Below are 72,089 nucleotides of genomic sequence, written 5' to 3'. Positions count from 1 at the left end.
AGGGATGCTGATGAGCCAAATTATGGCCATTGCACGCCGAGTTTATCGGAATAGGGATGAGGCTGAGAAACAAGAGAAGAAGAAGTGGCAGAAGGAAAAGATGGTGATGCTAGCCACAGCAGTGAAGCAAGACCACCGCCCCTTAAATGGAGGGAGAGGACGGGGAAAGAATCCACCACTGGGAAGGAATCAATGTGCAAATTGCAAGAAGGAGGGTCACTGGAAGCGGGAGTGTCCTGAACCCTTGAGGTTGGAAGAAGTATGCCCAGGCCCAGGCCCAGGCCCAGGCTCCGGCCCAAGAAACCAGGGACGGGGACGGGGAATGATCCGAGATGGAAGATATCAGAGACCTGGACAGGGACGGAGTAGAGACAATTTCATTGGACTGGCAGAAGAGGATTTTACCCAAGACTAGGAAAGACCGGACTCCATAAAGTTAGGCTTCCAGGAGCCCACGGTCACGATTCAATTAGGGAGCCATTTAATAGACTTTATGATTGATACTGGGGCTGAATACTCAGTACTCCCAGAACTATTGCAGAAAAAGGCATCTAAAAGTGTAGTCATTAAAAGTGCCACTGGACAGTCAGCCAAGAGGTCTTTCCTCCAACCTTTGGAATGCCAGATTGGGGGACATCGTTTAACCCATCAGTTTTTGTATATACCTGAGTGTCCAATACCTCTCTTAGGCAGAGATATGCTGTCCAAATTGCAGGCCCAAATCACCTTCACTCCTCGAGGTCCAGAAATGAAACTGCCATCAAAAGCAGCAGGAATAATTACCCTCTCAGTACCTAAGGAACAATCATGGCGCCTAATGTCAGCCTTGCAAGTCCAACCCACATTGGATACAGAATTAAACAAGCTCCTCCGAACTCTACAGGTGCCACCAGGAGTATGGGCCGAAAATAGCCCACCAGGAATGGCTAAGAATATAGCTCCAATTGTAGTAACCCTAAAACCTATGGCTACCCCTGTATCTGTAAAGCAATATCCCTTACCCCGGCGAGCAGCAGAGGGCATCCAGAAACATTTGGACCGCCTATTAAAATATGGTCTGCTTAAGCCCTGCCAATCAGAATGGAACACACCCCTTTTGCCTGTTCGAAAACCTGGGACAGATGAATACAGGCCAGTGCAGGACTTGAGGCTCGTAAACCAGGCTATCGAGACCTTGCACCCAAATGTACCAAACCCATATACCTTGCTGAGTTTGATCCCACCAGAAGCAACATTTTTTACGGTATTGGACTTGAAAGATGCATTCTTCTGTTGCCGGCTGGCACCACAGAGCCAACCTATATTTGCCTTCCAGTGGGAAGACCCTTTGACAGGAACAAAAGGCCAGCTAACCTGGACAAGATTGCCCCAGGGATTTAAAAATTCCCCAACTTTATTTGGCACTGCCTTGGCGAGGGATCTAACAAGTTACCCCTCAATACCGGGAGAAAAGGTGGTTCTGCAATATGTGGATGATCTTATACTAGCGGCAAAGGATTTTGATACCTGTAAAGAAGGGACAGAGGAACTGCTCCACTTGCTCTGGGAAGCTGGCTACCGAGTTTCCCAGAAAAAGGCACAGTTATGTTTAGAAAAGGTCAAATATTTGGGCTTTGACATCTCACACCAACAACGAGCATTGAGACCAGAGAGGAAAGAAGCTATTTGCCTTATCAAGGAACCTACCACAAGAAAACAACTTAGAGGATTCCTGGGAACAGCAGGGTTTTGTAGACTATGGATACCTGATTTCAGCAGTCTGGCCAAGCCCTTACATGAAAGCACTCGAGGTGCAGAAAAGGACCCATTTGTATGGGGACCTGAGCAGAAACAAGCCTTTTTAGTTATCAAACAACGACTTATGGAGGCCCCAGCCCTTGGATTGCCTAATTCGGAAAAACCCTTTCAGCTGTATGTACATGAACAGAATGGGATTGCAGCGGCAGTCCTGACCCAGAGATTAGGAAGTTGGAACCGTCCAGTAGCTTATTTGTCTAAACAATTGGACTCAGTAGCAAAAGGATGGCCTCCATGCCTAAGGGCAGTAGCGGCCACTGCAAGCCTTGTCAAAGAAGCTGATAAATTTACCTTCGGCCAGACGATGTATGTGAATGTACCTCATGCTGTTCTGACACTCATGGAATATAAGGGTAGTTATTGGCTAACGAACCCAAGGATGGCTAGATACCAAGGCCTATTGTGTGAAAATCCTAGGATTCATCTACGGGTAGTGAATATGCTCAATCCAGCGACTTTGCTGCCCCTACCAGAGGTAGATGATGAAGAATCACATGATTGTCTCCAAATAATGGATGAAGTTTATTCCAGTAGACCTGATCTGAAAGATGAACCATTGAAAAATCCAGATGTTGTATATTATACTGATGGTAGCAGTTACCTGCATGAAGGTGCCAGACGAGCAGGATATGCTGTGGTCACCAATGAGGAAGTTGTGGAAGCTGAAGCTTTGCCTGCTGGCACCTCAGCACAAAAAGCTGAACTTATAGGTTTAACTAGAGCTCTGCAATTGGCAGCCGGATGTAAGGCAAACATCTATACTGATTCTAAATATGCCTTCTTAACCCTGCATGCACATGGAGCTCTATGGAAAGAAAGAGGTCTAATCGGAGCCCACGGGAAGGCCTTGAAATATGGACCTGAAGTAGAAATCCTGTTGGAAGCAGTATGGGCTCCAGAACAGATTGCTGTAATGCACTGCAAAGGTCATGGACGAGGAAGGGATCCAATAACCAGAGGAAATCATGCTGCTGACAAAGCAGCCCGAGAGGCAGCCCAAAAGCCTGTGGGAGGATTTATAGCAGCCCTCATACCAGAGGTAGTTCCAGAAGAAGTTAAACCTCACTATACCCCAGAAGAGAGGAAGTGGGCTGAACAGGAAGGAGCGGTTGTGAAGGACGGTTGGATGATCCTGCCGGACAATAGGATTTATGTACATCATCATCTAGCAGGCACAATTGTAAGAAATTATCATGAATCTACTCACCTTGGCGGTACTGCAACCAGAGAGAGTCTCAGTCGAAAGTTGTATATTGTTAATCTATCACAATTAGCAACTTGTATTTCACAGAAATGTGTTCTTTGTGCTAAAAACAATCCCAGGCAGGGACCGGTACAACCTCCTGGAATTCAGCATGTGGGATATGTCCCCATGGAAAGCCTAATTGTGGACTTCACAGAGCTGGTCCCTTCTAAGGGATTCAAGTATCTCCTTGTGTTTGTAGATACTTTTACCGGATGGGTTGAAGCTTTTCCCACCCGAACTGAAAAGGCACGAGAGGTAACTAAGAGACTCCTCACTGAATTGATCCCGAGGTTTGGATTACCTAGATGCATTGGAAGTGATAATGGGCCAGCGTTCATTGATCAAGTAGTACAAGAAGTATGTCGAGTCCTACAAGTAAAATGGAGACTGCATGCAGCATATAGGCCTCAGAGTTCAGGGAAAACTGAAAGAATGAATCGGACTCTGAAAACCCAATTGGCAAAATTAACCCAGGAAACGGGATTGGGATGGGTAGATGTGTTACCCATAACACTGTTTCGTGTTCGGTGTGCACCCACAAAAAGACTTAAGTTGTCACCTTTTGAGCTCCTGTATGGGAGGCCGCCCTCCTTTGTTCAGGATATTCCAGCTGACCTTAAACAAATAGGAGACCATGTGACACAGGAACAAGTGCAATCTCTCTCCCGTGTTTTTGTTTCTCTTAACAGGTGGGCCCTCGAGCGCACGCCGTGCAGCATTGCCGAGCCGATTCATCAGTTCCAGGCTGGCGATAGCGTATGGGTGAAAGAGTGGAAACGCGATCCACTTGCACCTAAGTGGCGTGGACCTTACACCGTCTTGCTCTCTACTCCAACAGCGGTGAAGGTAGCTGAGGTGACCCCCTGGATTCATCACTCTCGTTTGAAGAAGTCTGAAGGCAGTTGGACGTGCAAAGGTGACCCCTCTAATCCTTTAAAACTGACTCTCTCCAAAAACCCCTGTATCTAGCCCTACCGGGAACGGGCTAGGTCACGGGCAACATTTAGACGACCGGCCTGCTGCAGCCACAACCTGGAAGCTGGCTGACCTGCGCACGCCTGAAGCTTGAGGAGCGTCTGAACCAGCGACTGTGAACGGGAAGATTCTCTTATACAATTGATTGACTGCCCCCTTGTGGAACAATTATAAGGGATATTACTCATTGGGGATCCTCGGGATATATGTTTTGGTCTTGGTGGTTCCCCATTTCTGTCACTGGGGGAATTATATTGGGACTAATATTTATTTGCTATCACAATAAGGTAATCTTTTGTGGAAGGAATGCATATGCTAGACATCAACATGATTTTATTATTAATCCTGATCCCTTGGGAAGGGGAAGGGTCCTTGAATCTGACCAAATTTGCTAAATATGGATTCCGCCATGACCACAATATGTGGGTAGGCTTAGCTGAGATGGTAGCCAATGTTGCAAATAGGACTAATTGCCTTGTTTGCTCTCTTGGGCCAGGTGATTCAGAGGGAGGTATGCCCTTATTACCAATACCATTAAGTGCCATTGGTATGGTAAGCGAAATGCCACACCAAACAGAAGTACAGAATTTCCCCGGATGGAACTCAACTAAACCAATACGAGTTATACCTGTGCAAGGGGAAATCTGTGTGCATAAATCATCAGATGCAGCTGATCCTACCATGATAGGCTCTTCTCATTGCCACTATACTTGGGATTATATTAAGAATAGTCAAACCTGGGCAAACGGTACTACCTATCGAACTCGGAATACCTTGCCCTGTGCACCTCCTTTTATTCATGCATGGAAAGTGGTATGGAACATAACTGTGACAGAAAAAGGCAATCTAACATACTGCACTGTGAACTCTCTACCCCTTTTGATATTTCGCCTTTTGCACTCCACGTACCAAAAACCTCAGACCCGATGGTTGTGGTGGATATGTGGAGAATGGGCATACAAGAAACTCCCTTCCAAATGGAGTGGGACTTGTTTCTTGGGATGGGTATTACCACCAATGTGGATTATGCCCACTAGTTCGGCCAAGCGTACACGAAGAAACGCTGATATTTCTCATATAGCAGGAGGAAGTACCCAAAGTTGGAGCGATACTGATGATTGGCCACCAGAGCGCATTATAGCCTATTATGATCCTGCCTCCTGGAATCCTGGTGAGCTCATACAAGGGGCACGGGATCCTATTTATAATCTAAACAGAATAATTCGATTGCAAGCAGTAGTGGAACTTGTAACCAATGCAACGGCCCAGAGTTTGAGACTTATTGCACAACAGTTGGATGAAAGTAGAGCCGCCATTTTGCAGCTGAAAATGGGAATGGATTATGTACTTGCCAGGCAGGGAGGCCTATGTGGAGTCTTGAACTTAACAGGGAACGCCTGTTGCTTTAACATTTCTGATAATGGTGAGGCAATCCGTGTGTTGGCCACAAAGATGGAGAATATAGCACATGTCCCAGTACAAACATGGGAAGGATGGGATATGGGATGGCTCACCAATTGGTTACCTAATGTCGCAGGACTCAAAGGGATACTATTGTCTTGCTTGTTTTTCTTGACAGTAGTAGTAATGGTTTAATGTATGATGCCATGTATCATTTCGTGTTTTAGAAGTACAATTAGCAAGATGATTTCAAATGAAACTCTACCTCATATCATGGCCCTATACAGAGCTTTACCTCAGGAATATGATGAAGGTCAAGCTATCAAGGACACTTGGGATGAAGGTCCTTGAGCTTGAAAGGGGGGAATGAGGCATCTAATCATAAGCCTGCATTTTTATCAAAGCTTCTATATGTTTAATCAGGGCTTGCATTTTAAAATAAGCTTAAAGATTTTCAAATGTTTCATGCCAGGCAAAAGACCAGCTGCCTAAAAGGCCTTGGCAATGTTTTTCCTCCTAGGAAAGGGGCCCCCTGATTTATAGCAGAAAACAATTCTCAAAGTCGTAAAAAAAAAAAAGGAAATTACAGGCTGAGAGCGAGGACACTGATCCTACATGTTACAGAAGATAAAAAAAGCAGAGATAAACGCCATTAGGAATGGGGAAAATAATACCATTTGCCTCCCAGTAAAATGAGCCATATCTTCTTCCTAAGGTTGAAAGGCCAAGAGCAATGGAGAAGCATCTAGCTGGCAGTGAAAGGAGGGGTGTAAACTGAAGAGGCTTCTTTTAAAGCTGTTTTTTACTGAGTTCCTTTTTTTACTTTACAAAGGCCTTATTCCTTTTAAAAGGCTACCTATGATAATGTATGTGGTATCATTTTACTATTTGCCCATTCCTAATGGTGTTTATCTCTGCTTTTTTTATCTTCTGTAACATGTAGGATCAGTGTCCTCGCTCTCAGCCTGTAATTTCCTTTTTTTTTTTACGACTTTGAGAATTGTTTTCTGCTATAAATCAGGGGGCCCCTTTCCTAGGAGGAAAAACATTGCCAAGGCCTTTTAGGCAGCTGGTCTTTTGCCTGGCATGAAACATTTGAAAATCTTTAAGCTTATTTTAAAATGCAAGCCCTGATTAAACATATAGAAGCTTTGATAAAAATGCAGGCTTATGATTAGATGCCTCAATATATGGTAATGTTCATAAGCGTACCAACCAAGCACCTACATAGATCAGCACAGGAAGACCGACCTGGAACCATTTTGATTCCTAAACTGAGCAAATGTTTTCTCTGCAAGGTCTAAGTGGGAAACCTCCCCATTGTCTCTTTCCTCACGAATCCTGTCTTAAGGGAACATTTAATATATGAATAGGGTGTGAGCCTGTGACCTGGCCAGGAACTAAGTACAGTGGTGCCTCGCAAGAGGAAATTAATCCATTCCGTGAGGCTCTTCGTATAGCGGTTTTTTCGTCTTGCGAAGCAAGCTCATTGACAGCTTAGCGGATTGGCGCTATTAGCAGTTTAGCGGCTTTTAGCGATCAGCTGTTAAGCGGCTTATGAGCGGATCAGCTGATAAGCGGCTTAGCGGCTTAGGAAAAGGGGGGGGAAAGGGAAAAAAGCCCGCAGGAACTCGCAAGACATTTTCGTCTTGCAAAGCAAGCCCATAGGGAAATTCGTTTTGCGAAGCGCCTCCAAAACGGAAAACCCTTTCGTCTAGCGGGTTTTCCGTCTTGCGAGGCGTTCGTCTTGTGGGGCACCACTGTATTTATCATTACAAAAGACTAGCCAGGCTCCCCAGGAAATCCAATCAAGTAACCTGCCAGACAGGAGATAAACAACGACAGGAGAAAAACAACATTCAAAATTTCTGTTTTAGACCACCTTTTTTTGTGATGTAGGTATGATGTATCTGAGGGGTGGTCTTAGGTTACACCCCTTCTATGATGTATGTATGATGTTTCTGGGGGTGGTCTTGATCTACAGGGTGGCAATTTCAAAAGTCTTGCGCGCCATTTTTTGGGGTTCCTCCTCCTCTCCTGCGGGTGAGGGGAGCACCCTGTTGCAACAGATCAATAAAGATCAAGCTTACTAGCTTTTTTGCTTCTCAATATTGTCTGGTTGGCCTCTGTTATTCTCTCCTACCAATAGGGAACCCACGTAAGGACTCTATATGGGCTCTTGGATACCCCATAGGGGAAAAGGGCAATTTTTGTTTACAACAACAGGGTCCCTCTTGCAGGCTTCCTGTGGGCGTCTGGTTGGCCACCGCGATAACAGGATGCTGGACTTCATAGGTGACGGGCCCAAAGGGGAAGGGAGAAGAAGGCCCAAATAAATTTAAGAGCATAAAGAGGGACTGGATCTTCTCGGAGGCTTGACAATGCTTCAGGAGGTAGTTGCTTTAGGGGAAAGGCGAAAACCTGCCTTTTTCAAGCTATTAAGTTCTCCTCGCTAAGATGTGCTCGCATTAGCAGAGAGCTGTGAGCACCTAGATGCCTCTGCGTGCGTGCTTCATTTTATTTTTTCGTGGCCCTCTGCTTCTTCTGGAAAGCGATTCTCAAGGGGCATTAGCTCTGAGCGTTTCCCGGTAAACTGTCAAGCTTGGAAGCCACGCTTTCAGTTTTGCCCGGACACTAATGCAATTTCCATCTAGTTAAGAGGAGAAATCGTCATAAGGGAGGGGGCCCCTCTCCCGGCGGCTGCCAACTCCCCCACTGGTTACTTCTCACACATCTTTGCAAATGGCTCCTTGAATCTGAGAGTCAAATGGGGCTGGTAATTATTCTACATGCCTGGAAGGAAGACTGCAGAATGACAAATTAAGAGAACCGAGGCAGCCCAGTAGATTTTGATAAATGCTTCCATAGAGTGCCACTGCTGGGACCTATCCTTTATCCTTCCCTATCTTCAGCCTCTGGGAGGCAAGGAGAAGACTATGCCGGTGGTTCTGCAGCCATTTTGACATTGTTCCTAACGATGCTTGTTTTGACCAATAAAGCTTGACATTAATTAATTTGTTTGAAACAGACTGGCAGATCAGTCCACAGAAACCCCCAACCCCAGAGAGATGGTTTTACCGTCTTTTTTTTCCATCCCGCTCTCTTGCAGTTTAGCAGCCCTGATCGCTTGGAGGTGATTTCGCCTCACCCCAGGTGAACAGCTGTTTGCAAGCATGATTTCAAGCCTTTGTGTCCCATTTAATTTGGATTTTTGAGTGAGTTTTGAGCACTGCCTCCTCTGGTCACTTCATTCTCCTGGATGAGCCCTCTACCCTAACCCCCAAGAGAGAAAGAAAAAGTACACGGGCATCATTTAACCAAGGGTTCTGAGCAAAAGGCGGATGCAGTAGAATTGATCTGAACCTTGAAACGCATATACAGATGAAGGAGCAACTTAGAAAAAGCATCCTTCTTCCAACCTCCTGCTTAATGAGTTTTCCAAGGGAGAAAATTGTGTTTGTTTGCTTGCTTGTTTGCAAAGCATTTATATGTCATCTTTTTTCCTCAACTGGGCTTCATGGCTGTGGGAGATTTGAACCCTGGTCTCCCAGGTCCTAGTCTGACACTCTAAGTATACCACACTGGCTGCCAGTGATTGAGCCATAGCTGTCAACTTACAGATTTGAAAATAAGGGATCAGGAGCCAAAATAAAGGATTTTGCGGGCTCAGCTATGTTCAACTTCTGAGCCCCTCCGAGCCAAAGGCAGAAAGCCCAGCCAGCAGCCAAACGAAGCCTCAAGCGGTGGTTCCCACAGCGCAGCAACCCAGCAAAGGGGATGCAGCAAGGAAAACCACCGTCCCCTCTCCGCTGGGAAGCGCTGAGCAAAGGTGAGTCCCCAGGCAACGCGGCCGATTTGATCGGCACAAGGCATGCAAGCTCCACCCCCCAGTCGTTCTTAGACTCCTTATTGGGTGAGCAAAGCAGCCAAGCAACACAGTTGGAGCCTCCCTCCTCCCTGGCCGGCAGGGAGGGAGGGAGGGAGAGGAGCTGCTTCCTTTGAAACCCGGGAAATTTAAGGGACATCATCAATAAGGGACAGCAGCGGGACACGGCGCTGGGATAAGGGAGTTTCCCGCCAAATAAGGGACGGTTGACAGCTATGGATTGCACCCCCCTCAAAAAAACCTAATGGCCAGTGTAAGTCCTCAACCCTGGCTGAGCTGGAGATAAACTAGGGTATCTATGTGATCCTGATACTAAGACCTCATCCTGGCTCAACCAGCTCAGCCAGCTGAGCCTGCTGGATGTTAAGCCAGTGTAAGTCCTGAAAAGGGTGTTGTTATGTACTGAGCTGAATCCTAGAACAATAGGGTCCAGAATGCAGCAGTCTGATTGATCCGCAGGAACCACCCAATGCAGTTCCAGGTGGAAGTGAATCAGCGACCTGATTGGCCTGCAGGAACAGCCAATCAGGCTTCTGGAGGAGGTGAGTCTGCAACCTGATTGGCTTAAAGGAGCAGCCCGGAATTAGCCAATTACGTGGGGCCCATTGTGTAAATAATGTATATATAGCTAGACGTTTTCGGGAAAGTTTCATTCATTGCTACTATGAGCTAAATAAAGAGTGTGTGTTTTGGGGGAGGGGTGGAATAGGAGAGAGGGGGCCTTAGGCTGGATCCTAAATCCGTTCAGAATGCTCACATGACTTTCCCTAAAACTTTCCCTAAAAGGCTTGTTTTCTCTCGGCCAGGCTCAGGCTAGCAGTACCCTGCTCTGTAGAATTCAAATTGTAATGCAATATAAAAAGGAGAAATTAAAATACAATTAGAAATCATTATGGATATCTAACGCAGACACACCATGGGTGACTTGAACGAAGCTTACAGGCCACTGGTGTCCTGAATGCTATTCTATATTTTAAAAATTATGGGCGCGCAGGATATAAATTTCCTAAAATAAATACGAGCACAAGTGTTGCTCCACAGACTCTTGGGACAGCACAGTCGGAGGTGGACAAGTGCAATTTGCCCCCGATTGCAGCCTTTCCCCTTGGTTCAGTACAAGTAAACAGTACAAATTCCTTCCTTGGGGCTCATCAGTTCCTTCCTGCACTCCATCAAGTTGCACGGAACAAAGGAAAGAAGGCGCAATCTGGAAAACCCATTAGGAAGAGACATAACCCCTCTCCTGGCTACATCCAAGAAGACTGAGGGGAAATGGTGATTCACTAGTGATGCAATTCCTTTAAAAAAAAAAAAAAAAGGCTTCTCGAACCAAGGCAGAAGCACCGGGCTCTTTAAACCTCTTCTCCACCTGGCAGGAATGATAATCAGTGTTACATACTGAGTTGAATAGGATCCAAAATGCAGCAGTCTGATTGGTCCTAGAACAATAGGATTCAGAATGCAGCAGTCTGATTGGTCCTAGAACGATGGGATTCAGAATGCAGCAGTCTGATTGGTCCACAAGAGCCACCCATTCCAGCTCCAGGTGGAAGTGAATCCGCAACCTGATTGGCCTACAGGAGAATCCCGGAAATAGCCAATCCGGTGGGGCCCATTGTGTAAATAATGTATATAAGGCAGACATTCTGGGGGAACTTCCATTCCTTCTCACCACTATGAGCTGAATAAAGAGCATGAAATCCACTCTTGACTCCCAGTATATTTCAATCAGGTTCCCTTTCCCTTGGCCACCTAAGCGGCTCTTTCCATGTAAATGTGTTTTGACCGGTGCACAAGAGGGAGCAACCTTTCAGAGACTGGTTGGATGCAGAAGAATGGTGGGGAAAACCAGCCAGGGAACCGCCAGGGGAAGAAGGCTCAGAGCCAGACAGTGGTGGTGGGACAACAATGAGGGAGAAGACTGGGAAGAGAAGGTGTCGGAAGCTGAGAAAGAACTGTACTGATTTAATCAGGACATCCCGTTTGGGGGGATGTACTCTCGCACGAGTTACTTGACTCCCGTGGGATCACAGCCCCGAACAATGCGCTATTTTGGGCGCCGTGCTCTTGCGCAGGTCATGAGACTTGTGCGAGAGCGTGGCATTGAAAGATGAGTGTCCCGGTTTCCCTCTGGGACATGTTGGAGGGTATGTGATCTTCTCTCCCCCTAACTTATCTCAACCAGCGGGGAGGTGCCATTTTGTGGTTTGCCACAGGTGCCAAGATGTCTTGAGCTGGGCTCTGCACACTGGTGCTGTTAGCAACAGGGAGTATTCCTCAGTTGTTGTTGTTTAGTTGTGTCCGACTCTTCGTGACCCCCAGGACCAGAGCACACCAGGCCCTCCTATCTTCCACTGCCTCCCGCAGTTTGGTCAAACTGGTAGCTTCAAGAACACTGTCCCACCATCTCGTCCTCTATCGTCCCCTTCTCCTTGTGCCCTCCATCTTTCCCAACATCAGGGTCTTTTCCAGGAAGTCTTCTCTTCTCATGAGGTGGCCAAAGTCTTGGAGCCTCAGCTTCAGGATCTGTCCTTCCAGTGAGCACTCAGGGCTGATTTCCTTAAGAATGGAGAGGTTTGATCTTCTTGCAGTCCATGGGACTCTCAAGAGTCTCCTCCAGCACCAGAATCCAAAAGCATCAATTGTTTGGCGATCAGCCTTCTTTGTGGTCCAGCTCTCACTTCCATACATCACTACTGGGAAAACCATAGCTTTAACTATTCTCAGTACTCGGGGAAAATAGGCAACTCTCATTTCACAGAAACCACTGAAAAGGTACCTACACATTTTGCTTCATAACTTTCTTTCTAGGAGGGCTAGAAACTCACTTTTTAAAAATACGTTAAAAAAATAATGATAATGAGAGCTCAGTGTCTAGGGTACCTGTCTGGGGTAGTTGGGTTTATAAACCCCTGAGGGGTGGGGGAGAGAGAGCGCTTTTCCAGGTGACTTTTTAAATTGACTTTTCGCCCTGATTTGTTTGTGGGGAGGCAAGACGATGTTGAATCAAAGCAAATGTTACCCTACATTTTCTGCTGCATTTCCCCACCACTTTCTCTCCTCCCCACCCAAAGTCCAGGTTTTTTTTGTGTTGGGGGGAGAGGGGAGGGGGTTTGCTAATCAAGAACTCCAAATCAGCTTTAATTGCTCAGCCTGAATTTGTGAGTATGTGATTGAATTCCACCTCAAAAGAGGGACTGGCCAGAAGCCCAATCCATTAAAAAAAAGACTATCCCTTTCCCCCAGTCCGATCTATTGTGTGCCACAATTTGCTCCCAGGGCCGACCGAGAGACCCACCCTCAATTTCATCTCCATCTGTTGTAAAGCGAAACCATAAATTATTTCGCTTTTCCTGCAGAGAGCCTGGAAGGAATCATTTTAATGGAGGCTACTTCCAAGCTTGGCCTTCCTTCATCTTTCCAGTGGCAAACTAGTCAGACCTCTCTCTCTTTTTTTTCTTTTTCTTTTTGCCTCCAACTAGGAAGAGGCAGCTCTGCTCCCCATCAGCTCCAATGTTTTTCTTTTGTTTCACATTGCCGGGCTGATTTATTTGAGGATTCTGCAGGGCAAGAAGAAAACGAAGATAAACAAGCTGCTTTGCAAAATAGCTGGGTAAAGAAGAAGAAAGCCTAAAAATAAGAGAGAGAGAGAAATTATTACTCTTTGGTATTATAACGGTGAGGACGGCACACAAACCGAGATGCCTTCTGCTCGTGGTCTTCCTGAAAGGGCTGCAAAACCACTGGTGGCTCTTTCAAGCCCAAACCGTGACTGAGCAGCTGGAGGAGGAGGAGGAAGGGAACGAAAATCACAGGATAGTTTACTACAAGGATCTGTTCCTTCACTCAGCAGGCCTCAAGTTAATCTCCTTGCTCCATTCAGTTCCTTCCACGTCGTCAGAACTTTAATAGTGCAGCTGATGCCACTGAGCCTCCTCCATTGCAGAGGGTTCGACTAGATGATCCTTGGAAGGGACCCCCAGAGTCATCTAGTCCACCCCCTGCAATGCAGGAATCTCAGCTAAAGCATCCCTGACAGATGGCCATTCAACCTCTGCTTAGAAACCTACGAGGAAAGAGAATTCACAACCTCACGTTCCACCTGAGAGCCAGTGTGGTGTAGTGGTTAAGAGCGGTAGTCTCGTAACCTGGGGAACCAGGTTCGAGTCTCCGCTCCTCCACCTGCAGCTGCTGGGTGACCTTGGGCTAGTCACACTTCTTTGAAGTCTCTCAGCCCCACTCACCTCACAGAGTGTTTGTTGTGGGGGAGGAAGGGAAAGGAGAATGTGAGTCGCTTTGAGACTCCTGAAGGGGAGTGATAAAGCGGGATATCAAATCCAAACTCTTCTTCTTCTTCTTCTCTGTCAAACAGCTCTTACTGTCAGAAAGTTCTTTCTGAAATTTAGCTGAAATCTCCTTTCTTGTAACTTGAAGCCATTGGTTTGGGTCCTATCCTAGAGCAGGAGAAAACAAGCCTCCTCCCTCCTCCATGGGACAGCCCTTCAGATATTTGAAGATGTCTGTCATATCTCCTCTTTCCCAGGCTAAACATACCCAGCTCCTTCAACGGTTCCTCATCAGCCTTGGTTTCCAGACCGTTGATCATCTTGGCCGCCCTCCTCTGCACACCTTCCAGCTTGTCAATATCCAATATAAATTGTGGTGCCCAGAACCGGACGCAGGACTCCAGGTGGGGTCTGATCCCCTCTGATCCACAAAGTGTTCCCAGGTGTCGCAGGAAGGCAGATATTGATCTGCTCTTCCACCTCTTGCATGTTTGGCAAGAGAAACAGAGGGACGTCCTCTACGACCTGCGTACAGAGACCTGCCCCTTTGCGCCCCCCTCCACTATTTATTTATTTCATCTATATCCCACCCATTCCTCCAAGGAGCTCAAGGTGGCAAACATGGTTTCTCTTCCTCCTCATTTAATACCTACAACAGCCCTGTGAGGTAGGTTAGGCTGAGAGGCAATGACCGTCCCAAGAACACCCAGCGAGCTTTATATCCAAGTGGGGATTTTGAACCCTGATCTCCCAGGTCCTGCTCAAAAAACCTAACTATTACACCACTCTAAACCAGAGAGCAACCCCGACGTACCTGCTTTCTAAGGCTGCAAATGCTTCCCTGTGGCTGCCAGCTGTGCTAGACAGCTCTCCCCCCCCCCCACCACCCACCCAAGAGATGTTGCTGGATTCTCTCCCATGGCCTTCTGAGCCCAATTACCTGTCTGCCAGCTACTGGCCCTGGATGCACCCAATTTAATGCTAGATTCGTAGCGATACAAAATAACCAGCATTCATCCATTAATCGCCTCTCTCAAATTGCTCTCTCTGCCTCAAATGACATTTTACACAGAGTTCTGTGGTTCTTTCCAGTCCATTCTTCTGCTTGCTTGCGTCCTTATTTTTTAAAAACTGAAGGGCAGCAGAGGAAAGGGGCAGGAAAAGGAGGAGACCCTTTCCCTTTCTGTTCTCTTCCAGTTTAAGATTATCCTCCCCAAGCAGATTTTTCACCCATAGACACTACAAACCGGCCACATTCACTCCAATCATTTAAGACACTTTGTTGGCATCTGTTTGTCTCGAGAGACAATGGAGTGTGCCTCTGGGGGTGAACTCAAACTGCAGCTGTGGCTGCAGAGACCGGTAACTTCTAACCGCTGCATCCTGCGTTGTTTTCCCGCCCCGCCCCGGCCACAGTGATCCATGCGACAGTCACCTCCAGGCTTGACTACTGTAATACGCTCTATGCGGGGCTGCCCTTGAAACTGTCCCAGAAACTCCAGCGGGTGCAGAATGCTGCAGCAAGGTTCCTCACGGGGTCCCTGCCATGGGAGCATATTCACCCAGTGCTTTACCAGTTGCACTGGCTCCCAGTGGAGTATCGGGTCAGGTTTAAGGTGCTGGTTTTGACCTTTAAAGCCCTTTGTGGCTTAGGGCCCTCGTATTTACGGGACCGCCTCTCCTGGTCTGCCCCGCAGAGGACCTTAAGGTCCATGAATAATCATAGTTTAGAGGTCGCAGGCCCTAAGGAAGTCAGATTATCCTCCACCAGGGCCAGGGCCTTCTCAGTGATGGCTCCGACCTGATGGAATGCTCTGTCCCATGAGACTAGGGCCCTTCAGGATTTAACTTCCTTCCACATGGCCTGTAAGACAGAGCTATTCCGCCTGGCTTTCAATTTGAACTTAGCCTGATCTTTTATTCCCCTTCCTTCCCTCCTTCTCACCTTTTTATGAAGATTACCAGCTCTGGGATCCCACAACTAATTCTCTCCTGGTCTCCTCACTGGCCCAAATAGGACTAATTTAGCCAGCTAGCCCTGGTGATCCTCTAATGTTTATTGGATGGATTTCCCCCCTAAATTGATTTTTGAATTCTGAATTTATTGTTATTCACATTTTATACTATATTTTTTGTTGCATCAGTTAAGTGTTTTAAATTTGTTGTTAGCCGCCCTGAGCCCGGTTTTCTGAACCGGGAAGGGCAGGGTATAAATAATAATAATAATAATAATAATAATAATAATAATAATAAGCACTGAAGTGATCTCTTTGGGGCACAAGCCTGGGCTGTGTGTATGGAGGTCTGGGCTGCCTAGACAAGACCCCCCCCCAGCCTTGCCAACGTGGTCCAAAGGAAAGCAGAGCAATACATTTGGCACCAACTTGGGACGCGGGTGGCGCTGTGGGTAAAAGCCTCAGCGCCTAGGGCTTGCCAATCGAAAGGTCGGCAGTTCGAATCCCCGCGGCGGGGTGCGCTCCCGCTGCTCGGTCCCAGCGCCTGCCAACCTAGCAGTTCGAAAGCACCCCCGGGTGCAAGTAGATAAATAGGGACCGCTTACCAGCGGGAAGGTAAACGGCGTTTCCGTGTGCTGCGCTGGCTCGCCAGATGCAGCTTTGTCACGCTGGCCACGTGACCCGGAAGTGTCTCCGGACAGCGCTGGCCCCCGGCCTCTTGAGTGAGATGGGCGCACCAACCCCAGAGTCTATCAAGACTGGCCCGCACGGGCAGGGGTACCTTTACCTTTACCTTTACCTGGCTTCGGGCACCATGATACCACTTTAAGCAGTCACAACTTTCCCCAAATAATTCTGGGAGCTGTCGTTTGTTAAGGAAGTGCTGAGAGTTGCTAGATCTCTGTTCCCCACACAGAACTACAATTGCCGAAGCGGTTTAGCAGTCCATCCCTTTCCCCAGGGAATTCTAGAAATCACAGCTGATTTTCAGGCTGTAGAATGTGCTTTGCAGTCCCTGTGAATGACGCTCTCCCAAGCGCTAAGCACTGGGCTTGCAAAGCTCCTTGAACTGCACTTTCCAAACGCTCAATAATCAGGTGGCAGTTGGGCACTTGAGAAGCCCCTGCCCAGAAGGCTCTGCAAGCACTGCCAATTATGCTTGCCATCAGGTGTATGGCAAGTAGAGTTGCCACCTTTGGTAAGGCAAAATAAAGGACAGGTGGGGGGGGGGAACTGTTGATAAGCAGTAGTCCCGTGCACAGCGGAAGGATGAGGAGTACGTGCTACATACTGTATATTGCTTTATTTACACTTCAAAGCAGGTATGTTACAGAAAAAACATCTTGCCTCTGCCGGAGCAGAGAAAAGCATCCTCTCTCCTCTAAAGCACGCACTGAACTGCAAAGGACAGTGAAAAACAGGAAACCAGTGTACGTCACATCCAGTCTCCCTTTCCCATGGGAAAACCCAACAGTAACTCTGACTGTGGAATGTAAACATTGTCTTGTGACAAGCACTTCGCTGCACAGTGAAGAGAGCAGAAACCAACATCCTCCCCCTTTCTGTGAACACCACTGGGCAGCGTGTTCGTACAATATCAGTACAAACCCAACTTCTGCACATAGGTACAGTGTTGATCCCTTGATACAATCTTGGACAATACATCAGCAGGAATTTCATTACCTGGCATATAGGACACCGTTACGAGTCCCTTCTGAATACGTTCCCTAGCATGTTGCAACTTCAATTGCAAGTGCTTCGTGCTTTGCTTACAACCTTCAGAATTCAGCAAAGCCAAACATGCTTTGTTGTCCTGGTAAACCTGGATTGGACATTTGACAGGAATTTTCATGTCTTTGCACAATTGTAACAACCATTCACAATCTTTAAGTGAATAAGACAGTGCATTCAGTTCAGCTTCACAAGTACTTAAGCTAACTGTTGTTTGCTTCTTGCATGACCAATCAAATAGACCCTGATTGTACATGTAGCAAACTCCAGACGTACTTTTCCTGTCTGTAGTGTCACTTCCAAAACTTGCATCTGCAAATATTTCAAGACCACCAGACTTCTGATTGTTAAATCTCAGTCTGTAATGCATAGTGCCTTTCAAATACCGTGCTATGCGTTTCAGAGCTTTCCAATCCTTAACAGTAGGATTGTTGACTTGTCTGCTTAGCAAATTACAGCTAACAGCAATGTCTGGTCTTGAACATCTGGCAATGAAGTTTAGCTTGCCTAGCACACTTCTGTACAGTGTAGTGTCAGAAAATGCTTCTTCAGTGTCATCTACCTGATAACCTGTTGTCATCGGTGTGTCCACAGGGTTAGCATCCATCAGGTTTAGTTTGCTTAACACATCAGCAATTTTCCGTGACTGGTGTACCAGAATGTTACCATCTTGATCTCTCTCTATTTCCAGAGATAGGTAGTTGTTTACCTCACCAAGATCTTTCATGTCAAAGTGCTCTTTCAGTTGAGCTAGGGCATTATTGTACATTGTGACATCTTTCCAAAAGAATAAAAGATCATCAACATAAAACAAACAATACAGTTTCTTTTGCCCCTCCTCTTTGACAAATACACATGGATCAGCTTTCCCTTGTTTAAAACCTAGAGAAAACAATACTTCAGTGAGTTTTGTGTGCCAACACCTTGCACTTTGTTTGAGACCATAAAGGGACTTCTTCAGAGCACAAACAAATCCCTGTTTTACCTGCACGCCATCAGGTGGAAGCATATAAAGTGATTCATCTAGAGATCCGTACAGAAAAGCTGTATTTACATCATGGTGACTAATGTGTAGATTCTCCTCTGCAGCTAGCTTGAGCATAAGCCTAATGCTCTCATACCTCACTGTGGGTGAGTAGGTCTCGTGATAGTCTTCACCTGGTACTTGTGCAAAACCTCTGGCTACCAATCTGGCTTTGTGTCTGACTATCTTGCCATTTTGATCAGTCTTCGCTTTGAAGACCCATTTGCTTCCAAGCAATTTCATTCCTGGAACTACTGGAACAAGGTCCCATGTTTTGTTCCTTTCCAAGGAATCAAGCTCAGCCTTCATTGCATTTAACCATGGCTCAGCTTCCTTTGAATCCAAATCCTGGATTTCTTGGAAACTTGAAGGTTCAAATACCTTCTTGGAGCTTTTAACAGCTGTTACTGCTATCTTAGCAAACTCATCAGCAAATCTCTTTGGAGGTCTGCCTTTTGTGGCTCTTTGTGACCTGCGAATTAGCCTTAAGTCTTCAACACTCTCCTCTTCCTTCTTAGGAGAAAAGTGACCTATTGTGAACAATGGTTCCTCCAATTCTTGATCAGAGCTTTCAGAGGGTCGCATAGAGGCTTTCGCACTCTTGAAATCCTCTGAATCACCCGATTCAGTTTCAGACTCAGAATCAGAACCTTCATCAGTGGGTGTGGGTTGTTGTGGTTGCTTTTGTTGTTGACTATCCTCAGTCTCATCACTGTCATCAGGATAACATTGGAAAATTCCCACATTCTCCCCCCACTTGGCATTGTACTCAACACTTCTTGTGAGCTTAATTGCCTTTGAGTCAGTCATCATTATTCTGTAAGACCCTTTCTGATAACCTAGAAAGATACCATGCAATCCACGCTTGTCTAACTTGGAGTTTTGTGGTGAGTGAACCCACATGTCAGAACCAAAAATTTTCATGTGTTTGATGTATGGCTTCTTGCCAAACATCTTCTCATAGGGGGTACAACCAATCGCTGAAGATAACCTGCGATTATAACTGTAAGTGAAACATGAGAGAGCTTCGGCCCAATAACTCTCTGGAAGATTAGCATCATGCAGCAAGGTTTTTAACCCTTGAAGCAATGTCTGATTTGCCCGTTCCGCAAGTCCATTCTGCCATGGCGAGCGAGGACTAGACAAATCGTGTTGAATTCCTTTCTCAGTCAGAAAAGCTTCAAACTGCTGAGAAGTGAATTCTCCCCCGCGATCACTGAAAAGAGTCTTTACCTTCTTACCATGCACATTTTCCAACCAAGCACAGAATTCCTTGAACCTAGGAAAAGCCTCTGATTTCTGCTTGAGATTGTACACATAAATATACCTGGAAAATGCATCAATGAGAACCATGAAGTACCTGTTTCCTCCCAAAGAGGGCGCTAGTGGTCCAACCAAATCAGCATGAACAATTTGGTATGGTTCTGTAGCTTGCCTACTAGACACCTTACCTTTCGCAGCCATTTTTACCTTCTTTGCTGCGCATGCCTTGCACTTCATGTGGTACCTGCAGGGTTTAATAGTCATACCTTCAACCAAGGCAGGCATTTTAGATACTGCCTCAAAATGCAAATGACCAAGTTTTCGATGAAAATCATGAATACATTCTGCATGCAAACTTTTGTTAGTACCTGCAATGCAACAAGTGTCATCCTGCACAACATCATCATAATACAAAACATACAAACGATCAACATATTCAGCATACAATACATAATCATTTTTCTTTGTGATGATGCACCTTTTGTTCTTAAAGGAAACGTCAATATTCCGCTCATTCAGCTGTCCAACGCTGAGCAGATTATGTTTGGCATCCGGCACATAAAGCACATTCTGTATCGATAAGTCCAAACTGTGAAGAACTACAGTTCCGTAGCCTTTACTGGGGATGGTGTGGTCATCCGCCTGATGAATCGCACCTTCCTGCGGTGTAAAAGACACGAACAGTCGCTTATCGTTGCACATGTGATGGGTCGCTGCTGAATCAACCACGAAGAAAGATCTAGACGTCTTCTGGACCTCTGCAACTTTTGGAGCGAAGCGTGAGACCATTGCCTTGTGCTGCGTTGTCCTGGACACTGGACCTTTGCCTTTGCTCTGGCCACAGGCTACTGTGAGTTGAGCATTTGGCTGATCAGTGGTATCAAATTCCCCACTTGCCTCATCCAGCCTTCTGCAGCTAGCCATCATAACTCTGGCACTAGCCTTTTGCATCATCTTTGCAGCTTTAAATCATGCTGCTTTATACATGTTGCATCTATGAACAGCTGCTTCAATCCAAAGGCAAGTTCAAAAGCGAAAGTCCTCTCTGCTGTCTTAAATTCATGCTGCGACACTGCTGCAGCTTCAACAGCACTTTACTTTCGATTTCCCCCAGCATAGTGTCCCTTTTAGCCTTCTGCCTGTGCCACAGCAAAACCGGCTATAAAAGTTCAAAGTCCAGCCATAAAGCCATTAATTAGAAGCTGGCAGGCTGCCCGGAGCAGTAGCACATACCTCATCAATCATCTTGACGCGCAGAGCAGATTCCGTTCCGATCTGTCTCCCTGCATTCCGATCCTTTGCCGGCACTCCGATTCGACTTCTGGAGCCCATTCTTAAGATGACTGCGTTTTTCTGGGCCCGGAAGCAAATGTTGTTGATAAGCAGTAGTCCCGTGCACAGCGGAAGGATGAGGAGTACGTGCTACATACTGTATATTGCTTTATTTACACTTCAAAGCTGGTATGTTACAGAAAAAACATCTTGCCTCTGCCGGAGCAGAGAAAAGCATCCTCTCTCCTCTAAAGCATGCACTGAACTGCAAAGGACAGTGAAAAACAGGAAACCAGTGTACGTCACATCCAGTCTCCCTTTCCCATGGGAAAACCCAACAGTAACTCTGACTGTGGAATGTAAACATTGTCTTGTGACAAGCATTTCGCTGCACAGTGAAGAGAGCAGAAACCAACAGGAACTGGGGCACTAAACATTACTTTACCTGGTGCAGAAATGACTTCAAAGCACACACGGTTTGCAGTGGTTTATTCAATGAAGCAAACAATCAAAGCACTGTGATTTACAAATGTAAGGAAAAATTGCGTATTACATGCAAAGCTGGGCTTTGTAATGCTAATTGATTTGGCGCAAACCGAGATGAACTATAACATGGTCAATTGGAAGTCTGAGTCACCTTCCCTGACCCACCCGCCTATGCCTGCAATAACTCTCCCTCTCTGCTCTCCTCCTCGTGGACTCACACAAACTCTCGCTTTGCTCCTTCCACCTGACGCAGTGTTTTGAGGATGAGGGGAGGATGAGCTCAAATGGGTGAAAAAATGTGACCTGTTTGAAGTCCAAAAAAAGAAGAGGACGATCGTGTTGTCTAGGGATGGGTGGCAACAGCAGCTGGCCATGGCTTGGCTGAAATGGCCTCATGGGCGAAATATGGAGACCAGGAGAGGTAAATCTGGTTTGTGGGCTAGAGTTTCCCCACCCCTGGCTAAGAGACTTTGGCAATTAACTGGCATACAAACCCTGTTTAACAAATACTTCTGGGGCAACCCACCCCCAAGCAATATGAACAGCCAGCCAGTGCCACCACACCATGACTCCATTTGAACCAGGAACGGCATGAGATTTTTGTGATGGTTTTTACAGCAAAGCAGATCAAAGGAGAGAAGGGAATAATTAAGGAGAAAGCAAATCTCAGGGGTAGGCAAACTAAGGCCCTGGGGCAGGATGCGGCCCAATCGCGTTCTCAATCCGGCCCATGGACGGTCCGGGAATCAGCGTGTTTTTACATGAGTAGAATGTGTCCTTTTATTTAAAATGCATCTCTGGGTTATTTGTGGGGCCTGCTTGGTGTTTTTACATGAGTAGAATGTGCACTTTTATTTAAAATGCATATCTGGGTTATTTGTGGGGCATAGGAATTTGTTCACCCCCATCCCCCCCAAAAAAATATAGTCCAGCCCACCACATGGTCTGAGGGATGGTGGACTGGCCCACAGCTGAAAAAGGTTGCACACCCCAGGCAAAGCTGGACGGAGCCCTCGGGCCACCTGCGTGAACATCTGGAAACTTTCCTGCTGAACAGCAGCCTCTCCACACTGGGGAGAAACTTGCTGAACTCTCTTTATCTGGGAAAGCAGCTTAATAAGATGAGGAGCAGCCCTGCCTGTGCCGTTCATCTGAGCGATTAGAGATAACAAGCAGGAATGGCCTCTTGGGAGCCCCTGCAGAAGGAGGTAAAGGTAAAGGGACCCCTGACCGTTAGGTCCAGTCATGACCAACTCTGGGGTTGCGGCGCTCATCTCGCTTTATTGGCCGAGGGAGCTGGCATACAGCTTCCGGGTCATGTGGCCAGCATGACTAAGCCGCTTCTGGCGAACCAGAGCAGCACACGGAAATGCCATTTACCTTTCCGCCGGAGTGGTACCTCTTTATCTACTTGCACTTTGATGTGCTTTCAAACTGCTAGGTTGGCAGGAGCAGGGACCGAGCAACGGGAGCTCACCCCGTCGCGGGGATTCAAACCCTGCGTGGACCTTCTGATCGGCAAGTCCTAGGCTCTGTGGTTTAACCCACAATTGGCACTGGGATGTCAAGCACAGCTCTCATGACTTCCTCACTGCTTGGTTAAAGCACTGGTGGGCAGATGAGGCTGAAAAGCAGCACCCAGCTCTCCGTGGCTCACGGCTGTGGAGCGGACAAGCCGTCACTTCTGGAGCTGTCTCAAAATACTCCTCCCCAGTAATGAAATGGAACAGAGTCCAGAAGGGACTTTGATTTTGCCATTCAGATATCACAAGCCTGCGAGATCGCCTCACCCCATAGACACCAACTGGGCCGCTTCAGTCAGTGGAACTGGCACTCTTACAGGTGCCACACAATCCCTGTTCTGCATTTGTAAGAAATCACATCTTTTAGTGTGGCAGCACCTAAACTCTGGAACTCCTTGCCACTTGACAGCAGGCCTTCACCATACTCTTTTCGGCACCTGCTAAAAACATTTTTGTTTAGAGAAGCCCACCCAGGCATGTAAAATGTCAATGTATGTTTCAATCTGTTGTTAGTTAATTGCTGATTTTATCTTGAATGTTTTAAAGAGTTGTTCTTACTGTTTTTTACTGTTACATTTATTGTTTTCTTGCTTTGAGGAAAGGGAATCATCTCCCAACTATATAAAATCCTCACACAATTGGCTGCCCTTCCTCTCACTTCATTAAGACTAAAATCGGGAAAAGATTTTGCAGAAGAACTAGAGGAACAAATTTGGAATAAAAACTACCTTTAGGCTCCATCTCAGTTAGAACTCTAGAAAATGCTTTTCAAATAGCACATTGCCCTGCCAGATTATATAGAATTAATCACAACACTTCCAACCTTTGCTGGCATGAATGCAATTTACCTGGCTCTCTGGTACGCATGTGGTGGTTTTGCACCAAAGCTATTCCCTTTTGGGGGGAAAGTTTTTTTGAATAATCAGTTGATAGGACAATTGCCACAACCAGACCAAAAATTAACCCCCTGTTTTGTTTTACTGCTCAGATTAACAATGTAAACGATAAAGCGCTTTTAGGAACTCCACTCCAGATTTGTGTAGGGTTTGCTCCTTCGTCTTTTATTCTCCCAAAGATGTCCCACAAGGCAGTGGGTACAAAACTGCTTTTGAGTCTTATACCCAGTGGGTTTTTTTCTGGGGAGACGCAGGGGAACACATGCCCCTAAACATCTTGTTAATTTAAGTCTGGCCTCATTGAGGGGCAGCATTTCAATATGAGTAGGAAAATGAAAGTACCCCTAAACTCCCCCCCCCCCAGAAAAAGCACTGCTTATACCTGAATAGATGCTGAATTGAAGGCCCTGTCTTTACCCCACCCCTGAAAAGTCTCGCCAGCAGTTTTCCAGCCCCCTGCTAGTGAGATTTTATTGGGCATTGCCCACATTTCTGTCAGGCACAGTCTCAGAGTCTTAGGGTCTAGTAACTTGCTTCCTTTGCCACCCACATTTTTCAAAACAGAAGCTGAGAAGTTCCGATATCTTCATCCGACATCCAATTCTCATCTTGCATAAAAGCAATTACAGAACAGCGGAAGACACACACTTCAGTCTCTCTGTGTAACCAGGGGCTATTAGCAAGGACAACACGCCAAGTTGCTCCCTGGATTATTTCCCTTGTCAGTTATTGAGAACTCAGAATGAAATTTCCAGCTCAACGTGATCTTTATGAAAATGAAGACACCGGCGGCACTTTCCGAATTATTGAAATGCATGTGCGTTCGTTTTCTCTCTCTATTTTTTTTTAAAAATATTATTCCCAGTATGTTTCTGAAGGAAGACTCAAGGAGACTGAAGTGCCCTCCTCACTATTTGTTTCTCCTGAAATCCTGTGCAGTGGTTGTGCTTTCGATGAGACCAGCTCATTAAAATGATAAGTTGGTGGCATTTGAGTCCAGATAAGGAGACTAATTTCCTGCTGCTGCCCTTTCCCCCTGCCAAGGGACAGTCGGGCTCGTTGTGCCCTCTGCCCATTATTGATCTGAAGGTGGCTGTGCCAGCAGCACAATTCAGACAGAAACTTTTTTTAATTTGGGGTGGCAGAGGTGGGAGACTTGCATTTTTCATCATCTTCTTTCATAGAATCGTAAAATTGCATACCCTCCAAGTATCCCGATTTTTCAGCAACAGTCCTGGAATTACAGAAGCCATCCCGGTTTCTGATTTGATCCCGGAATGTACTGGTCTCTGCAGCCACGCCAGGGGCCGTGATTCTCCAACAGTTCACCCCCGGAGGCACACTCCATTGTCCCTTATATATACTGTATTTTTCCATGTACAAGACGACCCTATTTTTTAGGACCGCAACAAAAAATGGGGGGGATTGCCCAGAGTTGTTGAGCTATTTTTTTTGGGGGGGGGGAGATTGCCTGGAGTTTCTGGGCTTTTGGGCAGGGGGGTCACCGCTGCTAATCGCTCTACAGCCTGCCCACAAATTGCACACATCGCCGAGGCCAGCAGTCGTCAGCACGCTCGCTACAAATCACACGCCCAATTGCCGCTGGCTGCTGCCACCAATCGCTCTGCTATCTGCCTATAAGACGACCCGCAATTTTTGCCTATTATTTCTAAGGAAAAAATATCGTCTTATGCACGGAAAAATACGGTATATATATCTATAAATTTTATTTCTCAATTTTTCCGAGATACTTTGACACAAGTACAAGCCAGTATTTCCCAACATATATATGTATTTTGACTTCCCTTCACTCCTTTTGCGGTTTCTTACATTTTTAAAATTTGTAACATTGCATCTTCTTCACTACTCCAATTAATAATTTATCCCTAGTTATCTTCTCACATTAATTTTAACTGTTTGGTTTAAGTTAATCCTGCTAATGAAGTTATATGTGTACAATAACAATTCAAATAGCCACAATCCACACACACAAACACGTCTTTTATTGTCTCTTGAGACAGACGGATGCCGACAAAATGGTTGGGTGATCCTGAAAAAGCTCTAGAGGGATATGTGTTTTAGGGTGGGCAAACCTGAGAGACAGGATTTGCATGGTATGAATGCGGCCTTTAAAGCTGAACCAAAACTTTAGAACTTCTGTTTTGTAGATAAATGGGTTAGAGGGTGTTAGTAGGAGGCTCTTTTAATGACGTAACTTATCTATAGCTTTGCCAATGCAACTGTTAGTTCATGCCATTATTAAACAAAACATTATTAAACTCCCTTTATTCATTTATGCCATTGCTTTGTTCTCCTCAAATTTCACAATGCCACTAAGCTTTGAACATCAATAAACAAACTGATTTGTCTCATGCTGCTTCCAGGCAACCTGTTTGTTGCTCATTTAATCCTCATTGGTTAAGATGAGCATGCATCAAAGCAAGTCTTATTCCACACTTTCCAGGTGTTTTCCTGCCGCTCTCTTTATCCCAAAAAGTATAATAATTTTAATTTTATTATTTGTATCCCACCCATCTGCTTGGCAGCTTCCAACATATATTAAAGCATAATAAAACATTACGCATTAATGTTTTTTGGAGAAGCGGATCTATTGTATTTTAAGACTATTGTATTTTAATATTTTGTTGGAAGCTGCCCAGAGTGGCTGGGGAAACCCAGCCAGATGGACAGGGTATAAATAAATTGTTCTTCTTCTTGTTGTTGTTGTTATGCAATGCCTCCCAATCAACTGTAATTGTGCAACCTGAATTTGAGCCCAGGGTCACTGCCGAGCAAATTTAACCCCTGATTAAAGGACATACTGTACTTAGTATTGGCTCATCGGCATGATACAAATTTGTGTAGATTGGAAACTGACACTGGATGATGTGAATTGTAGTCCACGCAGAGGACACAACACCAGCTATTCCTGACGCAGAGCGACTGCAGCAGTTCTGTTTTCCTTCTCCGCCTCTATATATGCAGGGAGTGTTTCTTGATGAGGGAGTAGGAAATAAGTGACCAGGGATCAGTTTCCCCTCGTGGTATTTCGGGAGCGTTTTGGAAAGGCGTCTTGTTCATTTTCCCAGGGAAATAAGAACTGTTTATCTCCGGTGAGCATGTCTTTCCTGTTCAAAGCCAATTGCCACATGGCTGTTACAGTAATAGGCCTTGACATTTCAGTGGCATTTTCAAAACACGCTGTCCGAAAGCCATTTGCCACGGTGTGCGGATGAGCAATCTATGAGCTATTAAAGTGGTGAATTCAAGGTGTCTGCTGCCTCCTAAGTACCTCTTCTAATATAGTTCTTCTGCCCACATAACTCTGAGCATCCCTTCAGTTGCTCCAACAAAGACCGTCCACATATCTGCATATGGTGTTTTCTGCGAATGGTTCACAGTTCACCAAGGGGCAGGGGCTAAGGGACTGTCTATAAAATATGGGCAACACAAAAGGCATTGGCCATTAGTTACCATGCAACAAAGTCTGGCACAGGGTGTGTGTGTGTTTCTTTAAGAGCCCTTTAAAGTGACAATATCCTTTATGGATGCTCCCTAGCCATGCCTAGTCCCTGCTGGGCTCTGTTTGCATCTGTATGCAAAGGGGTTTGGCAGACAGGCTTGTAATTATTATTAATTATTATTATTATTAATTATTATTACTACTACTACTACTACTATTATTATTACCATTATTTCTACCCCGACCATCTGGCTGGGTTTCCCCAGCCACTCTGGGCGGCTTCCAGCAGAAGGTTAAAAACGCATTAAAACTTGTAAAGGCAGAAACATGAAAATAACTCATGGCTAATAATCAGTATTGCTGCTAGTTAGTTGTATTTATTGATTTGGGGTTTTCTCCCCCCCCCTCCCCCGGCTTCTCTAAATGCAATTCATAAAAGATTTCTGTGCTTAAAATACTGCAGTTTTGCATGTTTCCTCTAATAACTTTGTACTTGACCAGGAGGAAATGCTCAAGCACGGATACTGACGGAGAATAGAATGTCCCTATTTTCATTGGAGGAATGTTGGACAGCCCACAATTCCATGGTTCTTTTTTTTTTTTACGATAACTTTTTATTAATATTACACATATATACATATAAACATATACAAAATCCATTACACAACTTACCGGTACACATATTATATCCACTCCACAAATCATAAGTATAATACACAGTTGTTTTAGGCTCTGCCGAGCCTTGGACTTCCCTCCACTCCTTTGGTAAGTATCAGATAAATTCTATGGTCACGTATTTTATCTCTTTTACATAGTAACCCCTTACTGTTAGAGTTATTTCAACCCCGCCAGTGTCATCTGAAATTTAGTTCCAATATAGATCCAATATTTATTCCAATTATCATTAAATTTCTGTTCATCTTGATCCCTTAGTCTTCCTGTTATTCTAGCGAGCTCGGCATAATTTGTCACTTTAACCTGCCAATCACTTATATTGGGTATAACCTCCGTTTTCCAATTTTGTGCTAACATGGTTCTTGCGGCTGTTGTTGCATATAGGAATAATGTCTTATCTTCTTTTTTAATTTCTTTACCCGTCATTCCTAGCAGAAAAGCTTCGGGTTTTTTTGGGAAAAGTGTATTTAAAGATTTTTTTAAGTTCATTATAGATCAATTCCCCAAAGCCTTTCACTTTGCTACATGACCACCACATAGGGTAGAAGTCACCTTTTACTTCTCCACATTTCCAACATCTTTTGTTCTTCAACCTATAAATCTTAGCCAGTTTCACTGGCGTGTGGTACCACCTATAGATCATTTCCCACAGGTTTTCCCTTAGTGCCATACACGCCGTGAACTTCATGTTAGTATTCCATAATTCCAGCCACCTCTCAAAGTCGATGTTATAACCAATGTCTATCGCCCATTTAGTCATGACCTCCTTCACCTCCACGTCTTTTGTGTACCACTCCAGTAAAATATCATATATCCTAGACAGTATTTTATTCTTACTTTCTATAACTTCCACATTGAATTTAGATTTTTTGTCTTCAAATCCTAATTTCTTTTTGTCTTCTTTTAACAAATCATTTACCTGGTGGTATTGCAGCCACCCTGTAAATGAGTTTTTAATCTCTTCGTACGGTCTAAGTTTAATGCCTTGATCAGTTTTCCTCGTAAGTTCTTCATAGGTGGCATTCTTCCCTTCCATATTAATTTTTTTGACAGTTAACACCTCTATTGGTGAAATCCACCAAGGTGTCTTCCTTTCCAATAGATTTTTATTTCTTTCCCATACTTGGAATATTGGTCCTTTAAAAATATGGTTTAGAAAGCCTCTATGTACTTTCACCTTTTCGTACCACAGGTACGAGTGCCACCCGTACCTGTTATCAAAGCCTTCCAAATCCAAGATGTCCCTATTTTCCAGTCTTATCCAATCTTTCAGACACAGTAAACACGCCGCTTCATAATATAAACTTAAATCTGGTAGGGAGAAACCCCCTCTTTCTTTTCTATCTACCAATATTTTCATTTTTATTTGCGGTCTTTTCCCCTGCCAGATGTATCTCGCCAAGGCTCTTTGCCACTCTTTACACTGCTTTAAACCTTTAAGTACAGGAATGGTTTGAAATAAAAATAACATTCTAGGCAGGACATTCATTTTGATAACCGCTATCCTCCCCAGAAAAGATAATCTCATTCTCTCCCAGATTTCTAAATCTTTCTTAATATTCTTCCAGGTGACCTCATAGTTATCCTTATATAAGTTAATATTTTTAGCCGTAATCCACACTCCAAGGTACTTCACCTTCTTTGCTGTCATAATTCCCGTCTTTTGTTCTAAATCTGCAGTATCTTCTTTAGTTAAGTTTTCAGTCAGCATTTTGGTCTTATTTTTATTAACCTTAAGGCCTGACACAGCACCGAACTCTTCGAATTTTTGTAAGGCTTCTTTCACACTATGCTTTGGATCTTCTAGTGTTAGTACAATATCATCCGCGAAGGCTTTGATTTTGTGTTCCTTAGTCCCTACCTTAACTCCTTTAACCTCTGCTGTTTCCCTTAGTCTCTTAGTAAGTACTTCCAATACTGTTATAAATAATAGAGGAGACAAGGGGCAACCTTATCTAGTCCCCTTGGATATATCAAAAAATTCTGATGTAGTATTGTTTATTACAAGTTTTGCTTTTTGCTCATGGTAGATAGCTTCTATACCTTTTCTAAATCTTTCTCCCATCCCCATCATTTTCAAATTTTCCACCAAAAAACGCCAAGAGACATTGTCAAATGCCTTTTCGGCATCAATAAATATCAAGGCCGCCTGTTTATCTATTCTAGTTTCCAAGTATTCAATGATGTCTATCACATTTCTTACGTTGTCCTTCAATTGTCTCCCTGGTAGGAAGCCCGTTTGGTCTTTGTGAATTCCATGGTTCTAGGATGAGATGGTCAAGTTTGCATTTCAGAAAGTATTGATCTGATGTGTAGAGATCTTTTCTATTCTTATTAATTCAAGAGGCTTCTGGAAGCTTCTCTGTGTGAAAGAAACAAGCAGAAGCTCTGAAGGAGTTACCGTATTTTTTGCTCTATAAGACTAACTTTTTCCCTCCTAAAAAGTAAGGGGAAATGTGTGTGCGTCTTATGGAGCGAATGCAGGCTGCGCAGCTATCCCAGAAGCCAGAACAGCAAGAGGGATTGCTGCTTTCACTGCACAGCGATCCCTCTTGCTGTTCTGGCTTCTGAGATTCAGAATATTTTTTTTCTTGTTTTCCTCCTCCAAAAACTAGGTGCGCCTTGTGGTCTGGTGCGTCTTAAAGAGCAAAAAATACGGTATTCCTTCAGAGAAGCTGCGTACATCTGGCTTAAAATGGTTATGTTATCTCTTCTGTCAAGATCATGCTGACTACAAAAGTAAGGCCAGAAGGAGCCTGGATTTTCACTTTCTTTTTCTATCTCTCTTCCTTCTGGTGTGGTGTTCTGTACACAGTATGCTTAGTGTTAAGGTTTACCGGTAATCTTATTATAAGTTATTGTAAGTTTAAGTTAAGTCTGCTGCAACTGGATTTCTTATGGACAGGGCCAATCCTGAATGTACTGGATTTGTGACCATTATGGTTTTCCCAGTAGTGATGCATGGAAGTGAAAGCTGGACCATAAAGAAGGCTGATCGCCGAAGAATTGATGCTTGTGAATTCTGGTGCTGGAGGAGACTCTTGAGAGTCCCATGGACTGCAAGAAGATCCAACCTCTCCATTCTGAAGGAAATCAGCCCTGAGTGCTCACTGGAAGGACAGATCCTGAAGCTGAGGCTCCAAGACTTTGGCCACCTCATGAGAAGAGAAGACTCCCTGGAAAAGACCCTGATGTTGGGAAAGATGGAGGGCACAAGGAGAAGGGGATGGCAGAGGACGAGATGGTGGGACAGTGTTCTCGAAGCTACCAGCATGAGTCTGACCAAACTGCGGGAGGCAGTGGAAGACAGGAGGGCCTGGCGTGCTCTGGTCCATGAGGTCACGAAGAGGCGGACACGACTAAACGACTAAACAACAACAACAACAATATGCTCATTTGCCTTCAGTAGCAGCAAAGCTCTGCTGGATGAAATATCAATTGACTCTGGTCTATTTTTTTGGGAATCCCCACGAGGAACCAAGACTGGCCTGCAGGCGACAGACAGAAGTACTTACATGTAGGTTAGATGTCTTCATAGAATCATAGAATTGTACAGTTGGAAGGGACCCCCAGGGTCATTTAGTCCAACCTCCTGCAGTTGTGTCAATGTGAGTGACGTTTCACACTTTCCAGTGCATTTTCCTCTAGCTTTCCTTGTTGCAAAGAGTCTGATCTTTTGGGAAAGATCCCAAATAACCTGAATTTGCCACTGTTTGATGGAATCATTTTGCCCCATTTCCACTTAATTCTGCTGTACATGTAAATCCAGTCTCAAACACACTTCTGGATAAAACAGTCTTATATATATATATATTTGTGGGCTGATCCCCTCCTTGGTCATTGTTCTTTGTTCTTTCTTTGCTTTCAAAACCATATTCCCATAAAACTAACAGCAACAAATGCTGTTAGTTTTAGGGTTCTTAAGAAGGGGGAAAAAGTTTTAAATATCTATTCTCAACAGTAATAAAGAATCAGGAATAAGTAATACCCCCAGAGACCTCTTTCACTTAGATGTAGAATGATGGGCAGAAATGCTGGTGTTATTTTTACGTATTTAGATGAAACCAGAACATTCCCTGCTGGCAGGGTAATAAGTATTGCAGCAAATCTATTTATTTCTCATTTTTTGACAAAGAAAAGAGGCAGCAATAAAAATTCTGTGGCCTGCAGACTTGCCAGTCAAGTCTTCTCAACGCAGTTATAAAGATAAATGCCAAACACACGTTTTGAAATAAATATTTGCCTGAAGGGAAAAATAAGATTTCTGTGAATGACCCAGCTGGCTTTAGAGAACGCTCTTTAATATTTACGGAATCGCTTGACCCTGAAATTGCTTTGTATCCAACTCTGTTTCTTCCAAATAAAAGAGAAACAGCTGTAGGGTTTTATCCATAAGAAAGTAAGGTTCAGATTCAATTGGCAGAAATAAAGCCTGGTTTTCCAGCAGCTGGACTCTTAAAAGGTAAAGGTAAAGGGACCCCTGACCATTAGGTCCAGTTGTGGCTGACTCTGGGGTTGTGGCGCTCATCTCACTTTATTGGCCGAGGGAGCCGGCGTACAGCTTCTGGGTCATGTGGCCAGCATGACTAAGCCGCTTCTGGTGAACCAGAGCAGCGCACCGAAACGCCGTTTACCTTCCCACTGGAGTGGTACCTATTTATCTACTTGCACTTTGACGTGCTTTCGAACTGCTAGGTTGGCAGGAGCTGGAACCGAGCAACTGGAGCTCACCCCGTCGTGGGGATTCGAACCACCAACCTTCTGATCGGCAAGCCCTAGGCTGTGTGGTTTAACCCACAGCGCCACCCACGTCCCTGCTGGACTCTTAGATGACCCGCTGGACTCTTAGACGACCACAAATTATCAGAGAGGGCTTCCGATGAATGCTAGCCAGTCGGAGGCAGCAATCCTTCTGAATACCAGTTGCTGGAAACTGCAGAAGGAGAGAGGGGGCTCTTGAGTTCGAATCCTGCCTGGATCTGGTCAGCCCCTGTGAGAACAGAATGCTGGACAAGATGGGCCCTTGGCTTGACCAGGGGTGGACTTTGGCAATCTTTCATAACGTGGTATCCCCTGCGAGGCCGAAATTGGGCACCCCTGAATGGGTATACTCAATCTAATTTGCACATTTTATTTGAGAATTACTTTTTATTCTGTGTAAGAAGGAATTTGGGTGGATCTGACCATGGTTTCACTGCATATGTAAAGACTGCTGTTTTGTTTTGTTTTCTCCCTTCTTCTTTGGATGTTGCCATGGTCTTTGGCTAGTGAAATAAAAAATGTTTTAACTCGCTTGCGGGAACAACTCAGAGGCCGTGAAAGAAGGAAGGTTAGCAACAGAAAGAATTAGAGGAACCATCGGAAATGACTATGGAAAGCAGTAGAAGTATGAGATGATCAGAACCCTCCAAACTTGAAACATGGGAAGTCCTATTTATAATCTGGCAGAATATTCGGATTACTTGATATGTATATGTATAATTTGGAATATTTAATGTGTTGTGATTGGATTGCTAAAGTGGAAAATTGAATAAAAATGAATTTTTTAAAAAGAAATAAAAAATGTTAAATTTAAATTTAATTATGGATCTTCTCGATTTTGCACCCCCTCAGCTCAGTGCCCTGCGGGGGAACCTCTAGCACCGCCCTAAATCTCTTACCTTCTTACGATCACAGTGGCCAGCCAAAATAGCTCTGAGAAGCCCACAAGTGGCACCTGAAGACTCCAACCTATGACTCCCAGAACCTGGCATTCAAGGACCTACCAACTGCTAGTAGCCATTGACGGCCTTTATCCTGGATGTGTCCCAGTCCTCATTCTACTTGGTGGCCATTGCTCCATCCTGGTGGCAGGGAGTACCACAGTTAAACTTTGCGCTGTGTAACAAATTTCTTTTGCCTGCCCCCAATCGTCCGACATTCATTGCCCCTGAGTTCTCGTATGGTGAGACAGGGAGAAAAAAATTATCAATATCCATCTTCTCCAACCAACCCCCCACCCACAATCTTTTCCACCTCAGTCATGCCCCTAGCACCGCATTTGCCTATGATAATTAAAAAAAACCTGGCTGATAACAAAATATATATGTTGCATTCAGGTCCTTCTTGGGGCCTGGGCTCTTCTGGAGTAATTTGCCATATTTCAAAAAGTGAAAATCAAATGTTGGGCTTTATTTTTATTTTTTTTAGTTTTGTCCAGAGTTTCTGAGTTTTTTTGGTTCTTGCAAAATCTCGAAAAAACACACACAGTTTTTGAGCTGTTTTTAAGGGAAATCGCCAACAACGACAGTGCTGACACGGGTTGCCATACATTTGGATTTCCCCAGAAGTTTAAAGCGAATTCCGCCTGGACTCTGTTTCCGACGGCCAATTGCTGGCTGTGTCTGGGAAACTCCAGACGTATGGCAAACCCGAGTTATGCTTACTTTTTTAAAAACTGAAAAATACTTTCTTTTGGGTTAAGCCACGTGAAACATCGTGAGGGAAAGGCAGGGTGCTGAAGCCTAGAAAAATAAAGAAATAAATGTACAGTTATGCAGATGTAGAGCAACAGCATGCCAACACTCATGCGTATGAATTTGGAGACAAGGGTTCAAGTCCCTACTCCTCCGTGAAGCTCACTGGGTGATCTTCTGAAAGGGATGAAGGACGGATACAGCGTCCAGTATCTTCTTTCCTCACCACCCCTCAGACTGGCCTACCTCGCAGGGGCGTTATGTAGGGGATAAACCAGGAGGGAAGGGGAGAACCATGCATGCTGCTTGTTATGTACTGAAGTTCTCACCCTGGCCCAGCAGGAGGATACTGTAGATAGTTTTCACTCAGGTCCGCATATGCAAATAGGGGATTGAAAGTGACATTCAGTGATTGGATAGTTACAGAAAGTGGTTACAGTTGCGTTGTAGTGGAGCTCTATATAAGCAGGCTGGCTGAACCCTTCAGTTCAGTTCTGTTCTGGCCTGTGAATAAACAAGAGCTGTCTGAAGAATCGCTGTGTCGGCTGATATGTTCACCCACAACTTAACACTGCCTTTGGAGAAAAAGGTGGGAATATCACTGCAACAAAATAAATAAATAAATAGGTTCAAACCAAGCACATGGCAGCCGCGGGGCCACCACGGTTAGAAAAACAGGGACCATGAGAGGGACATGAACCGCCAAGGGCAAACTCCCCTCCCCTATTCTCTTTTAGATTGAATCCGAAATCGGAAAGGGGAAAGGGTGTGGAAATCCCACGGAACTTTCTAGAACCTCCTACCATGCGCCTCGCCGCGCATGGATTTGGGAGCGGCCTCACGCCCTGCCCTCTTTGCGACCGCCATTTTGAAGGCAGAGTCAGAAGCGGCCATTTTGAAAAGCGCAAGCCGAATTAGGGAACCCGGAAACGAGGTTCCCCTTTGCACTCACATCCACACACCCTTTGTGACGGTGACGGTTTTACAACGAGGGGCCGAGAAAGACATTCATGTGCGGCCCCTTACAAAAGAAAGCCCTCCGATCGTAACGCGGTTGAGTTCCTGAGGACGAAGCAGCTGGGAATGGACACGGGGCCAGGCAGGACCAGGCCCCCATCCCAACACATTCTTTTACACAGTACCACTAAGCGCCGGCGGTGCCTCGTGGCCCAAGCGGAAAGCTCCGTCCTCCTAAGACATGTGCGGCTGGACTCGCGGCTTCCTCCTCAGAGGAAAGGGCCCTCGCACTCCTCCGCCTCGTCCCTCTCCGGGTCGGCCTCGTAGTCCTCCAGGTCAGACAGCGGCTGCCCGTCACCTCCGCCGACATGCTCGGAGACGGTGCTGCGCATGGTGACGCGAGTGCTGCTGGGCGAGTGCTTGCGCGAGCCCAGCTTCTGGAAGTGCCGGCGGCACATCACCTCCTTGAACATCTCCCGGAAGCGGGTGGACATCAGGTTGTAGAGGATGGGATTGGCGGCCGAGCTCAGATAGAAGAAGACGCCCGAGATGATGTGCACGTACTGGAACATCCCCAGCATCCGGTCGGTCCAGTGGGTCACGAAGCTCCAGACCAGGCGGTCGGTGTGGAAGGGAGCCCAGCAGATCCCAAAGACGACCACCAGCGCGACTGAGGGGCAGAGAGAAGATTGTGAGAGAGGAGAACACCTGTCCTCGCGGTGGCTGATCGGGTGTCTCCTGGGGGAAACCGGCAAGCGGCATTCGAACACAAGACCTCTCCCCCATGCTTTTCAACATCTACATGCAGCCGCTGGGAGAGATCATCAGGGGGTTTAGGCTGGGTGTCCACCAATACGCGGATGATACCCAGCTCTACCTCTCTTTCAAATCAAAGGCAGTGAAGTTTCTGTGTGAGTGTCTGGAGGCGGCTGGAGGATCGATGGCGGTTAACAGATTGAGGTTGAATCCTGACAAGACAGAAGTACTGTTTTGGGGGGACAGGAGCCGGGCAGGTGTGGGGGATTCCCTGGTCCTGAATGGGGTAACTATGCCCCTGAAGGACCAGGTGTGCAGCCTGGGAGTCATTCTGGACCCGCAGCTGTCCATGGAGGCGAAGGTCTATTCTGTGTCCAGGGCAGCTGCCTACCAGCTCCATCTGGTACACAGGATGAGACCCTCCCTGCCCGCAGACTGTCTCGCCAAAGTGGTGCATGCTCTGGTTATCTCTCACTTGGACTACTGCAATGCGCCCTATGTGGGGCTATCTTTGAAGATGACCTGGAAACTACAACTAATCCAGAATGCGGCAGCTAGACTGGTGACTGGGAGCAGCCGCTGAGACCACGTACACCGGTCCTGAAAGACCTACACTGGCTCCCAGTATGTTTCCGAGCACAATTCAAAGTGTTGGTGTTGACCTTTAAAGCCCTAAACGGCCTCGGTCCTGTATACCTGAAGGAGCGTCTCCACCCCCATTGTTCTGCTCACTGGAACTGGACACTGAGGTCCAGCACTGAGGGCCTTCTGGCAGTTCTCTCACTGCGAGAAGCCAAATTACAGGGAACCAGGCAGAGGGCCTTCTCAGTGGTGGCACCCGCCCTGTGGAACGCCCTTCCACCAGATGTCAAAGAGAAAAATATCTACCAAACTTTTAGAAGACATCTGAAGGCAGACCTGTTTAGGGAAGCTTTTAATGTTTAATAGGTTATTGTATTTTAGTGTTCTGTTGGAAGCCGCCCAGAGTGGCTGGGGAAACCCAGCCAGATGGGCGGGGTATAAATAATAAATTATTATTATTAATTATTATTATTATTATTAGACCGCTCTTTCCCTGTGGAGCATTGCCATCATGGGTAATAGCCATCAAGAGCCTTCGCCTGTGGGAAATTGAGGAAATGGCGGTTAGGAAACAAAGGCCCGTTGGTGGTAGTAGCCAAAGTTCTGGAAGGAACGTGGTGTAAGAGAGCATGACAGTTAGCTGTGGCAGAAAACCTAACAAATTAAAGCTTGTGAGGGGTTTGAATCGAAAGGGCACATTTACAGCAGATGGGTATACCTTTACTGTGTATTTAGCTAAGGAGGACATGGAAGAACCTTCCCTCACACCGGGGAATATTCTGGCGTATATAATTTTTAACTAGAATCTGTTTATTCATTTGGATTTGGCTGGAATCGCGTGACACGGGGAAATTTAATGACAAAATCAGAGAGAGGCAGAGAATTCTCTACACTGATCAGCAACCGGGGGGAAATGGACAGGAAAAGTTCTCCGTCCCCCCAAAAAAGCAATGGAGGTGAGGTGAGGTGGGGGAAGAAGGAAAGTATTCTGTCTTAAATCCAGGACTTGGTTTCCTGCCAGCTTTCCTACAGAAAGTCCCCTGCCATGCCGTCCTCCCCACAAACCCCACTGTTTCGCCTATGATGAAATTAATGTTTAATTTAAACTACGGACCCAAGGCTTTTTTTCAGCCGGAACTCAGTTCCGACCTCACTGGCGGAGGAAGAGGAGTGCGGGGGGAGCGCACTGTCCCCGGCAGCGCGATCCCAGTGGGGTGGCATTGCGGCTGCCCTCCCCCACACTGGACGCCATGCCCCCTCAGGCAGTGCGGCGCACACCCAGGGTGTGTGCCACACCCCTGTGGGTGGTGCGCCATGCCCCCGGGATGCGCTCCAGCCCCGCCCTCGCCTGCTCTCCGCCCCCCCCATGCCAGAGCATGAAACTCTGCCACTGTCCGAACCTTCTCAGGTAGGTGCCATTATTGCTTTAAGAGAATAAGGGTGGCATTCATGCTGAGTTCCAGCACCACACATGCATGTGTTTGTGTGCGTGCACACATTTACAAATGGTGTGTTTTAGCTGAAATATAGTGGTACCTTGGTTCTCAAACGCCTTAATAAATGTGTTTTTCAACACTTTTTTGCAGTTCATTATAAATCCTTTCCCAGAAGTCTTTTACCTTGCGGCACGTCCACCACATGTGGTAAAAGGTTCCTTTTCTCCCCTTACATTTCCAGCATTTATTATCATGAGTATGATACATTTTTGCTAGCTTCACTGGTGTTAAGTACCATCTATACATCATTTTCATCAAATTTTCTCTTAATACACTACGTGCTGTAAATTTAATTCCTTTTTTCCACTTCTCCCAGTCTTCCATCATAATATTGTGCCAATTCTCAAACACCTTGGTACTCAAAACGCCTTGCTTCTCAAACGCTGAAAACCTGGAAATAAGTGTTCCAGTTTTTGAACATTTTTCGGAAGCCGAACAACCAATGCGGCTGTCAGCTATTGTTTCCGGGGTGCCTGCACCAATCAGAAGCTGCGCCTTGGTTTTCGAACATTTCAGAAGTCAAACGGACCTCCGGAACAGATTACGTTTGGCGCTTTTGTGTTTGCCGTTTGTTTTGCTATTTCTTTTTGAGGCTTTTTTGGTTACTTTGTTTTCCTGACTGTGTGGAACCCAGTTTGGCTACTGATTGATTGTGTGACTGCAGAAATGGGTTAAAGCCCCCCATCCAAACATCAGTGCAGGTAGGAAAAAATATTAATTTTATTTTTTTATCATCTACAATACTGTCTTATTTATTTTATAATGCAGGACATTGATTATTGCTTTCATTTTGTGGATCAATAGTCTCGTTAGATAGTAAAATCCATGTTAAATTGCTGTTTTAGGGGTTGTTTTTAAAAGTCTGGAACGGATTAATCTGTTTTGCATTACTTTCTAAGGGAAAAAGCACCTTGGGTTTGGAATGCTTTGGTTTTGGAACGGAATTCTGGAACAGATTAGAAGAAGAAGAGTTTGGATTTGATATCCCGCCTTTCACTCCCCTTAAGGAGTCTCAAAGCGGCTAACAATCTCCTTTCCCTTCCTCCCCTACAACAAACACTCTGTGAGGTGAGTGGGGCTGAGAGACTTCAGAGAAGTGTGACTGGCCCAAGGTCACCCAGCAGCATAGCTGTCAAGTGTCCCTTATTTGCAGGGACAGTCCCTTATTCCAGCGCCATGTCCCGCTGCTGTCCCTTATTGATGGATGTCCCTTAAATGTCCCTTAAATGATGTCCCTTAAATTTCAAAGGAAGCAGCTCCTCTCCCTCCCTGCCGGCCAGGGAGGAGGGAGGCTCCAACTGTGTTGCTTGGCTGTGTTGCTCACCCAATAAGAAGTCTAAGAACGACTGGGGGGTGGAGCTTGCATGCCTTGTGTGTGGCTAGTTAATGCAAGCTGAGGGGTTTTTTGAATGCTGGACGCCATTTTGTTGCACGTGCTGCTGCAAACTTTGCAGTGCAAAGCCAGGCCGGGGAGCCATCTTAAGTTGAGGCTGCATAGGCCTTGTGGTGCATGTGATTCAGATTCTATTCAGTTGAACCTCTGGTTACAAAGTTGGTTGGACAGTGTTCTCGAAGCTACCAGCATGAGTTTGACCAGACTGCAGGAGGACAGGAAGACTGGAGTGCCTGGAACAGGTGAGGCTGCAGGTCCCTTATTTTGGCTGCTGGTCCCTTATTTTCAAGGCTGCTGGTCCCTTATTTTCAAATCTGTAAGTTGACAGCTATGCCCAGCAGCTGCATGTGGAGGAGCAGGGATGTGAACCCGGTTCACCAGATTATGAGTCCACTGCTCTTAACCACTATACCACACTGGTATAGTGTCTTTTTGAGGCTTTTTCGGTTAATTTGTTTTCCTGACTGTGTGGAACCCAGTTTGGCTACTGATTGATTGTGTGACTGCAGAAATGGGTTAAAGCCCCCCATCCAAACATCAGTGCAGGTAGGAAAAAATATTAATTTTATTTTTTTATCATCTACAATACTGTCTTATTTATTTTATAGTGCAGGACATTGATTATTGCTTTCATTTTGTGGATCAATAGTCTCGTTAGATAGTAAAATCCATGTTAAATTGCTGTTTTAGGGGTTGTTTTTAAAAGTCTGGAACGGATTAATCTGTTTTGCATTACTTTCTAAGGGAAAAAGCACCTTGGGTTTGGAATGGTCCCTTATTTTCAAGGCTGCTGGTCCCTTATTTTCAAATCTGTAAGTTGACAGCTATGCCCAGCAGCTGCATGTGGAGGAGCAGGGATGTGAACCCGGTTCACCAGATTATGAGTCTTAACCACTATACCACACTGGTGTAGTGTGGTGTAGATTAAGGCTGCTTTTTTATGTTTTAATTGTTTTAATGTTGTATTTTAATTAAATAATAATAATAATAATAATAATAATAATAATAATAAAAAAAATTTATTTATATCCCACCCTCCCCAGCCGAAGCCGGGCTCAGGGTGGCTAACAACAATAAAATAGTACAACATACTAAAACCATTCATTATAAAATTAATTCAAATCAAATTGATGGCAACCATTGGGCTAGAGTTCTGTGAAGATTACCAAAGGAGGGAGTCAGGCTGTGCCCTGGCCAAAGGCCAGGTGGAACAGCTCTGTCTTGCAGGCCCTGTGGAAAGATGTCAAGTCCCGCAGGGCCCTAGTCTCTTGTGACAGAGCGTTCCGCCAGATTGGGGCCAGTACTGAAAAAGCCCTAGCTCTGGCTGAGGCCACCCTAACCTCCCTGTGGCCCAGGACCTTCAAGATGTTTTTATTTCAAGACCATAAGTTCCTCTGTGGGACATACCAGGAGAGGCGGTCCCGTAGGTACGAGGGTCCTAGGCTGTATATTTTAATCTTGTTTTTAAAGTTGTATTTCAATCAACTTGTTTTTATTATTGGTTGTTAACCGCCCTGAGCCTGGTCTTGGCTGGGGAGAGCGGGGTATAAATAAATATTATTATTATTATTATTATTATTATTATTATTATTATTATTATTTGAGAACCATGGTACCACTGTACAGAGAAGGTACATAACCAACTCCTGGCAGTATGACAGCTAAAGATAATACAGTGGTATCTTGGGTTAGGTCCGTTCTTAACCTGAAACTGTTCTTAACCTGAAGCACCACTTTAGCTAATGGGGCCTCCTGCTGCCGCCGCGCCGCCGCCGCACGATTTCTGTTCTCATCCTGAAGCAAAGTTCTTAACCTGAAGCACTATTTCTGGGTTAGCGGGGTCTATAACCTGAAGCGTAAGTAACCCGAGGTACCACTGCATATGCCTTTTCTGACACCCCATTCACTGGCGAAAAAAATGAATGGGCAACACAAAGGCAAAGACTGTAGCCCTAGTTCTGGGAAAAGGAAGAAAGCAAGTAACACCCCCCCCCATATTTTCCCCACAACCCCACGCAGCTCCTGGGCCCCCTCAACTCACACAGCATGTTGGTCACCTGCCTCCTGCGGACTTTCTTCTGCTGGAGGCGGATGTTGTGGTAGTCGCAGTTGCTGGCCGACTTGGCCTCCAGAGCCTCCAGCATCTTCTCCTTCCTGAGCTGCAGGCCGATGAGCAGGTACAAGACGCTGATGACGCCCATGGGCACGAAGAAGAAGATGATGGTGGTCACCTGGATGATGAGGTTGTACATCAAGCGGGACTTGACCAGGGTGCAGGTGGCCGAGTCAGGGACCACCCCCCGGGCAGGGACGTGGAGGGTCTGGATGCCGTGCAAGCTGGTGTTGGGGATGGAGCAGATGATGGACAGGACCCAGACGGTGACGATGACCCTCTTGGCATGGTTCTTGGTCACCACGTACTTGGCCTTGAGAGGGTGCACCACAGCGATGTAGCGCTCCACGCTGAGGGCCGTCACGTTGAGGATGGAGGCGAAGCAGACGGCCTCGAAGAGCAGGGTCTTAAAGCAGCAACCACCTGCGCCCAGAAGGAAGGGGTAGTTGCTCCACATCTCGTAGATCTCCAGCGGCATGCCCAGAAGGAGGACCAGCAGGTCGGAGACGGCCAGGCTGAAGAGGTAATAGTTGGTGGGCGTCCTCATGAATCGGTGCTGGATGATGACTAGGCATGTCAGGGCGTTGCCCACAGCGCCCACCACGAAAATCAGGAGGTACGTGGTGCAGATGGGGACGAAGAACCCCGACCGGCGAGGCCCCAAGTACTTCAGGCGGAGCTCCTCTATGGTCATGTTCAGGTCTTCGGGATCAAAGTAAGGGTCTTCTCGACTGCTATCGTTGCACAGGTCCTTGTAGGCTGCCTGCTCCAGCAGCTCCAGGATGGATAGCTTTAATTCCAAGTGGGAGCAGTTGGCAGAGGGATACATGGCCCCGAGCTGGAAAAAGAGAGAAGAGGAGTTAAGAAGAGCCTGGCTGATGGATCGGGCCAAAGACCATTCTTATCCTGCCTCCTTATGAGGAACAGTTGAGTCAGTTGGCTATGCTTAACCTGCAAAAGAGGAGTAAAGTAAAGGTAAAGGAACCCCTGACCATTAGGTCCAGTCGTGACCGACTCTGGGGTTGCGGCGCTCATATCACTTTATTGGCCAAGGGAGCCGGCATTCAGCTTCCGGGTCATGTGGCCAGCAGGAGAGCCAGTGTGGTGTAGTGGTTAAGAGCAGTGGACTCGCAATCTGGGGAACCGGGTTCGCGTCTCCGGTCCTCCACATGCAGCTGCTGGATGACCTTGGGCCAGTTGCATTTCTTTGAAGTCTCTCAGCCCCACTGACCTCACAGAGTGTTTGTTGTGGGGAGGAAGGGAAAGGAGAATGTGAGCCGCTTTGAGACTCCTTCGGGTAGTGATAAAGCGGGATATCAAATCCAAACTCTTCTTCTTCCAGACTAAGCCGCTTCTGGTGAACCAGAGCAGCGCAGGGAAACGCCGTTTACCTTCCCGCCGGAGCGGTACCTATTTATCTACTTGCACTTTGACGTGCTTTCGAACTGCTAGGTTGGCAGGGAGCTCACCCTGTCGCAGGGATTCGAACTGCCGACCTTCTGACTGGCAAGCCCAAGAGGCTCAGTGGTTTAACCCAAAGCGCCACCCTCGTCCCTGCAAAAGAGGAGACTGACAGGAAATAAGATAGCCCCCTTCAAATATCTCAAGGGCTGTCACAGGGAAGATGGAGCATGCTTGTTTTCTCCTGCTCGGGAGGGTAGGACTTGAACCCATGGCTTCAAGTTAGAAGAAAGGAGATCCCAACTGTTATGTATTCAGTGGTCTGTGTTTGCCTGAGCTTGAGTCTGGACTAAGGATTCTGAGCTCCTGTGTTCTGATTCGATACATGATGTCCAATCACAGAACACTTCAGGATTTAGGCCTCTGCCATTGGCCCTTGGACTCTTGAGTTGTGATTCGCAGCCTGGACGTTTAGACAGCCAATCACGTTGGGAGGGGGAGTGGCCCAGGCTTCCAGGAATGTATATAAGCAGTTGCTTTACCCCTGTTTCCCAGTTATGTAGTCCAATAAACGTTCTTGCTGTTATTGCTTGCCTTGTAGGAACCGACCTACACCAATTAAACATATGGAAAAAGTTTCTGATGGCAAAAGCTGTTTGACAGTGAAACAGTCTCCCTCAGAGGAGGTGGATTTTCCTTCCATGGAGGTTTTTAAGCAAAGGTTGGATGGTAATTTGCCAGGGATGCTTCAGCTGAGATTTCTGCATTGCAGGGGGTTGGACTAGATGACCCCAGGTGTCCCTTCCAACTCTATGATTCTTTACCTGTTCTCACGGTGGCCGGCCGGATGCCTTTGGTATTCCCACAAGCAGGACCTTACGTGCAACGGCACATTCTCCACCTGTGATTCCCACTACCTCTCATGGCGAAATCCATAGCCTAGCAGCCATTGAGAGCCCAATCCTCCACGGATTCATCTAATCCTCTTCTGCAGCTGTCTAAGTTGGCAAACTGCTGGTGAAGCCTCTGCCAGTGGGGTTCCTATGGGGCTTAACCGGAATAAAATTTGCAAATGCTTAAGGCGAACAGAGTTGGAAGCATAATTACAGCAAACAATACAATCGGTGATCACAAAGAGATGAATGTGTAAGTAGTTTGTCTGAACATGAGCGACGCCATTGATAAGTCCCCCAGAACCCAAAGGGAAGACGACTAGGCAACGCATGCCTGCAAAAGCAGCCGTCAGCCAGTCCAAAGGACCCTGTAATTCATCACGGTGCTGGATGAAGCTCCTCCTCTGCAAACGGCCCGAGTCCCAGAGCCACGGGATAAACACACAGCGAGCAGCAAACTTTCTCAATTGCAGCTTGTACAGGATGCAACCCTGCTATTTTGTATGGAAGAACGCTGGGTGATAAACGACAAAGATTCCCCACCCCCTTGCTAATCAACTGTGCATATACATTAATTAATTTGCATTATACAAGATAGTTTGTTGTTGTTGTTTAGTCGTTTAGTCGTGTCTGACTCTTCGTGACCCCCTGGACCAGAGCACGCCAGGCACTCCTGTCTTCCACTGCCTCCCGCAGTTTGGTCAAACTCATGCTGGTAGCTTCGAGAACACTGTCCCACCATCTCGTCCTCTGTCGTCCCCTTCTCCTTGTGCCCTCCATCTTTCCCAACATCAGGGTCTTTTCCAGGGAGTCTTCTCTTCTCATGAGGTGGCCAAAGTCTTGGAGCCTCAGCTTCAGGATCTGTCCTTCCAGTGAGCACTCAGGGCTGATTTCCTTCAGAATGGAGAGGTTGGATCTTCTTGCAGTCCATGGGACTCTCAAGAGTCTCCTCCAGCACCAGAATTCAAAAGCATCAATTCTTCGGCGATCAGCCTTCTTTATGGTCCAGCTCTCACTTCTATACATCACTACTGGGAAAACCAGAGCTTTAACTATACGGACCTTTGTCTGCAAGGTGATGTCTCTGCTTTTTAAGATGCTGTCTAGGTTATACAAGCTGGTTAGAGACCATAAATATTATTCAGCTCTTCTGTAGAACAAGCTCCAGCCCCCAACCTTCTTGAACTCCACTTAATGATTTTGCCCCTGCAGGGCTAACCCAGAATGTGTGCAGGGGCTGACATGAGCAAGAACAAAGAGCAGGATAAAACCCCTTCCTTCCCAGCGCGTTTGGCAGATAGGATGATTCAGTCATCAGCCCTGCTCCTGGCCTCCGCCCCTCCATGCTCCAGGCAGACTGTCTGCCCTTTTTATTAGTAAAATGCCGCACACACATTACTGAATTAAATTTACATTTGTTCCTCTCCTTTCTTTTTCCAAAAGCAGAATCAGTTTTCAGAAACACTGGGAGGTGGGTTAGTGACGTTATTGGGTTCCTGCCAGTCGGAGCTGTACACAGCTGACTTTGGCCCCAGATGCACAGAATTTCTTTTCTTCTTCTTCCTGTGAGGGAAGAAGAGTCACATCTAAACAACACAGTGAGCATACTCAGGCTCACTACTCCTATTGCACCCATCCATTTACACTCTTAGTCCTCGGAGAGCTGCTTTACGGTATACCAACTCGGACTAATGGTGTATCTAGCTGAGCACAGCCCATGAGGACTCGGAGGCATAAGGAATCGAACCCGGGGCTTTGCATTGCAGGGGGTTGGACTAGATGACCCCCGGGAACCCTCCCAACTCCACGATTCTATGATTCTGCATGCAGATCTTGTGCCTCACCCTCTAGGAACATGGGGAGCTGTTGCATGAAGGGAAGGGACTCTGTCATGAAACTAGTCTAAAATACCTGCAGGTTATTGATTTAATCGCTATACCAAAAGAGGTGGGCAACCCCTGATATCAGAGATATTTTTCTCTCTCTATTAAAATGGTGGAGATGGGGGGGGGTAAAATCCCCAAAAAGAATGCTACTTTTTTCTGTATGCCACAACAGCTGCGATAATATTACTAGCGAAGAGTTGGAAGAAACAAGATTTACCAACCATCGAAGAATGGCAGATGAAGATGATGGACTATATGGAACTTGCCGAACTGACTGGGAGACTCCGAGACCAGAGAGAAGAGACGGTGGAAGAAGATTGGAAGAAGTTTAAAGAATATTTGGAAAAATATGTTAATATTTAAATCTTAGAATAGCTTTGGAAGTGGATATAGGCTGTAGGGTTAGAAGTAGAAGATAGTCTATTTTAAAATGGTATTATTTGTAAGTGATAAAATATGAAGATTTTTATAGTAAAAGTAATCGTGATTTTAAAAAATGGTTAAAAATTATGATATATGTAAACTGCTAAAGATGAAGTAAAATGAAAATCAGATGGGGGGACTTGGTGAAGCTCACCTAACAATGTTTAGAAAAAATAAGGATAAGACAAGAATTTGTTTGTATTGTTTGTTTTTCTGTTTGTATTGTTTAGTTGTGTTATAAAATGAATAAATTTTGGGGGGGGGAAATAAAATAAAATGGTGGAGAAGCATGTAAGCTTTCGAGCTGCGCGGACTGCTCGTTGTATTGAAGCAAACGAAAGCTGCTCGGAAGGTGGGGAGCTCTCCTTCCTTGGAGATTTTTAAGCAGAGGTCGGATTCTTCAGTTGCGATTCCTGCATTGCTAGGGGTTGGGCTGGATGACCCTCGGGTCCCGTCCAATTCCACGATTCTATGAATGAAGAGCAGCTGCGATGACAGCTTAAGAAAGATCACAAATGGCCTTAGATGCAGTTGATGGGGAGGGAGGGGGAAGCAAACTGAATAGCCCCCTCAAAAGGCTTCAGAAAGGAGGTTCCAGAGGCTCAACTTTAGAAATAAAACCAAGGTATCACACAAGCTGGGATGCAGGTGGGGCTGTGGTGTAAACCACAGAGCCTAGGGCTTGCTGATCAGAAGGTCGGCGGTTTGAATCCCCGCGACGGGGTGAGCTCCCGTTGCTCGGTCCCTGCTCCTGCCCACCTAGCAGTTCGAAAGCATATCAAAGTGAAAGTAGAAAGATAGGAGCCGCTCCGGCGGGAAGGTAAACAGCGTTTCCGTGCACTGCTCTGGTTCACCAGAAGCGGTTTAGTCCTGCTGGCCACATGACCCCCCCCCCCCCGAAGCTGTACGCCGGCTCCCTCGGCCAATAAAGCGAGATGAGTGCCGCAACTGCAGAGTCGGTCACGACTGGACCTAATGGTCAGGTGTCCCTTTACAGCTAAAAATTGACAAGTTGGCCCGTGATAGTGGAAAAGGACATTGTGCTTTCTCTTCTTTATTTCTGCCTTCGGGAGAGTGATGTGTGTACATAGTTATGAGTTTGTGGGTGCCATACTCCTCTAATTAATCCCTAGATCCAGCAAGTGTTAAAATCTATTCAATCAGGCCAAATTAGCTTCTTCTTCTTCTTCAAATATAGTTTTATTAAAACTTTTTAACATACAACAAAAAAACAGAAACAGAACAAGAAATAAGAAAGAAAGAAAACGAAGGAGATAGCAAATAAGCAAAGAGATATGAGTAAGAACAGTAAAGAGACAGAGATAGATAAGTAAAAGCGACTTTCCGCTATCCATTTGTCAGTTGTGCCTGCAATAATTCCTCATAATGGAAAGAAGATAGCCATACCTTTTTAGAGAAACACACCATGATGAAAATAAGTATCACCAAAATCAAGCAGATACAAAGAAGCTCAAGTTTCCCTGGGGAAGTTTGAAAACTGCCACTTGAATTTTTTAATTAACCTCACTTTGGCATTCGTCCAAACCCAACAGACTGCGGTTACTTGAGAAAAGTCAACTGCAAACTATAGCTTATGAATGAAACTGGCTGCTATCAAGCAAGCCGTAGTTAAGACTAATAGGCAGGGTCTCTTGGTCACACGACAGCATGACCAAAGGCTGCAAACTAAGAGCAATGCATAGGAGCGCTTTCTCCCACGCCTCAGATTTCTATTCTAGGTGTTGGAGGCTCTCTCATCTTTATTGCTGACTTAAACCCAAAGACATTTAATTAGAGGGTTGATAGACAGCATAAGGCAGTGAGAGATTTTACTTTCTTGGGTTCCATGATCACTGCAGATGGTGACAGCAGCCACGAAATTAAAAGACGCCTGCTTCTTGGGAGAAAAGCAATGACAAACCCAGACAGCATCTTAAAAAGCAGAGACATCACCTTGCCGACAAAGGTCAGTATAGTAAAAGCTATGGTTTTCCCAGTAGTGATGTATAGAAGTGAGAGCTGGACCATCAAGAAGGCTGATCGCCGAAGAATGGATGCTTTTGAATTCTGGTGCTGGAGGAGACTCTGGAGAGTCCCATGGACTGCAAGAAGATCCAACCTCTCCATTCTGAAGGAAATCAGCCCTGAGTGCTCACTGGAAGGACAGATCCTGAAGCTGAGGCGCCAATACTTTGGCCACCTCATGAGAAGAGAAGACTCCCTGGAAAAGACCCTGATGTTGGGAAAGATGGAGGGCACAAGGAGAAGGGGACGACAGAGGACGAGATGGTGGGACAGTGTTCTTGAAGCTACCAGCATGAGTTTGACCAAACTGCGGGAGGCAGTGGAAGATAGGAGGCCCTGGTGTGCTCTGGTCCATGGGGTCATGAAGAGTCGGACACTACTAAACGACTAAACAACAACAAGACAGCATAAGGAGGCTGATGCTATTAGTTCGACCTGTGCCAAGCTGGTACCCTCTGGTTTGGGGCTGTGATGGTTGAGGTGGATGGGAATTATAGTCCACATCTGGAGGGCGCCCGGTGGGTGAAGGACATGACAGCTCACTGAAACTCTGGCGCTTTTCTTTCGACTTGGCAAGTGATCCTGGCTGCCATCGTCTGCGTGCCTACCTAGGAGCAAGCCCCGCTGAACGCAGCCTGGCTTCTCTGCAAGCAATCTCACACACTCCCTGGCTGGGCAGAATCCATGGGGACAGCAATAGACAGAGAAGCATTAAATCATTTTCATGGCAGAGAGTGGACAGACCAGAGGCCGCGGGGAAGACTGAACAAGCACTTGTCCGATACCTGAGATACCAGACTGGCTTAACTGATGGATTCACGAATGTGCCATTTATCTGATTAAATGGGTTAAATGAAAATTCAAAATGGAGATGTAATGAATCACAGCCGGTTGATCATAATCTCTCCAGAGCCTTGGCAGGTTGTCATTTTTTTCCGTACTGACTTCTCTGTGTCCTTCCCCCAGGAGATGGGAAGGGAGTGCGTATACATTTGGTGAAAGGGAGAGGTGGGGCTCGCAGAATGGGTGGATTTTCTGTGTCTTTGCCACAGGGTGAACTGGCACCCCTAAAACATTTCCTGTTTGCATGGTGGGCATTTTGAGATTTTTGGCATTCCGCACCACTCTTTTTGATGCACTGATTGATTGATTGAGTCCATTGATTGATTGAGTCCACTGCTGTCTCTTTCCTTTGTAGTCAAACGCAGTTCTTCACTTTGGAAGGGGCAGCGATATTTCTAAGCAAACCGTAAGGTAACATAGCACACCCAAACCTTGCTTCAAAGTATACTTTTAGCCGGCTCTCCGTCATCAGGGAACTGGTTTATTAAAATATATAACCAAAAACAGAAACAGAACAAGAAATAAGAAAGAAAATGAAGAAGATAGCAAATAAGCAAAGGGATAAAAACAAGAACAGTAAAGAGACAGAGAAAGATCAGTTTCTTATCTTCAGGGCCGTCTTTAGCAGATGCGGCGCTGGGGTGCAAATATCTGCCCAGCGCCCCCAAATGACCATGGCAAAGCTGCACACTGCCAGCCATGGTGGGGGGCGCAACTCTTCCCCATGCCGCTGTGGGAGAGCAATGCCCACAGAGGCTTGGGAAGGAAGCTGCACGCCCGCCAGCCATATGGTTGATGGGGTGCAGATGGCAGGTGTGAAAGGGAAAGGGGAGGTTGCCGGCAAAGCCGCGCAGCTCCCCCAATCGCTGGGGCGCCCCTGAGAGGCCGGCGCCCTGGCGCAACGCACCACTAAGCCCTATGGGAAAGACGGCTCCGCTTATCTTTCCCGGAAAGGTCTTGTCCCGGAACGCAACTCTGTTATGTATGCAGCAGTACAATGATCTCTGCGGCTGCAGGGCAGACAAAACAATTTGCAAGCAGATGTCATGGATGATAGGAGTTGTAGTTAGAAATATCTGGAGGACAGGTGGATTGGGAGAAGGCTGGCTTCATGGTGGAGCATTTGCTTTGAATACAGAAGGTGGCAAGTTGTAACCTCAGGTAAGGCTGGAAGGATCTGCAAATTTCATTTCTCTCCATTTCTCAATTTTTCCAGCCTTAAATTCAGCTCTCCAGAGTTTTCTTTCTGCAGCAATTTGCAATTTTTGCTTATTTTTAAAAACCTCATGGATATTATTCCACTTTTAGGGCCAAATTCTCCCCGATAGACACATTTTTGCTTGCAGTCTTAACCAACGTCCACACTCTTGCCAGCAATTGCTCCCAATATGGTGATTTTTGTATGCTGTTTTCATATTGATTTTTTTGTGCATTTTCCTCTGCTTACTGTTGATTTATTAGTTTTATTATCTGCTGCCCTTCATCCGAGGACCACAGGGCGACATACAGTATAAAAACACAAAAATACATATCATAATAACATTTTTGTAAGCGTTTGCTTGGCTGGAGAACAGTGCTGCAGATATGGATAATTGTGAACTTGGAGGAGGGTGGGGCTTCAGTTCTTATATTGTTTCGGAACCTGGGAATTTAATAAATTCAACTTAAAATGTGAACTGAATTCAATTCCTCACCCCCAGAAAGACCCTTGTCTGAACCCTGGTATTTATATAGCACCCTCTCAAACCATCAGGGCAGCGTAAAGCACTTAAAAAGCCCTCAGTAACTGCAGTTCTGGCTGGGCAATGACAGTCAAAGCAACAGACCCCCATTTCAGGCAGACACAAGCCTCAAATCATCCTTTTTCTTCAACAGATATCACTGCTTGCAAGCCTTGAGAAGCTGCTTTGCCTAGGAAGGGAAGCTCCCGTGCTTAACTTGTGAAGTAGCACAGGGAAATGTTCCCTGATACCAAGATGAGGAATTCTATGGAATGCAGATACAGAGAATTGATAAGAATAATGATCTGTTGTGACCTTGATGGAAGTGTAGACAAGCCTTCTTGTGTTTTGGCTCATTTTTCTCCTTTTTTTCATTTTTTCAATCTTTTTTTTATTTTATTTTCTATTCCCCCCCCCTTTCCTTTTTCTTTTCCCTCTTTTCTTTCCCATAATAGCTTATGTTTTATACCATGTACTTTGATATTTTTTATAGTTTTTTTTAGCTTTTTCCATTATTATTATTAAGGATTTTTCTTTTGTAATTTTGGTTGTTTATACTTATCTGTATTTGTTTAGAGCAAAATAAAAGTGTGTGTATGTATATGTATGTGTGTGTGTGTGTATGTATATATATACACACACACAGTGGTACCTCGGGATGTGAACGGGATCCGTTCCAGAGCCCCGTTCACATCCCGAATGGAACGCAAGATGCAATGGTGTGCCTGCGGGTCGCCGCTTCTGCGCATGTGCGTGACGTCATTTTTAGCATCTGCACATGCGTTAGTGGCGAAACCCAGAAGTAACGCGCTCCGTTACTTCCGGGTTGCCGCAGAGCGCAACTCAAATGTGCTCAACTCGAAGCACAACTCGAGGTATGACTGTGGTGTGTGTGTGTGTGTGTGTGTGTGTGCATGTATACAGTGGTGCCTCGCAAGACGAAATTAATTCGTTCTGCGAGTTTTTTCGTCTTGCGATTTTTTCGTCTTGTGAAGCACGGACTTTGGAAAAGCTTCAAAAATCACCAAAGTCTTCAAAAACCTCAAAAAAGGCTACCACACCGCTTGCTATGAGTTGCTCCTCAAAGTGAATGCACGGTTTTAAGAAAAAGGAAACAAACTTGCAAGACGTTTTCGTCTTGCGAAGCAAGCCCATAGGGAAATCCGTCTTGTGAAGCAACTCAAAAAACAAAAAACCCTTTCGTTTTGCGAGTTTTTCGTCTTCCGAGGCATTCGTCTTGCGAGGTACCACTATATATATATATAGTAGCAAAGCAAAGGGTTTCTGGGCGCCTGTAGGATGCCTCTCCCAGTAAGCTGTTTCTCTCATTGGTGATGCTGGCAGGGGGGTTAATACCGGTGTGGGGCTGGCCCCAGAAAGCAGCAAGCTCAAGCATTTTCTGGGAATCCAAGACATGAAACGAGGCGTGTTTAGGAACATAGGAAGCTGAATTTTACTGCCTTATGCAGAATATCAGACCATTGGGCCCATCTAGCTCAAAAGTGCCTGCACAGACTGGCAACAGCTCTCCAGGGTTTCCGGCAGGCGTCTCTCCCAGCCCTACCCGGAGATGCTGCCAGGGTCTGAACATGGGACCTTCTTCAATCAAAGCACTGCTCTGCCACCAAGTTTTATGCAGGGGTTATAGGAAGAAGCAGGACAGACCATACCCGTTCCCTGGGTCTGCCTCTCTTATATGAAGGGGACCAACTGAGAGTATACAGACATACATGTTGCAGCCAGCAGAGGTTTGGGTTTGTTTACAGATTTCACAATGCTCCATATCCGCTTCCTTTAAAACATCCCTATTTAAAACAAGTCCTTCAACGCACCTGACAACCTCATCCATCAAAAGCCCAGCAGATTGCTTACCTGTTTCCCCATATCTGGCCAAACCACCCGCCTTCCTCCAACTGATAATTTAGCATTGATATTAATCACGCTTGTGTACATACCCAAAGCGCAAAGTGAGTTACGGTCTTTCCATCCATCTGCGGAAATCTACCCTGTCAGAGAGCTGACAGATTGTCTCGTGGCAGAGAATTGCTTTCATTTGCCTGTCCACAAGCATTTATCAAGGCCTGGGTGGGGGGCGGGGGGGGCTATTTCTTGGGTACCTAACTGCCTCCCCCCCTTACTGGCTGGATGTGCAATATTCCAGCTGGGCATCGTGGAAAGTGCAGGGAGAGAGAGAGAGAGAAAGAGAGAAAGAGAGGGGGGGTCCCGTCTTGACCGGCATCTCCTGGCTAAAGTCTTCCCCAGCCAACCTTCCTCTGCAATTGCGGGAGCAGAGATGCCATTCTTAAGGGGAAGGGAAAGAAGTTCCAGGTATATCCCTTCTCCTTTTTACGTAAGAACATCAAAAAAGCATGCTGGATCAGGCCCAGGGACCCATCTACTTCAGCATCCTGTTCTCACAGTGGCCAACCACATTAAGGTTACTAGATTTTTCCCCCAAAGAATCCGGGGACACTTTTTTTTTGAAAAGAGAGAGAAAAAAGTTATTTTTTAAAAAAATTAAGAAGTAATATCTTCTCTTCTGTGGTCTCCTCTGTCACATGACCTTCCTCTGGGCTCTCTTGGAGCACTAGCCACCGTGGAGTAGGCTTGGGTCGGGCCTGGGCTCGGCCACATGTCCTTGCCCTCCCGATGCTCTCCCACCTCTCCTCCTCAGCGGCAGTGGCGCGGCAAGGTCGGGGCTCCCCTCTTTTTCCTCCTTCCTCTTTCTCTCTCTTCCTTCTCCTTCTTCTCTCCTCCTTCTCCCTGCATCAGCTCCGGGGTTTTCCTGGCCCCAGAGCGCCACTGGGCAGCCAGCCAAGGGCCGGGCACTCTCGCTCCCAGCTCAGTTTGGGTCATGGGGGCCCCATAGTTCCACCAGTTGACGCACCGGGCGTCCTCAGCAGTGACAGTGGCAGTCTCAGCAGCCCGGAGCCAGCCTGGTAGCGCAGTTGGCTCTGGCTGGCTTCAGGAGCTGCTTGCTGCCGTGGCGCCCCGAGGAGATTTCACCCCTCCCATATCCAAGAATCTCCTGACGAGTCTGCTGATTCTCCAGAAAGGAGGAGCAGTGTTCTGCTTTCTACTTATTCAGCTCCAGCACCAAGTCAGTCAGTCAGTCAGTGTGTCCGGGAGAGAGAGAGAGACTGAGTGTTAGAGATCGTGTGTAGAGATAAGGTTGCTGCTAAGAGCAGCTGCAGACACTCAGTGCAGCATTCATTTATGCTTAGACCTATTTAGCTCTGTATATAGTTTTGTATTATAGTTGTAGTTATAGAATAAAAGAAGATATTCTACAGAGCTGCTCTCCGAGTTGTTTATACACTGCTAGACTCTGCTATACTCTGCTGTGCGATGACTGTACTGTGGAAGTGAATCCGGTGCTCACAGCTCTAAGCTGTGAGTCCACAGCACTTTGACCTGTTCCTGTGTAAAAGGTGGTCTCTGGAAGTGCTACCCAGCTCGCCTAGCCCAGTCGGGGTTGAAGTGCATGAGTCCAGTTGGTGACACTGGCTCAAGGGCGATGCTGACACGCCCACCATTTTGCCTCTCCAGAAGTCCCCATATGATGTGTCTTGTGCCGTTGAAACAATCACGCAACATTCATTCCCTACTAATAAATCTACAACACTTAAAATATAAATCCGGGGGCATGAAATGAAATCCGGGGACATTCCAGAGACGGAGTTTGTCCGGGGACAGATTTGTAAATCCAGGGACTGTGCCCGGGAAACGGGGACGTCTGGTAACCATAAACCTGATGCCAAAATGGGAAACTTTGCAAGCAGGATTCGAACACAGGAGCAACTGTCCCCTCCCAGAGGGGAAGGGTTAAAGTCTCACTAACATATAGCTTTTCCTTTTGGGGTTGCGAAACAACGCCCACCCACCCGGGAAAAAATAAAAATGGCTCATATGTTGTTTTGGTTTAAAAGAACCGAATGTCTGGACTGGCTGCCAAAATGTATGCACAAAAGACAGAATCCTGGAGAAGCTGCCAGAACTTTTCAGAGCAAAAGCATCACGATGGCTTAGCGAGTCAGCTTGAGCTGCAGAAATATTTTACAAGATATAAAATGCTGTACGTAAATAAATGAAATCAAACTGTGCCGCTCACGCCTTTGCAGGCGCAAAGGAGCTGGGTTTGCGATCTTAGCCGGAGAGCACCCTGTTTTCCCTGTTGCCGCCTAGAGAGATGATGGGGTGCCCTAGATGTCCCCCCAAAACAGGGCCTGCCGACTCCCATGCACAGCTCCCCACCCAGCCTGGGCTCAACTCGGTGACGGAAGAGGAGAGAGATTTCCTTATTTGCCCCTGTTCCACCAGCCTTTGGCTCCTGGTGCACACGATGCTCTGAGTCAGAGCCAGCCTAGCTCAGCCCAATGACATTCAGAATCAAGAAATTGTAGAGTTGGAAGGGACCCCGGGGGTCATCTAGTCCAACCCCCTGATTTGCAGGAATCACAGCTGAAGCATCCCTGACAGGTGACCACCCAACCTCTGTTTAAAAGCCTCCAGTGAAGGAGAGTCCACCACCCCCAAGGGAATCCTTCAGAGCACAATTCAAAGTGTGGGTGCTGACCTTTAAAGCCCTAAACGGCCTCGGTCCTGTAGACCTGAAGGAGCATCTCCACCCCCATCATTCTGTCCGAACGCTGAGGTCCAGTGCCGAGGGCCTTCTGGTGGTTCCCTTGCTGTGAGAAGTGAAGTTACAGGGAACCAGGCAGAGGGCCTTCTCGGTAGTGGCGCCTGCCCTGTGGAACGCCCTCCCATCAGATGTCAAGGCATTAAACAACTATTTTACTTCTAAAAGACAACTGAAGATGGCCCTGTTTAGGGAAGTTTTTAATGTCTGATGCTGTATTGTTTTTAATATTCGGTTGGAAGCTGCCCAGAGTGGCTGTGGAAACCCAGCCAGATGGGTGGGGAATAAAGAATAAAGAATAAATTATTATTATTATTATTAATAATAATAATAATAATATTAACTGTGGCATCCAGAACTGGACCCTGGACTCCAGGTGTGGTCTGACCAAGGCAGAAGAGAGCAACACTCTTGCCTCTCTTGATTTGGACCCTATACTTCTGTTGATGCAGCCTAGGATCGCATTAGCCTTTTTTGCTGCTGCATCACACTGTTGACGGTTCTCTCCCCGCTTTCCCTGGAGATGCCAGGCATGGAACTAGTCCTGAGGTCTTTGCATGCACAGCCTCTGCCCTGGCTCTGAGATATAGCCCTTCCCTTCCTCAGATGCCTTTTGAAGGCAGAAACGGGCAATTCCGACCTCCCCTGCGGTTCTGCTTCTCTTCCCCATTTTGCAGCGATCTGCTACTTGCGGAGAGTGTCAGCAAACAGAGCAATGGCTTGGCTTTGCCCTCCTTCACTCCGACAAGCCAACTCTCTCCCTTTACTCGCAAGCATGTAATTGCTCTAAACTTGCCTCAATCCCAACAGCAAGGGACACAGAGACTCAACAAAACGCATTGTTTATTAAAAAGACACACACACAAACAGAACACAAGTGTTGGAAAGGAGGGGAGCGGCAGATAACTTTCTGAGATTTTCTTCGTATCCTAAAATTAAACGTGGTTTGAAGGCAGGACATTACTACTGGCCTGGGGAAATGGTGATGGGGAGAAATAGTTATGCAGAATCGGCATGGACTTTTTTCAATTAAAAGGCTCCACAAGCACACACACACACCCGCTAAGTTTAAGCAGCAGAGCAGGTGAGACCTCAGCTTCTAAAAATAATAATGACAGATTACAGGCAAAAGGGCACCATAGCCGTACACATGGACATGCATTTTATAGCATACATACATGACCATATCGGAAAAAAGATGCTATGCTAGATCATAGAATCATAGAATGATAGAGTTGGAAGAGACCACAAGGGCCATTGAGTCCAACCCCCTGCCAAGCAGGAAACACCATCAGAGCACTCCTGACATATAGTTGTCAAGCCTCTGCTTAAAGACCTCCAAAGAAGGAGACTCCACCACACTCCTTGGCAGCAAATTCCACTGTCGAACAGCTCTTACTGTCAGGAAGCTCTTCCTAATGTTTAGGTGGAATCTTCTTTCTTTTAGTTTGGATCCATTGCTCTGTGTCCGCTTCTCTGGAGCAGCAGAAAACAACCTTTCTCCCTCCTCTATGTGACATCCTTTTATATATTTGAACATGGCTATCATATCACCCCTTAACCTCCTCTTCTCCAGGCTAAACATGCCCAGCTCCCTTAGCCCTTCCTCATAAGGCATCGTTTCCAGGCCTGATGGGCCTGTTAAACAGCCTTGCACTTTTCCCTCTCGCCGCTCCCTCTTCCCAAACATTTCAGTTCTTCCTCCTGCTGCTCCAGAGGGCAGGACCAGAACCGGTGGATTCGAATGAGATTCCACTTAAGATCGGGAAGAACCTTCTGGCAGTAAGAGCTGTTCAGCAGTGGAACAGACTCCCAGAAGAGGCGGTGGGCTCTCCTTCCTTGGAGGTTTCTAAGCAGAGGCTGAGTGGCCACCTGCCAGGGACTCCTCTAGCTGTGATTTCTGCATTGCAGAGGGTCGGGCTGGATGACCCGTGGGGTCCCTTCCAACTCTGCAATTCTATGATTCTAGGAAAGCAATCTTTTCCCAGCTCTGGCTTCCTCTCCCTGCATCCCGATACAGCCAACGAGATCTGCACATAAGCCTTTGTCCACTTCCTGGGCAAGGAACCACATAGAGGAGGGAGAAAGGCTGTTTTCTGCTGCTCCAGAGAAGTGGACACGGAGCAATGGTTCCAAACTACAAGAAAGAAGATTCCACCTAAACATTAGGAAGAACTTCCTGACAGTAAGAGCTGTTCGACAGTGGAATTTGCTGCCAAGGAGTGTGGTGGAGTCTCCTTCTTTGGAGGTCTTTAAGCAGAGGCTTGACAACCATATGTCAGGAGTGCTCTGATGGTGTTTCCTGCTTGGCAGGGGGTTGGACTCGATGGCCCTTGTGGTCTCTTCCAACTCTAGGATTCTATGATTCTACGAACTAACTGTGCACTGCATTGCTTTCGATGGGCTGTGCATTTTGGATCACATTTGCATGTCCCTGTCCACATTTTCGGCACAACACGTCGCTAATAAATACATTTTTACAGCACGGATTGAGGAATATACGTGGTCCCCCTCCTCTCTTTCCTCTGATGCTCTGTTAAAGCTTACTTAGACAAACCTATTCCGTTAAACCAAACTAAGCCAAGTCTCCCATTATCTGCATAATGCTAAGCCTACCATAATAAGAACACAAGGATTTCCCTGCTGGGTCAGAGAAGAGATCGCCCTCTTCTCACGGGGGCAAAAAAATATGCTTTTGGGAAGCCCCTTTCCCTCCATCGAAAAAGCAGGGCAAGAAAGCAAGAGCCCAGCAATATCTCCCCCTGCAGGTATACTGCACCTGAACTGGAGGCTCCATAGAGCCATCATGACAAATATACAGGGAGAGACCCGTTTCCCTCCATGAATTTGCCACATCCCTCTTTCAAACCCCAGCTTTAAGCCCTTTAAAACTCTCACCCCTTTGTCGAGTGTTTTACTCTAAGCGTATTAGATATGAGTGGTCGTTAAATATTATTATTAAGCAACGGGAAGCTACGAACTGTTTTCTCTCGTACTGTTCCGTTATCAGCATTGCAACATCACCGGCGGAGCGCTCAGAGCAGGAGTCCAGGACCCCGCTTTGCAGAAGCAACAGGAGGTCTGCGAACGCAGCACCCCACATTCCAGAGCAAGTGAAATAACACAAAAGACCATTTAAAGGGGGGGGCACGTTTACCGTAAGACCATTAAGTCCAAATGTCCCTATGTTCACTGCTGAGCATTGCACACACCTAAATCGCATTTTGAGCCCTGTGCTGATTTTCTATGAAAAGGGATGTTGTTTTTGCAGCCCCCCCACCCTCCTGCTTGCAAATTCTTTCCCCGGCCATTGATCTGTGCCAGCTGCTTCCAACTTACCGAGTATTGAAGGAAAGGGACTCTGCACACGCTCAGGGGCGCTGTCTTCTATTCCCAATTCACACATTTCCCAGCAATCCCCCCCCCCCCGCATCGGAAGCAGATTCCAATGGCACCATATCAAAGCCTTACCTGTGTGTCCTGTTGCAGGTGGTCAAGAGCTCAGGAGATGTCCAGAGAACACACAAAGGGGGGGGGTTCCTTTCCCCCCAGCCCAGACACACACCCCTGGGATGGGGAACCAGGTCTTCAAGCAGCCCGCACTCTCCCCACAGCTCTGGGGCTGGCATGGGCAGGAGCACTCAGCGCAACTGAAGTGCAATTCCATGCACGCCGACTCAGAAGCGAAGCCAGCTCAGCTTTCACGCGCATTATGTGGGTGGCGGGTGCTCAGGGCTTCCCCTGCCTCCCCAAGGCGTTTTGTCACGCTGCAGGCGGAGAGGGCGGGGGTGCCCCACCCAACGGCCCTCGCAATGTTGCAGAGGCTGCGCTGGTTGCAAGGGGGGGCGCCTCTGAACATCACCCCCCCAACACTGCCATGCCATCCGGAATCAGGCACCCCAAGGAGATATTTCCAGGGCACGGAGCCGAGTCAGAGGACCCGTGCAACGTAGTGGGAGAGACCCAGGTTCGAATCTCCCCACAGCCACGGAGCTCGCTTTTGTGACCTGGCTCCAGCCTCTCTCCCTGAGCCTGCCTCGCAAGGTTGTGGGGAAGGTACAGTGGCGAGGCACAAACGCCGCCTCCAACTCTTTGGAGAGGAGGTGTGCTATAAATACCTAGGCAGTGGACTCCCCCTTCCTTGGAGGTTTTTATGCAGAGATCCACCTGCCAGGGATTTTTCAGTTGTGATTCCTGCATCGAAGGGGGTTGAGCTAGATGACCCCTGGGATCCTTGCCGGTCTCCTCAGTCACTTGGTGCATTTTGAATATAAATTTTCAGGCTTTCTGAACAGCCAAGGCAAAACTGATCTGCGCTCAGGCTGTGAGCCAGCTGTTTGAGAACAAGACAAGCAGAGGCATGGTTGCCTCATCCTTCCTAAGTCCCCTGGTTGCAATTCCGTCCGTCCCACCAACCGTGGCTAAAAGACGAGGCCAAGGCAGAAACTTGCAAGTATCTCCATCCATACAGATAAATGGCAGATTTCGGATGGCTTTCAGAGGGACCCTGTAAGCAGCAGCAGGAAGAGGGGAAATGGCGCAGAAGAACCCTGTACGTTATTTTCAGCCAGATCCATTGAGCCACCCGGCCCAGTGCTGTCAACTCTGGCTGGCAGCAGCTCTCAAGAGTTCCAGACAGGGGGCGTCTCCTAACCCTACTGGAAGGTGCTGCCTTGGGACTGAACCTGGAACCTTCTTCATGCAGAGCAGGTGTTCTACTCCTGAGCCACGACCCTTCTGTAGCCCAAAGCCTATTTCAGGAAGCTAGAAAGCTGAGCATCAGGTCCATCTAGTTCAATACTGTCTACACTGACTGGCAGCAGCTCCCCAGAGTTTCAAGCAGGCGACGCTCCCTGCCCGATTTATTGCCTTGATATCCAAGCTTTCCCTCCAAAGAGCTTGAGGTGGTCTACAAAGCTCTCCCCCTCCTCATTTAATCCCCCACAACAGCCCTGTGAGGTGGATGAAGCTGAGGGGCAGTGACTGGCCCCCAAGGTTATCCAGTGAGTTGGGAATTTAAACTCTGGTCTCCTGGGTACTAACCCAACACTCTCTAACCACTACACCACACAGCCCTACCTAGAAATGCTGCCAGGGATCGAACCTGGGACCTTCTGGATGCAAAGCAGGTGGTTTCCCTGACTGCCCCTAAGAACAACCCCGTTTCTGACCATTTGCACCTATTTAGTATTGCGACAAACGGTCTTTTGCTGCCACCAGTGTCCAAAGGCAGCTCGCAGGAATCTACTTTATCACCCTCTCTGCCTGCCTACTAGATCTCTCCCGGTCCTCCTCCTATCCAGCCACCACCCCCATCGTCGATCCGCTCACCAATTTGCTCCCTAACCCCTCATCACCTCCACTTGCAGCCGGGGTTGGACTAGAGGACCCGTGTTGTCCCTTGCACCTCGACCTTCCGCTTTCTTCATCGGAGGAACAGGCTTTTGCGCCTCCACCGGGCTTCTTCATCCCGCGCCCCAAAACCACTGGGCAAAGATGAAAGAGAAGCGCCTTTAAGCATGTGCAGAGTGCACGCCGCCTTCCTCTTGGCAATCCCAGAATAACCACCATTTAGGATTCACGGGCAGGGCTTTCGGGAGCGCCCGTCGAGTCCCCAGAGCCCAAACCCACTCGCCCGACTCTCTCTCTCTCTCTCTCTCCTAGCCGCCTGTCGCCCCGATCCCTCCCCGCTGTCCCCGCGCCCCTTCCCGCGAGCAAGGCAGGCTGGCAGGCACGTCCGTCCGTCCGCCTCGACGGCTGCCGGGACGCTTCCCCTGCAGCCAGCCCAAGAGGGACCGCGCTCACCTCGGCTCCGTCCATCGCCCAGTCCGCCCGCCCGTCTCCTGCCGCCGCCGCCGCCGCCGCATCTTCGCCCGGTGCCCCGGCCGTCGGAAGCGCCTGCCTGCCGCTCGCTCCGCCGCTTGCAGGGCTTTTAAAGCGCCGCCAGAGGGCGTGCCCGCGCCGCCAGACGCCCGACGGGACGGCGAGGCGGAGCAGGATCGCGCCGGGTCGGTCTCTGCAGCTGAAAGCTCCTCCCTCGGGTGGAAGGGAAGGAGGGGGCAGTGGCTCTGCCATAGCCTGGGGGAGGGAGTCGCGCTCTGCACATGCCCAGGGGCACGCTGCTGTTTCCCCCCCCTTTTCTTTTCAGGTTGATTTATTTATTTTTTAATTTTTTAAAATAATATTTATTACTTTTAAAGGTTACAAAAAAGGAGAAGAAATAAAAAGAAAGACAAAAAAGGGGAAAAAACAGAAGAGAAAGATTTTTTTTTTAAGTGCAAACATGACAGAAGGCAAGCGAGCAGAACAAAAAACAATTGACCCCCCCCCAAAGCGTCCCAGACTGGAAGGACGAAATTGCAAAGAATAATAGAGTTGGGAGGGAAATCCCAGGGTCATCTAGACCAACCGTCCGCAATGCAGGAGTATGCAGTCATCCCATACAGGGATCGAACCTGCAACCGTGGCGTTATCAGCACCATGCTCTAACCAACTGAACCACCATGTTACTGCATTGACCGGGAATCGAATTCAGACCTACCACTTGGCAGGTGAGAATTCTACCACTGAACCACCAATGCTGTCGAAAGGGGAATAGAAAGGGGGGGGGATATTTGTGGTCCCACAGGGGCTCGAACCCATGGCCTGCAACATACACACCACACATTTAAAGCACATCTCCACTGCCCCGCCAATCATTCTGGGAACGGATGTTCCTTCTCACAGAACTACAATTCCCAGCACCCTCAAACTCCAATTCCCAGGAATCCTGGGAACATGCTTTAAATTTATGGTGTGCATGCGGCCTTCGTTCCCAAAGCAATAAACCTATTACTGCCTGCCCCCCACTCCGACAGGCATCGTTCCAGTCACACGATCCAATTTTCCGTTTGCAGTCCTCCCGGCTACGCTTATTACTCTGAGTAGCTGGTGCCGCAGGAAGGCGCAAGGGGCTTGCACAGCAGGGGACCCGCTACCAGGATGAGCACAATGCACGCCTTGGTCACGGGGCAATGTGCAGAGCCTGCCCAGGTGCGTGGCCACAAGAGTGCCGGCAGCAGCTCCCACGGTTTCTGCGGCCCCTGCAGGCAACAGATATGCGCAGGCAGAGAGATGCGCATCTCTACCTGACTGGGTTGGTGCTTCACCAGTTACTACTACTACTACTACTACTACTACTACTAATTTATTATTTATACCCCGTTCATCTGGCTGAGTTTCCCCAGCCACTCTGGGCGGCTTCCAACAAGATATTAAAATACAGTAATGCATCAAACATTAAAAGCTTCCCTAAACAGGGCTGCCTTCAGATGTCTTCTAAAAGTCTGGTAGTTGTTGTTCTCTTTGACATCTGGTGGGAGGGCGTTCCACAGGGCCGGTGCCACCACCGAGAAGGCCCTCTGCCTGGTTCCCTGTAACTTGGCTTCTTGCAGTGAGGGAACTGCCAGAAGGCCCTCGGCACTGGACCTCCGTGTCCGGGCAGAACGATGGGGGTTGTTAAATTGTGGGTGAACATATCAGACGACACAGCGATTCTTCAAACAGCTCTTGTTTATTCACAGGCCAGAACTGAACTGAACTGAAGGGTTCAGCCAACCTGCTCATATAGAGCTCAACTACAAGGCAACAGCAACAACTTTCTGTAACTATCCAATCACTGAACATCACTTTCAATTCCTTATTTGCATATGTGGACCTGAGTGAAAACTATCTACAGTCTCCCACTGCTGGCCCAGGGTGAGAACTTCAGTACATAACAGGGATGGAGATGCTCCTTCAGGTATACTGGACCGAGGCCATTTAGGGCTTTCAAGGTCAGCACCAACACTTTGAATTGTGCTCGGAAACATACTGGGAGCCAGTGTACGTCTTTCAAGACCGGTGTTATATGGTCTTGCCGGCCGCTCCCAGTCACCAGTCTAGCTGCTGCATTCTGGATTAGTTGTAGTTTCCAGGTCACCTTCAAAGGCAGCCCCACGTAGAGGGCATTGCAGTAGTCCAAGTGGAAGATAACCAAAGCATGCACCACTGGCGAGACAGTCCGCGGGCAGGTAGGGTCTCATCCTGCGTACCAGATGCAGCTGGTAAACAGCTGCCCTGGACACAGAATTGACCTGCGCCTCCATCGACAGCTGTGAGTCCAGAATGACTCCCAGGCTGCGCACCTGGTCCTTCAGGGGCACAGTTACCCTTTTCAGGATCAGGGAGTCCTCCACACCTGCCCGCCTCCTGTCCCCCCAAAACAGTACTTCTGTGTTTTCTGGATTCAACCTCAATCTGTTAGCCGCCATCCATCCTCCAACCGCCTCCAGGCACTCACAAAGGACCTTCACCGCCTTCACTGGTTCTGATTTGAAAGAGAGGTAGAGGCCTCTCTCACATAGGCATAGAGACATAGAATCATCCAGTTGGAAGGGACACCCCAGGGCCATCTAGTCCAACCCCCTGCAATGCAGGAATGTCAACTAAAGCATCCCCGACAGATGGCCCTCCAACCTCTGCTTGAAACCTCCAAGGAAGGAGAATCCATCAGCTTCTAAGGTAGCTTGTTCCAATGTCAAACAGCTCTTACCACCAGAAAGTTCTCCTTATGTTTAGTCAGAATCTCCTTCTTTGTCCTCCAGTTCCATTTGTTTTAGGTCCCACCCTCCGGACTAGGAGGAAACAAGCCAGCTCCGACTTCCATGCGACAGCCCTTGAGATATTTGAAGATGGCTCTCTTGTCACCTGTCAGTCTTCCCTTCTGCAGGCTAAACACCCTCAACCGTTCCTCAGAAGGCTTGTCACCCTCCTCTGCACACATGGGCCAGAAATTTTTGGGGAAGACCAACGCAGACCTCGCCCATAAAGGATCCACTTTTCTGGGACTCTTCGGACAGCGCACATGCCAATAATTGCACATTTCAGCGAGGCCGGCAAAGAGAAACAAGGCTGCTTGGGGGCAGGAATTCAAGGCAAATATTTGTTGTGCCACACAGAGGCAACGGGTAAATCTCCTTGAGTCTCCTTGGGTGGGATCTGGTTTGTGGGCAGAGAATTCTAGGATCAGAGAGCAGGGTTTTCATTTTTCTTTTTAAAAGGGCCTCTCTCTCTTTGCGTTTCAGAGGCTGAGGTTTGCTCAGGTGCAGGAGGCACAAGATATGCGAGCCTCCAGCCCCGGGGACATTCTTCCAAGTGAAAAGCCCGGCTGGTAATTGTCCGGATCCTCATTTATCACAGGTGCACTTTACATTGCAAATTCCCTTTTTTCACCCTCTGCTCGGACAGCCAAAAGGATCTCCCAGCCAGCTTTTACAGCCTGAAAAGGGAAGCAAATGATGAAGTCCTGTGGTTTCAGATACAGACGCACAAGGGGATGCTCCTAGATGACCTGTTTACTGACCAATGCAGAGTTAAACTATGGAACTCATTTCCGCAGGAAGAGGCAGTGATGGCCGGCAACTGGGATGGCTTTAAAAGAAGGACAAATTACCAGAGGAGGATAAAACTACAAATGGTGATTAGCCAGGATGATTCTGCTCTGCCTCCACAGTCGGAGGCAGCAATATTTTTATTATTATTATTATTATTATTATTATTATTATTATTATTATTATTTACTTGTACCCTGTCCATCTGGCTGGGTTTCCCCAGCCACTCTGAGCGGCTTCCAACAAACATTAAAAATACATTAAAATGTCACACATTAAAAACTTCCCCGAACAGGGCTGCCTTCAGATATCTTCTAAATGTCAGGTAGTTGTTGTTCTCTTTGACTTCTGGTGGGAGGGCGTTCCACAGGGCGGGTGCCACTACCAAGAAGGCCCTTTGCCTGCTTCCCTGTAACCTCACTTCTCGCAGGGAGGGAACCGCCAGAAGGCCCTCGGCACTGGACCTCCGTGTCCGGCCTGAACAATGTGGGTGAAGACGCTCCTTCAGGTATACTGGACTGAGGCCGTTTAGGGCTTTCAAGGTCAGCACCAACACTTTGAATTGTGCTCGGAAACGTACTGGGAGCCAATGTAGGTCTTTCAAGACCGGTGTTATGTGTTCTCGGCGTCCCCTCCCAGTCACCAGTCTAGCTACCGCATTCTGGATTAATTGCGTTTTCCAGGTCACCTTCAAAGGTAGCCCCTCGTAGAGTGCATTGCAGTAGTCCAAGCGGGAGATAACCAGAGCATGCACCACTCTGGCAAGGCAGTCCGCAGGCAGATAGGGTCTCAGCCTGCGTACCAGATGGATCTGCTATACAGCTGCCCTGGATACAGGGAATACCAGTTGCAGGAAACCGCAGGAGGAGAAAGGGCTCTTGCACTCGGCTCTTGCTTGCAGGTTTCTCTTTTTTTAAAAAAAAAAAAAAGATATTTATTAAAGTTTCAAAAAAAAAGATTACAGAATAAGAAAAAAAAGAAAAGAAAAAATACAGAGTACAGAAAAATAAAAACAGTTAAAAACAAATCAATCTTTTCATGTCTTGTCTTTCATTTGCTTGTTTCCCTGACCTTCTCACACCTCCCTTTTTTGTATTCCAGTTCAGTTAGTTAATTCAGCAAATCCTTTCCCTCCTTATTTTTATCTTAATCCTTTACCTTGATGTATAACTTTGCATTCTCACCTAATAACAATCCATTTTTACATACTCCTTTATAACATTGCTGCTAAAACCACTTAACTTCATTCCGACATCATTCTAACATTCATTAATTTTGCAGTATTTATATAAGTAATCTTTAAATTTCTTCCAATCTTCTTCCACCGACTCTTCTCCCTGGTCTTGGATTCTGCCAGTCATTTCCGCCAATTCCATATAGTCCATCACCTTCATCTGCCATTCTTCCCGGGTGGGTAAATCTTGTGTCTTCCAGTACTTTGCAATAAGTATTCTTGCTGCTGTTGTTGCATACATAAAAAAAGTTCTATCCTCCTTTCGCACCAATTGGCCAACCATGCCCAGGAGAAAGGCCTCTGGTTTCTTCAGGAAGGTATATTTAAATACCTTTTTCATTTCATTATAGATCATCTCCCAGAAAGGCTTAATCTTTGGGCACGTCCACCAAAGATGAAAGAATGTACATTCAGTCTCTTTACATTTCCAACATTTATTATTGGGCAAATGATAGATTTTTGTCATGTACCATTGCTTGCATATTTCTGGCAGGCATCTGGCCCCTGTGAGAACAGGATGCTGATTTGGGAGGAAGGCGGTTATATACTCTGTTGCACCCTGAAATTCAAGCATTGTAAGCTTTGCATGAGAAATCGAGTTGGCAGAAACGGAACTCCACAGCGCCACCTGGTGTCACAGTGTTATAATGCACATGCAATGCCTATGAAGTGCTTTTTCTTTGCCAATGTAGCTGAGTCCAGAAGGTGGTATAGAGATTTTAACAACAACAACAACACTGGGAAACAAAACTTTTGTTGCATTGACACCTGCAGTTCTAACCTAATTTCGACGTGCTGATTTCTTCTGAAGTTGGTTTTGTTCTGTAAGCTCTAGGGTTTTTTTTTTTTGCAATTCCTGTTTTTCACTTTTCACCATAATCTTTGTTTTTCACAATGCAAGAATTCAATATTTTATTAAAGACAAAGCCATAGTAGTACAATATGAGTATAAATGTGACATATATAGCATTGAACATGACATGTTTATCTATGTACAGTTGGAGGTATGCAAAAAAAATGTATTCCCTTGGGATACACAGTACATTGGGGAACATTCCCCCCCCCCATTTTCTGTTGCATGAGATTTTTCAACTGTTCTTATATGTTCTTTCAATGCTGATTTCAAATCTTACACATTTTTGTCTACTTGAAGAAGCCATGGTCCGATATGAAAAATACAAATATTTAGGTTACAAAACTATAAAAATAAAGAAAAATTAAGTTTGCAAAACAATAATTACCATGTGGTTATCCCCAGTGTAAATATGACATATCGGGAAAAGTCAGGAATTGAAAGATAACTATAGCACGTACACGAAAATCGATTTCAGATTTGAAATCAGCATTGAAAGAACATATAAGAGCAGTTGAAAATCTCATGCAACAGAAAATGAAAAAAAAAAAAGTTTCCCAGTGTAATATAATGTGGCTGCCCCCTCTTCAAAGGCCCAGTGTTGGAGCAAATTAAAAGTTCTGTCAGTAGCTATAAGGAATAACATCACATATTCTGCAGCAAAATGCCTCTCTAATTTGCTTATCCTAAGTTCAGAGTCCCCCGCCTGGGTTATAATGAGGCAATAAGGGATTTAATTGCAGATGCAACATGAGGGTAATGAGTTACATGACAATTTAAGATGAAAACCAAAATAAAGGCCAAAAACAGACCATTGCTCAGAGATTCCAAATGCCAAGGGTTACACATCCACAAAGGGAGAAAAGTCAGAAGGAATGTTTCAATCATCTTTGATCTATAAAATATCCAGAACTAGATGAGTTTGAAACATGCTGAGCTTGGACAACAAGAGAAAATGAAAACACAGCCCATTTTGCATGGGGGCAATTTGCCTCATCATGCAGCCAGGTAATTGCATACTGTATTATTATTTTTACTATTACCCCTTTCGTTCTCTTATCCTCCAGGTAAGATATTTCAAAACATACTCATTTGCAATAAAAACTGTGTTTTTATTTAGCTAGGGGACTCTGGTTATGGGTGGAATTATTTCCTTTGGCCACAGAGCAATGATTTGCAGGCCTCTCTAAAGCTTTTCACATGTGCGGGTTTTTATTTTATTTTTATAGGCAGCGATTGAAAGCCACTGGGAGATCTTGGCATCGGGCTGAGTTTTACCCTAAGGCTGTGATCTTGGAAGAGCACGAATGTAGAACCTGGGTGGCCCAAAGGGAGCCACAGAGGCAAAGGAAGGAAATTTGGGAGCCTCTTGTCCTGGCGAAATCTGGAGCTTGCAGCTGGAGCAACAGAGAGAGTAAAATCCAGCTTGTAATCCGAGTTCCCGGGAAGGCGAAACAGTCGATGGATCTCTTGACCTCCTTGCATTCAATGGAGGGAAACAAATATGTACCTGTTTTACCTTTTTCAAAAATACTCCCATATTCTTTTAATACAGTGGCTTTCGAGCTGCATTTCAGAACACCTTTATTCCGAGGCCTCATCCTCACTTCTGCTTGACTTATGCCTAGAAAATATGGGTGCTTGGACCTCCCCACCCCATTCTCCATCCCCACCGTTCTGCCCGGACGCTGAGGTCCAGCTCCGAGGGCCTTCTGGCGGTTCCCTCACTGTGAGAAGTGAGTTTACAGGGAACCAAGCAGAGGGCCTTCTCGGTGGTGGCACCCGCCCTGTGGAACGCCCTCCCATCAGATGTCAAGGAAATAAACAACAATCTGACTTTTAGAAGACATCTGAAGGCAGCCCTGTTTAGGGAAGCTTTTAATGTTTGATGTTTTGTTCTGTTTTTAGTGTTCTGTTGGGAGCTGCCCAGAGTGGGTGGGGAAACCCAACCAGATGGGTGGGGTAAAATAAAAATAATAAAAATAATAAAAATAACCTATTAAACATTAAAAGCTTCCCTAAACAGGGCTGCCTTCAGATGTCTTCTAAAAGTCTGGTACAGTGGTACCTCGGGTTATATACGCTTCAGGTTACAGACTCTGCTAACCCAGAAATAGTACCTTGGGTTAAGAACGTTGCTTCAGGATGAGAACAGAAATCGTGCTCTGGCAGCGTGGCGGCAGCAGGAGGCCCCATTAGCTAAAGTGGTGCTTCAGGTTAAGAACAGTTTCAGGTTAAGAACGGACCTCCAAAACAAATTACGTACTTAAGCCGAGGTACCACTGTAGTTGTTTTTGTCTTTGACATCTGACGGGAGGGCGTTCCACAGGGCAGGCACCACCACTGAGAAGGCCCTCTGCCTGGTTCCCTGTAACTTGGCTTTTCGCAGCAAGGAAACCGCCAGAAGGCCCTCAGGGCTGAACCTCAGTGTCCGGGCAGAATGGGTATTATTATTATTAATAAAAAATAATAATTAGAGCTGAGGTGCTGGATCTGCTCAGTTGCCCGTGTTGATGGACCTCAGCTTGGATGCTCCGAGTCCTGGACAGCTACGGGACTGTGCTTCCATTTGGGCTCTGGACTGTGTTTTCCTGACTGTTGAACTTTGGACTTGACACACTTTATCTGCTGCCAGGTTCAGGGGCACGAATTGGGCAGCAAGAGTTCTTCGACACCGAACCTGCAGGCCACACGCTGAATCAATATTCCGTATCATAAATTACAGTGTCCGCAATGTATTTAATATTACTTAATTTATGCAATTAATATATTTAGTTACATATAGAGACATTTAGTAGATTTAATAGATTTAATTATTAAACAATTTTAATGAACAAACCGAGCCATGTGCTTTTGTTTAAATATGCACAACACAAAGGCTTTAAGCTGTTTTTTTCTTTGAATATTGTCTCCAAGAAAGGCCTTGTGGGCCACAGGTTGGAGTACCTCGCTCTACATCTTAAAAGAGCCCTCTTGCCTGGCATTCCATTCCTCTTGCCCAATCCCTGTGGCAAGTTTGCTGTCTCGCCACTTGCGAATCCTAGCAACTGGGATTTTATTTATCTGTTTATTCAATTCCATTTGTTTGTTTCCATCATTTCCCATCCCACTTCATGTAATATATATATATTTTAAAAAACCAATAACCTCAGAGCAATTTCAGAGCCTGACTTTGAGCTCCAAATTGAACATTGCAAAATATCAGACTGAAACATTATAAATAAAAGGTCAACACACATTTAAGGCAGCGTGATTAACAGGCTGCAAAATATTCTCTTAAAACACAGAAACGTTGCAGGCGTCCTTTCCCCTGTCAAACAGCTTTCTCTGACTGTCAGAAAGTCCTTCCAGCTGTTTAGTCGGAATCTCCTTTCTTGTAATCTGAAGCTAGGGAGCTTGAAAACCACAGATTTAATCAGGAGAGGAAGGAGAAGTTAGTTCAAAGAGTTTCTTCCAAAAATTGCATCTCTTCACCGGGGAAGGAAATTATCTACTGTATTTTTCGCTCCATAGGGCGCACCAGACTATAGGGCACACCTAGTTTTTAGGGGGGGAAATAAAGGAAAAAAAAATCATTTCCCCCACCAGCCCCAAAGAGCAAAGAAGCCAAGACAGTGAGCGGGATCCATCCCGCTGGCCGTCTTGGCTTCCTCTTTTGCCGTGCGCAACCTCTCCAGCCGGGAGATGCTGCGCGTGGCTTCGGCAGAAGCCAGGACAACGAGCGGGATGGATCCCGCTAGCTGTCTTAGCTTCGTTTTAGCCGCGGGGCTGGGGAGGGGGAAGCCCCAGCCCCCAGAACAGGTCCGGGAGCGGCAGCAAGGTTCCGCGCAGCCTTGCCGCCACTCCCAGAGTTTGCGGGGCTGGGGTCGGGCTCCCCAGGCTTGCGGATAGCTGCCTGAAGCCCGGGGAGCGCAGCGGGAGTTGGCGCTGCGCTCCCAGGGCTTCAGGCTGCATGCTGTTATCCGCAAGCCTTCAGAGCACGGGGGGAACTCCTGCTGCACTCCGAAGGCTTGAGGATAGCTGCCTGAAGCCTGGAGAGCAAGAGGGGTCAGTGCTCCCTCTGCACTTCGGAGGCTTCCTGTTGCTATCGCTGAAGCCAAGGAGCCTGCATTCGCTCCATAGGACGCACACACATTTCCCCTTCATTTTTGGAGGGGGAAAACTGCGTCCTATAGAGCGAAAAATACAGTAGTTAAAGGGCGCATTGCCTATATTTTCCCACAGTGGCCCACTTTAATTTTATTGTTTTGCTCTTTCTTTGCCAAATAATACCAGATACCTTGTTCCTGGTGTCACTTAAATTTCTCTGGTATCTCCTGGTAGGCTATGATCTCCACATGCTATTCTGCCAGAGTTTTCGATATGCCCCCTCCTTCTCTTTGATCTCAGTGCTGGGTTTTGCATCTAGAATCCCATTCACAACAAAGCTGACTTCAGCACCAAGCCAGGTCCGCTGCATAAAGTGGATTATCTATTCCCAAGTGATCCCATGGCAATGCTGAATCAGGAAGAAAACGTTAATTGGAGGAATTAGCAGCGGTCCAATTGAATAACCACGTTCCTTTTTTTGTGGGGCGGGGATGCATAATTAGTTGCATAGTCGAAGGAACAGTTTGATTTGATTCACCCCCGGCTCACATAATGCAAACTGATGGTTTGCAGCACCGTCTAAGCTAAGGCATGCATTCTCAGGAGCAAACCCGGAAACGACAACTAATCCAGAATGCGGCAGCTGGGAGTAGCCGCTGAGACCATATAACACCGGTCCTGAAAGACCTACATTGACTTCCAGTAGGTTTCCAAGCACAATTCAAAGTGTTGGTGCTGACCTTTAAAGCCCTAAACAGCCTCGGTCCTGTATACCTAAAGGAGCGTCTCCACCCCCATCGTTCAGCCCGGACACTGAGGTCCAGCGCCGAGGGCCTTCTGGCAGTTCCCTCCCTGCGAGAAGTGTGATTACAGGGAACCAGGCAGAGGGCCTTCTAAGTGGTGGCGCCCTCCCTGTGGAACCCCCTCCTGTCAGACGTCAAGGAAATAAACAACTACAGTGGTACCTCTGGATGCGAACGGGATCCGTTCCGGAGCCCTGTTCGCATCCAGAAGCGAACACAACCCGTGTCTGCGCATACG

The 72,089-nt window shown here is 46.7% G+C and overlaps 1 protein-coding gene across 1 annotated transcript; it reads right to left on the bottom strand.

Annotated features, from left to right (window-relative positions):
- Positions 1–33,092: 33,092 nt before the first annotated feature.
- NMUR1 (neuromedin U receptor 1) lies at positions 33,093–61,346 on the bottom strand. The gene is made up of 3 exons (XM_081862668.1): positions 61,268–61,346; positions 41,560–42,469; positions 33,093–35,961 (listed from the first exon to the last, which is right to left on the bottom strand). Exons 1-3 carry the CDS (start codon positions 61,280–61,282, stop codon positions 35,561–35,563), a joined length of 1,326 nt encoding a protein of 441 aa, XP_081718794.1. The 5' UTR covers positions 61,283–61,346; the 3' UTR covers positions 33,093–35,560.
- Between the last annotated feature and the right edge of the window lie 10,743 nt (positions 61,347–72,089).

This window comes from Podarcis erhardii (genome assembly GCF_964252035.2).
Source record: "Podarcis erhardii genome assembly, chromosome: 5".
In the NCBI taxonomy this organism is placed as follows: Eukaryota; Metazoa; Chordata; class Lepidosauria; order Squamata; family Lacertidae; genus Podarcis; species Podarcis erhardii.
This window is presented reverse-complemented; position numbering and strand designations above follow the sequence as displayed.

What these genes read in the sequence shown, in the direction of transcription:
- NMUR1 (XM_081862668.1), bottom strand. An exon ending in GCAGGTGACCAACATGCTGT is followed by an intron (nt 35,962 to 41,559) that starts GTGAGTTGAGGG and finishes TCTGCCCCTCAG; the next exon opens with TCGCGCTGGTGGTCGTCTTT.